The sequence below is a fragment of the Candoia aspera genome, chromosome 5, assembly GCF_035149785.1.
Source record: "Candoia aspera isolate rCanAsp1 chromosome 5, rCanAsp1.hap2, whole genome shotgun sequence".
Lineage (NCBI taxonomy): Eukaryota > Metazoa > Chordata > Lepidosauria > Squamata > Boidae > Candoia > Candoia aspera.
This window is the reverse complement of record NC_086157.1, coordinates 57,768,111-57,840,199: the sequence shown is the minus strand read 5'-3', so window position 1 is coordinate 57,840,199 and position 72,089 is coordinate 57,768,111. Positions and strand designations below refer to the sequence as shown.

Here is a 72,089-nt window from a genome sequence, read left to right as displayed (position 1 = left end):
GCCTGCCTCATTTGTGCAGAATTTAAAAATAAGGTCAGCCTTCAGGATGAGCCCACTTTCAGAGTGCTGAGCAGAACTCCCAGCTGTGTTGGTAGGACTAGCACAGAAGTGTAATATCCCATTTACACAAGTTAAGATTTATGGTTGGCCACATTAAAAAAGCTGAGAGCTGAGAAAATGAATGAAGGCCAAAGAGGTGTTAGCCCTGCCATCCCAAAGAGCTTGGTTAGGCAGAGATTTTAATAGCTGATAAATCTCACCGACAGGCCGCTCATGTCAATATCAGAGGGCCCATCACACCACCTAAGACCCCTCAGCTTTTTCCATATTTAGAAATTAAGTTGCAATATTGTCTATAAGAAAACCCAGAGAAACAGAAAAGCCACCAAGTGTTCAAAGTACTTCAGAAGCCTAATTAATTTTGTTGTTTTGAAGCAGGTCCCTGCTTTGATTAACAAATCTGCTTTGATGAAGTGACTGAGCTGAAGCTTTGTTGAACTGAATCACCCAATTGAAGCTTCACACAGCCCTAATAATTAACTTAGTAACTATTTGCTACTATTTTATAGCCCCTCAAATCGTCTGTCTGAAGCAGCCATCTCACTCTGCCTAATGGTAAGACCATTCTTCCAATTTGACATTGGGCCTACACTAGAAGAGAGCTCCAGATGAAATGCAGCTTTCACTTTTTCCCTCAGTTTATATATTAATTTATGAGGCTCTCTGAAACAACACTCACTTGTCTATGGCTTGAAAATATACATTTAGTTATTAAACTTGTATGCAGTCCAACTCTCAATGAGTCTGGGTGACTCACAACAATCAATGAAGAAATTACAATAAAATCAATAAAAGATAAAGATAAAATATGGCAAGCGCAATGAAGTGAAGGGTCTCACTCTCCCTCACTAAAGGGATGAGTGAAGAGCCAGGTCCTCATGGTTCTTCTAAACAACAGCAGAGTGGGGATCATCCAGATCCTGGGGGGAACCTCATTCCAGAGGCCAGGCACTGCTGCAGAGAAGGTGCGCTTCCAGGATCCCGATAGATGACATTGTTTAATTGAAGGAACCCAAAGCATGCCAACCCTGCTGGATCAAATTGGCCAGGTAGGTGCTGTAGGAGACAGGTAGTCCCTCAAGTAACCAGGCCCTATGCCATGTAGGGCTTTATAGGTAACAACCAGAACCTTGATTTGCATTCAGAAACAAACTGGCAGCCAGTGCAGCTTGTGAAGGAGAGATGTTACATGGACATACTAAGGCATGCCATTACTGCTCATGCCACCTCATGATTCTTCAATTCTGAAATGTTGAGTTTTTAGAAAGGGAAGGTGTTTCCTCTGAACAAATACAATCTTGGAAAATCCTTTTAGCATCTGAGTTCCTGCCTGTTTCCTTTGATCATATTACAGCTTTGCTTAGTATCTTAAAAATGTATAATGACAGTCTCAGAAACAAGAATATAATGCATTTTAGGAAACAAAAAATAAACACTGTGCAAACTATTCACAACCTATTATTTATTTATTTATTTATTTATATCCCGCCTTTATTATTTTTTATAAATAACTCAAGATGGCAAACATACCAAATACTCCTTCCTCTTCCTCTTTTCCCCACAACAACAACCCTGTGAGGTGAGTTGGCCTGAGAGAGAGTGACTGGCCCAAGGTCACCCAGCCAGCTTTCATGCCTAAGGAGGGAGTAGAACTCTTAGTTTCCTGGTCTCTAGCCCAGCACCTTAACTACTAGACAAACTGGCTCTATCTATCACCTTGGAAGTTACCCATCACATTTTTACTATATCCTTTATACTCTGAAATCAATCTCTAGTGCACAACAGACACATGCTACTATACTAGAACATTAATACTAGGACATTGTACTGGAACATTAATAAATTAGGCTTTTCCTATAGATTAATAACTTGGCTACTATTAAATGTTCCTTGGTTTCTGTTGTTGAGTTTCTTGAAAAGAGTGAATCAGGAAGATCCAAGGACTGGTGAATGCATCTTTGTATAATGGAATGGTTCCACCCTTCTTAAAGCAGGCTATGGTCCACCTTCTACTAAAGGCCACAGGATTATTATGCCAAATACCACTCATCCAAGTGTATCAGTGCATGCTATTGTACAGCTGCAGCCATTGCTTATATTGACCTGGTATTGGGGCTGAATCTTTCTGATGACCTTCTGCAAGGGAAAAACAGAGGGAATACAATTCTATTGATCCTGCTTGATATTTCAGTAGCAATAATGTTGACCATGATATTCTCCTGAACTATCTCTGGGAAATGGGATTTGGAAACATTGTGCTGGAGTTGTTCCACTGCTATTTGCAGGAAAAGTCTCAGAAAGTAGAATTGGGTGACTGCCTCTGCTCCTTGGTATTAATGCTATGGGCTGCCATAAGGCACTATTTAATTTAATCCCTGTGTTAATTACCTACATGAAGCCACTTATGATGGTCATTCTATTTCTCAATAATGTCAAGACTTAAAGTCATTTTACAGTGTCTGGATGTAGTGATGAGGTGGAAAAGGGCCAATAAACTGAGGTTGAATTACATCCCTTGTGGGTAGGTGTTTCCTGAGTTTGGGAACTGGATAATCTGTTCTAAATGGAACTGTATTCTCTCAGAAAGAACAAGTACGTAGAGTCATCATTGTTGTTGAAAACCTAAGTAGCCTCTCTGCCTAGGATTGCTTATTGCCAGCTTAGTTGTCACATTAATGTCACCCTTTGTTGAGCAAGAACAATCTAGCTATAGTGGTTCCCCACATATTACAACTACTGTAATGTGCTTTATGTGAAATTAATCTTACGTTTGGTCTGGAAACTGCAACTGGTGCAGGGCACAATGACCAGGTTACTAAATGAAGCACATGACCATGTCACACATTAGCAACTGATTGGCTGCCAATTTACTGTCAAGATTTTTTGTTTTTTTTGTTTTTGACATACACCTTTACCATTATAGACCTGATTGATCACTTAGGAATCAGAGAGATTCTGTAGCATTTGCCATACAACAGTATCATTTTGTGATCCCTCACACTTAGGTCTTCTTTGCTGTCTAGAATTCTGTCCTCCATGAAATTTCTCAGGTGTCCACTAGTATATCTATTAAGCACCTGAGGAGAGAGACTCTCTTCATCCCCATCTTCCCTTTATGAGTGTTCTGGATGAATTGCTTTTCTTTATTTTTCATTTCTCACCCCACCTTTTAAATTCATCCGTTTTACATTGTTTTGTTATATTCTGTTAATGCAATACTAATTTTTACTAGTTTCACTGTTAACTGCTTTAAGATGCAACTACATTGGATGTAATATGGAAGAATCTTAAAGATTTGAGTGATCCCCTTTCAATTGTTCTGCAGTATTGGGAAATGTGTGTCTGTAGAGTTAATTTCAATTGTGAAGGAGGCAAAGAGTTAAAGAGTAAAACTCTTTCCCTCAAGGCCACAGACTCAATCTGGATTAGATCTCTTCACAAATAATTATCATCCAGTGACGTACAATCAAACCACATCTGGGCACAAATATCAAATGTAGCATCTAGTTTGGCTGTTAGTTGTTGGAAATTAATATATTCCATAAACATAATATGAAAAGCTGTCAATGCGTAAATAGTATTTCCCAATGTGATTGTGTTTTTTCAGATCATGATGTGCAAGCATAATCTAGAATTTCCCAGACTGATGCCTTCTAGATATGTTGGATACAGCTTTCATCAACACCCCCCCCGCCAACAAATGCTAAAAAAAGCTGATAAAGAAGGAAAATTAACAAAAGAAAGTTACAAATAAAATTATAATGAGCTGTGATAGCAAACATTATTTTTAGCAAATGTTCTGCTTCAGTATTCATGGAAGGTGAACAAAATAATGCCATTCTAACTTGAAACAAGTCAGAGCAGAGCCACAATCACAACAGTTAAAACTGGAGATAATATTGCAGTTTCGTTCTCTCTGTAAACAGCATGAAGCAACTGCAGTGGGATGGAGATTTAAGAACTTCTATGTTGCTCCTTCTTAGGGCATCGGTTGATCTATGATTGAAGCCCACAATAAATCATGTGGGAACTGGACACAGCAGCTTAGCTCTCAACAATATCCACTGTTCCTTACCCAGTCATAACTTTTAACATAGCTTAAAGAGAAGTGATCATGGTATACACATTTACACATCGACAACTTTTCATAACATGTTTATGGAATATATTAATTTCCAATAACTAACAGCCAAGCTAGATGCTACATTTGATATTTGCCTAAAAACAATCGAGGAATGGTCTGCTAATATTATTAATTAGCCCTAAGGAAGCTAATTCAAGCTTGATATGAAAAAGTACCAACATCCCCATAGGGTGTGCATGTAAAACAAAATTAACTGGGAATTCAAATCAGCCTGAGGGGACAACAAACTCTTTGTCTTTAAAATCCTCTATTGGTAGGGTGACCACATATCTCTTGTTTATCACCTGTCTGAGGAGTTTATATATCCTCTACCTGAATGGTTGTCAGAATGATTTAAAGACCAAAACTCAGATGAGAGTAAAAAGAAGCTTGAAGCCATCCAGCCACAGAGAAGGGACTAAGCAGCTTAAAGCAAGGTGCATGATTCACTTGTTCAGTTTTTCCCATTATAGTGAGATGCACTGAATATCTAATTAAATAATACTGGTTATTTCTAAATTTGCCTCTATTTGTGTGTATAACTATGTAAATTTTATGCAAATCAGTATCTTCTTTAGTCCTATTTTTGTGATAATGCATATTTGGCTTTCATACTGATTTGCTTTGACTCACATGCGTGTTTTTATTGACAATTCTTAACCTGCACATCAATCGTTCAAGTAATCTTGATCTCCAAACCAAAAGCCTCTGAAATTCAAACTTTGCTTATTTTCTTTCCTTCAAGGCTCATATAGTTTATTCAAAGATGCCAAACCATATGGATCCAAATGAAAATGGGTGCTAAAAAAGTCCATTGCAAAAAGAACTCAATAAAGAAAATTTAGTAAAAACTTTCCCAAACCAGGTTTTATTTTTATATGCTTGGTGTATCTTGAAAAAGAATTAAAAAAAATAAATGTTAGAAAGATCAACCTCTGCCATATAATTCAGGTAAGGAACTGAACATTAATATATGACTTTCAAGATGAACTCTTCTAATGGAAAGCAACAGTTGCAGAAAAGAGACAATTGTCTAAAAATAAATGTGCATTGCTCTTGCATACCCAAAAATACCAAGGGACAAAATTTGACTTTGCATATTTTGAAATGATTCATTCACCCTTCCCCTCCAAGTATTTAGAAGAATGATTCATTATGAACGGCCACTGGGTTAGTAGCTGGCCTGGAAATCAGGGGATGAATAATGACGTAAAGGCCCAGAGATTTAGAACGCACCAGCTATTTGGAGACCAACCATGGCAAGCAGTACCAGTCAGTTGTCCTCTTAAATCCTCCACTGGCTTGACAGGTGGCAGATTGGGAAGATGTGGAAGCCTGTATTTTTCTAGAACTACATGGTTTGGAGAGTAAGGCAAAGCCAGTACAACTGCCTGTATTTTTATTTATAAGCAGGGAACCAGATGAAGTTTGGATATGCAGATTCTTGCATTTTAGGATTCCAGATATGGCATATCCCTTGATTACTCATGACAATGCTTTTCTTTTTTTCAAAATGTTTTGCCTGCCTACAAACGAATTTGTAGCCAGCAGTCTAATGTATCAGTTTAAACTGTTTATTTTTATTTCCAACCTGCCCCTTCTTAAAAGTTAAAAAGGGAAATAGCCACTTTAAAGAATTGGAAAAAAACAAAACAAAAACTGCAAGCTGGACAGTTAGGATAAAACACATACTTAAGTATATATTACATTAAATTACCCAAATATAAATTAAATTGTAACTTGGAAAAAAATAACTTTACAAATGTTTTCATAGGAAATATCCAGGCTGTACCTGATTGTCCCAGAAAGAGGAATGCAATAGTAGAGGATCAACCCCTGGCAATTATTTATGTTATTGATAATGTGTTATATAAATGTTAAGATGCAGGAAATATTTTTGGATTGTCATAAAGTTAATTATGAAAAAAACTGTTAAGTTCACCAAGATTTCTTCCATTCCTTTGAAGAACGTAAGCATGTAAGTTCTGTGATTCAGCAACATCAGGGAGTGGGATAGTTAATTTTTCTTTAACTTTAGTCAGATAATTGCCTTAGTGTTACTGGTTTTCTGATCACAAAATGAAGTATTTCATATTTGATATTTGACATACAAGGGCAAACTGGAGATTCTGCTAATGTACCATCTACTGTATCTTGCTGCCCACAGTGTCCATAAGTGAGCTGATTGAGGTGGACTTAGTTTAATGTTGAGGAATCCATTGGAATGATTATCCTGGGGGAGCTCAATATTCATAATGATGCTGTTGGATTAGGAAAGGTCCAGGATGTCATGATTTCTATAACAATCCATGTGATTGACTCAATCAGCCCATCATATATACTATAGCATGTTACACTATAAATGTCTTATTACTGGACTATGAGGTGATTATTTGAAAATGGGGTGTTTTACTACTTCCCTTGTTATGATCAGTCATTTTCTTTTGACATCTGTATTCAGGATTGTTACTCACCTCTGCAAGAGTGGGATACTACAGCTATTACAGTGATCTACTCATAGAAGATGATGGCTTCCAAAAGATGTGGGTATATTCTGGGTCATATGGCTATTGAAGCTTTGGTTGATCATAGGTTATATTGAGAGATAATCAGGGCAGTTAATATCACTCCTTGATAATTTTTCCTTAGCAGACCCTTTGCAGCTTCTTGAATTCTTTGAGAAGAAGGCAGTGAAGCAAGTTGAGATATATTCAGAATACAAGTTAGATGACATCTCAGATTTAGAATCTAATACTAACACTACTATTAAGCCTACTTTCTGGTAGTGATGACAGTAGGCATGCTTTTCTCCAGTTTTCTTCTTTCTTGGATGGTGATTTTTGCCTATTTGAATGGTTGCAATGTTCAGCTTGCTTGCCATGACTGGTGCAACACAATTCTCATTTCTCCATGAGTTAAAGGGAAAAGAGGAAGTAGAAATTCAATAAAGGGAAGGTTGAAGTAGACTTCAGTTTCTACTTCAGTGTGTTTACTGATGTTTCTTTCATACTCTGTATGGCTGGTGCTATGAGATATAAAAATCCTACTAACAATTTTGTCTGGTTCATGGATATTAAAAGTACACAGAATTTTCATCTCTATGGCATCTGGTACCTTAAGTATTTATTATATATAACAGATAGATTTCTTTTGAAGTGCTCATTTTTGTACTAGGTAGACTTGCTGAGTGAAAGAAGATTTCCTTGATTTTGTATAAAAGAAATTTTAGTCTAATGGACATCATACCTAATTGCACCGAAGAACTGTTGTTTCAGTTAGTATAATAGTATAAGGCTGAAGCTGAGATCATCAAAAACCAACAGCACTTTAGAAAACAAACAATAGAGACTTTGTTCATTTAGATTAAACTGAAAGAAATCATATGCTGAGAAAGTTGCTTGAATGAAACTTCCTACTCCAAGAGAAAGCTCATTAATCACTTTCTAATAGAAGCAAACATTTTAAAGTTAACCTGAGATGATTGCTATTTTAATGATTAATAGGAAGCTCTTTGATGAACTTGGTACAAAACAAATAGTTTTGCAAGTTCCATCTAACATAAATAAATGGAAATGGGCAGAGCAGTCCCATCAGCAGCCCTCCTCAGCCTGATGCCAGTCAGATATACTGTATGTGTAATTTTTTACCCCCAGAATACAGGGGCTGGGAAAGATAATGCAACTAGTACACTGTTGGGATGGCTTCCATATTCAATACTAGCCTTCTTCACTCGGGAAACATCTGTCATCCCCAGCCAAACTGTGATGGCTATGTAAGTAGAGAGTATAGCCCAATATACTTCAAAAGCACCGGACTGAGGAAGAATAACCTACACTCTCCCAGTTTGGGACATGAGGGAAAACGTACTGACTGCATTCACTTACTGGCTAAGTCATAATATGGTTTATCTGATTTGTGTTTAGTATATGGTATGAACCCAGCCATTGTTAGTAAACTGCAGTGGCTGGCTTAGCATGATGTGAGAATCCAGTCATTTTTGGAAAATTTGTGATAAATGACAGATATACCTCTAGGCATCTGTTAATTTCATACAGACACATGCACACGGACACACACACACAAATTCTGTTCATAGACCTCTCACATTGCATCAGCTTTGGTTGTACAGTCTTTTGAATATCTCTTACTATTTTCAGATATATAGTGAAAGGATGAGCAGCGACAAAATAAGTAGAAATATATTCAGCATACAGTAGTTTCAGATGCTACCATAATTCTGAACAGAAACATGGTAATGCCATTTGGAACTAAAATTAGTTTTATATTTGGTGTAGTGGGAAGTTTCCTGAAAGATCATAGAGTGACAGAAATCTGCCAGATCCTACATGTGGATGTCTAAGAAAGTGTGAGAACTATGCAGAGATCCAGAAATGCAAATACTGCAGATACTATATTGGATACATTTAACTGGGAGAAGAAACATATTAGTTTATGTAGTTTATTGACTGGGATCCATCCAATCACAGCAATAAAAGTGCTGATATCCAAGTCTATCTCTATTCAGAAATGATCACAGGATATCAGAAGAATGTGATTGTGAGTACAACATGTGCATTTAGCACAAAACACTTATAATCTTTCTGTATGTTTATACATCTCATATCTGGATCTGACTTTTCAGATAGAATAAAACTGGTGACCTGGAACCATCACTTGAATCTTAGTTCAGAAATATTCTTATTTAGGCTGAGCTGCTACATTCAGAAACATTAAGGACTAGCTATCTTGCACACTTGATGAAAATGTAAAATATTACAGGCTGGAAGCAACTCAATATGGAGACCTCTTCACATATACTGTACATAAGAATCCAATTTGCAGTACTTGGTAGTGAAAGCCTAACAAAACTTTCTTCACATCTCCCCTTAGTCTTCATGCCTTGTCCTCATTTTTCAAAGCATTCCATGCACCACAGCCTCTTACTCACCCTTTCAACCCAATTATGGCCAGAAAAGAGCATATATGCAGAGAGTTAGGGCACTCTTTAGACTGCTATATTGAAATTAATTACACTCAGCTTCATGAAATGTATTTATAACAAACATCTGGGGACTTCTTAGACACTACACAGGGAGTGTGTTCCTCCTAAATTTAAAAAAAAATCCAAAATTCATATTACAATTGGGTCCTCATGTTAGCAAGGAGCACTAAATCACCCTGTTCTAGATTAAAAGGTATGTCAATTTCTGCAGCTGTTGTGTGAATAACCATCTTTCTTGTTGCTGATTCTTTTAGGTAGTCATAAAGAATGATTAGCTGATGCTACATTGGTGTCAAAGTAAGAATAGGGTGTTTTCTGGCTGAACAGCTGTATGTTTCCATCTGTTTAGGATTCCTTCACTATGGATATCCAAGGGTCACCACTTTTTTTTCTGGCAAGGTTCCTGTGCCCTTAACAGCTGCATGGACAAGCAAAAATTCAACAGCTGGAGCTTTCCTTAATGTCAGACTTTGGAAAACCTATCCTATTAAATGCATAAGAGTAAAAATAAGGGGAAATGGGATGCACTAAGGACAGATTTTAGCATATACCCTAATTTTGATTTTCTTGATTTTCAGGAAAGTGAAGTTTCCTATGAAGAAGTGGTTGAGTGAGCAATCTATCTTAGAGCTTAATGTTAGCTCATTCTTGTTCAAATTATGTACCAAGTATATTCACAACCATTAGAATTCTTCCTCATTCAGGTCAATAGGAATGTGCAGTTCATTGCAAAATTCCAGTTAAACATTCCACAATACACAGCCATGCAGAAAACATGATGCCAGGTCAACAAGTACACATAGTTGAAAAGCAAAGGGAGCAAGTAGAGACATGGTGAAGATAAATTAACTTAAAAGGTCAAGTGGTTAAAATATGTAAGTACAGAGGAAGAACAAGTTAAAGAATGTATGGTAAACTAGGCCAAGAATTTTGATTACAATATTCAGTTGGATCAATGGGAGAGAATGTGGTTAAAAGGCCTGAAATTCACATTGTCTTATAATTACAAAAAAAAACTTTTTAAAAATGATGTCCTGTTGGTATGACACCAGAGTAATTGTCTAAGATGTATAAAGGTACCTCTAACCACTCTTTGAAATGTGAAAAGCATAAAGGGACATTTTATCATGCATGAGGGACTTGTGAAAAAAGGAAAAGATATTGGATACAAATGCATATGGTGATGCGGAGAGTTTTAAAAATTAACATTCAGATGAAACCAGAACTTTTCTTACTAGGATTTATGGACACTCAACTAGAAAAGGCTCATGGATGATTGGTTTTATTATATGGTAACTGCAGTGAGGTTATTATATACACAAAGATGGAATAAAACATGATCTCCCAGGGAACCCCTAGTGACCTCTCGCAGAACCCTGGGGCTCCACGGAATGCTGGTTGAGAACCCCTGGCATAGAACAGGGTTTATACTCTTTATATACTGTATCACAAGGAGGCACTAGACAAAAGTCATCATGGTTTCATGTAGTCATACACCTGACCTGGAAGTCTTCCCCCAAATAGTAGAACTGGCAACTCACACCCTACCCCACACCCCAACAGAAAGTTATATAACAGCCTGTCTTTCTTTTCCATCTTTGCTCTCCTGGACTCAGGAGACAGTCCTTTCTTAATGACCCTCCTTGCCTCCTGGTTACTAGTCTATCACTTGACAATGTCATCTATCTAATAATAAACCTCAGCCCTTCCCCAACAGTGAGCTGGGAATTAACTACAACACTAGAATGCCTATCTGTCAATCAAATTCAACAGAACGCTCCCAGGGGAACAGTGTTGACCATTAAGGGAACTTAACAAAGGAAACATTACTGTGCCATCATGATTAGGGTTGTTTTTCTTAAATTAGGTTAACCCCCCTTTCCAACTAGCGATGGCAGCAGAGAATTATTTGGAACAATTCTGAATTTGGAAAAGGATCTGAGAGAAACAGATAATAATAAGGCAAAGGATACTTTCAAGCTGCAAGTTACTAACAATAGTCACTGTCAGCTATTCCATCTTTCCCAGGTTTTCTGAAGAAATGAAAACTAAAAAAAGGAATATCACAAATTAAACACTACATTGCATCCTTCCCAAACCATCTTCCCCCAGTAAAGTTGCATATACAAGACAAAAAAGCTGCATAACAAAAACCTTCCTCTTGTCTTACCAAGTGCCTGAAGTTTTGAAAATATATTTTAGTTTGATTGGAAATGTTCACTTTCACTTTGTTTCTTTGGAACCCAGACTTGGCATTAGTGTGTTCTGGGGTTGTTTCTGTTTGTATGTAATCTGCTTATGATATCTTCTTAACAAATCAAACAAAAAAGGAAGTACAATGCCTGTTTTTAAGTATCTAATGTTTTGAACTTGCTTGAAAATACTGACCATCACAAAATTAACTACACTTTCTCTACAGCTGAAAAACATTGTTTCTGTATTGCCAGCCTTGAATAACTAGTACTAGTGATGCGATTCATGATATAACAAAGAGATTCTAAACAGTCCTATAGATCTTTTGTGAAACTTGTCACAGGACATCCAAGTGGTAAGTGGAAAGTAAAAATAATAATGGTGAGGCGAAGCATTATCTAGTATTGAAATCTTCTATATCTAATCTCTTGTTTCAAGGAGGGATCTGTATTCAGAATATAATTTAGCAGAAATCTCCCAATGTCACTCTTCAGCACTGATTTATATATCCTCAGAATGATAGGAAATAAGCTTTCTGATTTCAAATGACAAAACTTAATTCTATATTGAGGATAGGTAACATTTTTTAACAACTGGATATAGGAGGAATTTTTAGAATGGGCACCATCCCAAAATGGCTGCTATAGAGAGACTATCCATTTTCAAACTAGCTGCCATGATGATTCTGGCCAGTCACTAAATACCCATTTACCAGACAGCAAACTGATGAAGTTGCTCTTTGCTATCCTCACTAGCAACCCAAGGATGTCCTCTACTATCTCTTATTTTCCTTTGTTTTTCTAGGCAGGTGGACATACATCCAAACAAAGCAATAGATTGCTGCCACTCACCATTTTTATTTTCTAAAAATGTTAGAGGCCTATATGGAATCCAGAGACATTCTTAGAAACAAAGATAACATTAGAAGCTAGCAGTTTTTAACATGGCCATCTTATTCTTTTTTTTTAGGGTTTTTTTTAGTCCATGGACACCATCTTGCCCAGTCCCATTTCACTCAACCATTGAGGCAATCTTAATAATGGTTTTTCTGACTGGCTGTACTACTCTGTAATGCAGAGTATCTTACTTCAATAATGCTGTGGAAAAAAGGGCCCATGACATCTATCTGCAAAGCCTTAGTCTAATGTTAAGGAAGAGCAAACAGATCAAGATGTAAGACAAGCCCAGATGTCAGAATTCAAGGAAGCAACTACAAGAATGTTAGCAATAAAGATTTGAAAGTTTTTCGAGGATAATGATGATATGATGATCTGCTATTAGCAATCATGAGAATATTAACTTATAATAGGTGCATGGGAGAGCCAGTTTGGTCTAGTGGTTAAGGTGCTGGGCTAGAAACCAGGAGCCTGAGAGTTCTAGTCCCGCCTTAGGCATGAAAGCTGGCTGGGTGACCTTGGGCCAGTCCCTCTCTGTCAGCCCAACCCACTTCACAGGGTTGTTGTTGTGGGGAAAATAGGAGGAGGAAGGAGTATTAGGTATGTTCACCGCCTTGAGTTATTTATAAAAAATAATAAAGGTGGGATAGAAAATAAATAAATAAATATAAATTTACATAAATAATTGCTTTTTATATTTTTCTTAATTCTCAGATGTCCTTTCCTCAATTACTGAAAGGCAGGTTATCAATCATTCAACCAAATAAATATTTTACCAATGTAGCTAGATCTACGTATTAATACACAATACATGGAGACAGTCCACAGTTACAGTGCATTATAAACTCTATTATAAATAGACCAGCAAATAGAAAAATATGAGCAATTCCAAAATGATCACATTTAGCTTTAATTCATGCAACTCCTTCATTTCAGAATGTTGAAACACTAATTGTTCTTTATACATGTCATTGTGAGGTAGATTAGTAGAGAGTAATTTTTCAGACAGATTTATCACAAACAAAATGGATTGTGAACCAGTATAGTTGATGACATTTAGGTGCAATATGGTCATAATATTTGTATGTATATATTTCAATGCACTGTACTGTATATGGAGTGATTTTTAAAAATGTTTTGAAAACTGTACTTGGATAAGTAACTGGCACAATGCTGAGTATTTTGACCACATTGCACGTAAATTTCATCAACTACACTGGTTCACAATCCGTTTCTTAAATGGTTTATGATAAATCTGTCTGAAAAACTACCCTCTATATACTATGAAATATACCCCATGAAATGGGTAATCACAGGGGAGGTCTGTGCAGTAGTAGCATCCTGGTTATAGAACAATCTTCAGAGAAAGACCTGATCTAAAACCATCTTTGCAGTCTATTTATCTAGGCCAGGTGTTGGCAACACAACACTCTTTGATGACACATTGCCTGTGATACACTAGAAGGTGTGCTTTGAACCCCCATTTTTATATATGAAATAATAATTAAACAGGGTCAAAATATCACATGATAATCCAATCTTACAAGGTATCTTCATGTTTGCATTACATGTTACAAGAGTTCACCCATTCTTATTTAAGTATTACTTTTAGGTTTTGTTGCTTGCAACAACATGATACAAGATCACACAGTGCCATTCATTAGCTGACAAGGTTACACCAGCTGCCTCAGATCTTTTAACTAACATGTCTGGACCTGTCTTCTCCCCTCATGCAAATTGGTGTGTGTCAGATCCCTCCGACCAAAAGGTTCACAGAACCCCTTATTGGAGCATCTTCCATTACTTCCTTATCAATGGGTCAGACTGTCACCAGATGGGAGGGGGTGTTGGGATGGAGTGTGAATTGTATTATTATGGTTAGAGATTTATGATGGTACACATCAAGGCCAGTCAGTAGAGATACACCAGCAACACCACCTGGGTGAGAAGGGGGGTGACATACTGCCGTGGGAAGAAGGAAAAGAAAGCAATTAAGGGAATGTAGTTTTACATGTATGTTTTAGCGGGAATTCTCCATTTGCAGCTTTACTCTTGTCCTGATCATTTCACTGCATTAAAGCAGTTAAAGGACTCAGGTCTCCTGACTGTCATTGTGTGAATGCGTGAATGAGCCAGGGCTGACATGTGTGTGTATATGTGTGTGTAATTTGAAATGTTGGCAGTGTTGAAACATTATATAGTTGTAATTGAAATTATTCAACCCCCATTGCAAAGCAGGTTGATTGTCAAAATGTACAGACTTTCTGTCATGAGCACTGATGGCGAGCAGGAGGGGGTCTTTATCTGGGGGGAAAATGCATGCGTAGTACTGAGGAATTAAGCAGCCATTCAAAGAGACAAAGATCAGACCCGCCTTGACTTTCGGGGTTTATCTGGCTGGGTTTTTCCCACGCTTCTTCAGTTTGTTAGGATTTTCTGTCTTATGTAGCAGTAATAAACACTAGAGATCTATCCCTTGTCTCAGTGTGATTCCTGACTATTAGGACATCAATCCTAACAAACTCCTACTCCCATTGAAAGAGGGAGGAACAAAGAAAAATAAAGGAGAGACACTTGGGAAATGTCTTCGGAAAACCAGGAAATTCGGCAAGCCATCCAACAATTGGCAGCAGCCCTGCAACAACACCAACAAGTAGATCTCCAGATCAACACATTACAAGCAGCTATGCTACAGCAGTTACAACAACCAGCTCCTGTTAACCCACAACTGGTGCCAGCTCCGCCAGTAGTCTTGAGATCCCAGGGCAGTCTACCAGAGAAGTCTGGAGGAGAAGCAGGTCAGTTGAGAACTTTTCTCACACAGTGCACAATGTTTTTCGACAGCAGACCGGCAGAGTTTCCCACAGACAGAACCAGAGTGACCTTCATCCTAAGTCTGCTAAAGGGACCAGCAGCCAAATGGGCTATTCCCATGGTGGAGAACAATGACCCAATTCTCAACGACTACCAGAATTTTCTGGCAGGGTTCTGAGCACACTCTGACGACCCAATCAGACAGGTCACTGCCAGCCGGGATATTCGGAAGCTCAAACAAGGCAACAAGAGAATGGGAATCTACATTGCTGAATTCAAGCTGTTCGCAGGAAATCTGGACTGGAATGAGAGTGCCTTGAAAGACCAATTCAAACGGGCTGGATGAAGACATTAAAAATGAATTAGTGCGCCAGGGAACACCAGCTACCCTAGAAGATTTATACCAGTTGTCTGTGGCCATAGATGCCAGGCTAGAAGAGCTCAGACAGATGCAGCCGGAGAGAGGCAGGGGCCTCAGGGCACTTCCAGGATTTCCAGCTCTCTCCGCAGCATCTCCTTACTCAGGACCAGAGGAGCCGATGCACATCGGGGCAAGCAGGAGGCTTATTTCCAAGGCTGAGAGACAGAGAAGGAGAGAGAGAGCCCTCTGTTTCTACTGCGGCGTCCAGGGGCACATGGTGAGAGCTTGCCCAGCGAGAAGCCAAGCAAATTCCATAAGAGCCCCAGGGCAAGCAGTTGAACCAAGAGCCACCTCCACCTCTACTTCCAACCAGGGAAACTCCGTCGGTCTCCCTCCACAGAGCTCAGCAGGGAGACCATCAATCAATTAAGAAGGGCTCATTCCGAGGATTCCAGGCAATCCTTTTACTACTTACCAGTCATAATGCACATAAACTCAGAGCACCAGGTCAAGCTAGAGGCCCTCGTGGATTCCAGAGCTTCCACCAATTTTATTGATGTACAGACCATACAAGACTTCAACATCCCAACCATAGAATTGCCATGTCCCATAGAAGTGGAGATCATTGACCGCCGGCCCCTCAAGGCAGGGCCATTAGAAGTTTCACAGAACCTTTGCAACTAACAATGGAAGACCACACTGAGTGGATCCAACTTTATGTTATGGCATCACTTAATGTGCCTATAGTCCTGGGCACACCTGGCTGAAGAGCCACAACCCATTGTTGAACTGGACTACGGGAGCAATCTCCTTCCCAGCTAAGGAATGCCAGCACCACAAGATTCAAGCTGCTCTCCTCTCTCCAGCAACCAACGAAGCCACGGAAGCGGGGGTGGGGGGTCCAGTTGCCAGCCAAGTATGCAGATTTCACAGACGTTTTCAGTGAATAAGAGGCCACAGCACTACCCCCCCCCCCCAATAGGGACTGTGATTGCACCATTGAGTTGATACCAGGAGCCAAGATTCCAGCAAGGAAACAATATCCCATGTCCCCCAAGGAACTAGCCACCTTAAAGGATTACTTGGATTCTAATCTCCAAAAGGGTTTCATCCGACCATCTACTTCCCCAGCGTCTGCTCCTACCTTCTTCGTACCAAAGAAGCCTGACCTGTTGGCACCGGCAAACCAGAAGGCACCCATGAGAGTAGTCCACGATTTCAGTTCCCTAAATAAACTCACAATAAAAGAAAATTATCCCCTCCCCCTAATATCTGATCTGCTGGATCATTTACAGAAAGCATGCATTTTTACTAGGTTGGACCTCAGGAATGCGTACAATCTGATCCGGATGAAAGAGGGGCATGAATATCTGACTGCCTTCAATACCAGGTTTGGTAAATTTGAGTACCTTGTTTTCCCCTTTGGCTTGTCTAATGCAGGAGCCATATTTTCCCAATTTATGCAACAACTTTTCTCTGATTTACTAGATAAGTATCTGGTCATTTATCTAGATGACATATTAATATTCTCTGATGATGCTACAACTCATGTAACCCATGTATGTAATGTCTTACAAAGATTGAGAGAGAACAAGCTGTTCACCAAGCTAGAGAAGTGTGCCTTCGATTTAACTGAATTACATTTCCTGGGCTATAAAATATCAACAGAAGGCATATCCATGGATCCTTCTAAGGTCCAGGCAATTCTCTCTTGGCAACCCCCCCGAAATGTGAAAGATGTACAAAGTTTCTAGGGTTTTGCAATTTCTACAGGAGATTCATAAATAAATTTAGTGACAGGGCTAAACCCCTCACACAACTTTTGAAGAAACGATCAAAATTCATTTGGGGGGAGAGAGAGCAAGCAGCCTTCCAAGAATTTAAGCAGCTCTTTGCATCCCAGCCGCTTTTAAAGCACCCTGATCCCACGAAGCAATTCATAATGCATTCAGATGCTTCCAATATTGCCATTGGGGTGGTGTTATTGCAATATACAAACAAAACCAAGAATACATTGCTTCCTTGTGCCTTTTTTTCACGCATGCTCTCACCAGCAGAGAGAAACTATGATGTTTTCAACAAGGAGTTGCTAGCAATTAAAGCAGCATTTCAAGAGTGGAGGCACTGGCTAGAAGGTGCAACCTTTCCTGTGAAAGTTTGCACCGATCACAAGAATTTACAGCTTCTACAAAACACCAGATCCCTCACCCCACGCCAAATCAGATGGAGCCAGTTTTTCTCCCGTTTCAATTTTGTTATTTCTTATGTTCCCGGGGCGCAGAACTGTTCGGCAGATGCCCTCTCTCGATCCATTCGGGCAACCCCCGCTACTCACCAGGAGGTACAGGCTACTATATTACAACCTCACAACTTTCAGCAGTCTATGAGGGGGAACCAGACAGAGATTTTAGCAGCAGGCAGACAAGCAGAGGACCTATTTACAAGAGTCAGAGCTCAGCAGCAACAGGACCCGTATGCCAGGGCCAGGATGGATGACCTCCAGAGGGACCCGCAGGACACTGCCTCCTCCTTTAATGTGGAGGCAGGAATCCTCTGGCATAGCGGGCAATTATACGTTCCCCCCTCATTGAGGGAAGAAGTACTGAGACTTTGCCATGACCATCAAACGGCAGGCCACGGAGGTGTTTTCAAAACTCTTCATAGAGCTCTGAGAGACTACTGGTGGCCTAAGATGACTGCAGACATAAAGGGTTACGTTGCTTCTTGTCACACCTGTAGATGAGCCAAGCCTCTCCCAGGGAAGCCCACAGGACTTTTGCAACCCCTACCCACCCCCAGTAGGCCTTGGGATACAATCTGCATGGATTTCATCACTGATTTACCCCCGGTCCAGGGGCTGACTTCCATACTAGTGGTGGTGGACCTTTTCACTAAAATGGTGCATTTTATTCCTTGCAAGGGCCTCCCATCTGCGCAAGCCACAGCGCAGTTGTTCATGGACCATGTTTTTAGGTATAGTGGCATGGTAAATCACTTGGTGAGTGACAGAGGCCCTCAGTTCACTTCCAGGTTCTGGAGGGCGCTTTTCCAGTCATTAGGGGTCCAGATCCGCCTATCATCATCGCATCATCTGGCTAGTAACGGGCAAGCTGAGAAAATTAACCAATGGTTACAGCAGTATCTCAGGTGTTACACCACTTATCAGCAAGACAATTGGCCAGCCCTGCTCCCCATGGCAGAATTTACCTATAACAACTCTGTGCAATCCTCTACCAAGATGTCTCCTTTCCAAGCATTCTACGGGGTTAACCCTCGGGTGTTGCCCACCTCCTCCCAGCAGGGAGCTGTTCCAGCCGCGGCTGATTTTATTAAAGAGCAACAAGCCGCACAGGAGTTGTTAAAGGAGCAGCTGAACAGGGCAAAGAGTGCTTACAAGAGAGCTGCAGATGCTCACAGACAAGAGGGGCCAGTGATTGCAGTAGGAGACAAAGTGTGGCTCTCTACCAAGTTTTTGACCTCTACCAGGCCCTCCAAGAAGTTGGACTCTAGGTTTGTGGGCCCTTTCAGTGTGGTACAGTAGATAAATAGAGTGGCTTATCGCTTAAAGCTGCCAGCATCCATGAAAATCTATCCAGTCTTTCACAGAGCCTTGCTAGCCAAGGACCCTCCCCCAAGTGCCTTACGATCGCAACTGCCCCCCCCCCTGCCTCCAGTAATTGTGGAGGGGGAGGAGGAATACGAAGTCAAGGAAATTCTGGACTCTAGGAGGAGGGGAAGGGGCATCCAATATTTAATACACTGGAAAGGGTACCCTGAGGAAGAGCGCACGTGGGAGAATGCCAGAGATGTACATGCACCAATGCTGGTTCATCGATTCCATCAGCTTTTCCCTCACAAACCCAAGCCTCGCACTCTACCAGAGATTCCTCACTTGGCTGAGCAAGCAGAGGAATCCCAAGCAGAGGAGTTCGTAAGTTTGCAGCCCCGCCTGAACCCTTCAGACCAGAAACAGAGGAGGAGGGAGAGCCGCAGCCCTCCACCTCGGGCTTGCATTTCCCAAGGGGGAGGGGGAAAGAATCTTCTAATTATCTAGCTATTTTCCAGCAGCAGCCACCTGGGCCAGAAGTGTTATCAGACCTGGAGAGCAGCACTGATTCGTCCTTGGAGTTTTCCTTTGAAGTATTTCCATCATTGCCCAGTTCCCATGGGAGCTTAGAGGGGGAGATGGACTCTTATGAGACCTCTGGAAGGGAGGGGGCTGAAATGGAATGTGAATCTGGAGGGGAGGGTGATGTCATGAGCACTGATGGCGAGCAGGAGGGGGCCTCTATCTAGGGGGGAAAACGCATGCATAGTACTGAGAAATTAAGCAGCCATTCAAAGAGACACAGATCAGACCCGCCTTAACTTTTGGGGTTTATCTGTCTGGGTTTTTCCCACGCTTCTTCAGTTTGTTAGGATTTTCTGTCTTATGTAGCAGTAATAAACACTAGAGATCTATTCCTCGTCTCAGCGTGATTCCTGACTGTTAGGACACTTTCAGCTGTTTGCAGTGAACAAATCAAACAAAAGCAATTGAAATAGTGCGACACAATGAATGCTCCAAGTGGTGTCCCCAAATTCAACTGAAAATGCAACTTAACATGACTTCTCCAGTCTCAAAATTATTCAACCCCCTTCATGGCAAGCATCTTCTGGACTTAGTAGAGCACCCTTTTGCTGTTATGACCTGCTGCAAACAAGATGCATAGCCAGACACCAGCTTCCGGCAGCATTCCTGAGGAATCGTAGCCCATTCCTCATGAGCAATGGCCTCCAGTTCAGTAATATTCTTGGGTGTGCGTGCTGCAACCGCCTTCTTCAAATCCCACCAGAGATTTTCTATGGGGTTCAAGTCAGGTGACTGTGATGGTCACTGTCACTATCACCACTGTGATGGTCATCTTCCAGGACTTCTTCTGCATCCAAGCCTTAGTGGAATTTGAGGTATGCTTGGGATCATTGTCCTGTTGGAAGGTCCAATGACGCCCAAGCTTCAGCTTGTGAGGTTTCAGTCAGCTTCTGACTCAGAAAATGAAACTTTCTCAGTCAGAAGGGGAAACAGAAACTTACCAGGCAGAAACCAGGAAAGCAAAACCCAGAAGTGACTCAGCAGCATGGGAGAAGTTACAGACGCTGACTGACCAGTCTTCAGAGGAGGATTTGAATCCTCCAATCAGCACGTGGGAAAGGCGTGCAGAAAAGCACTCGAAGGAGAAGGCAGCCCAATTGGCTGCAGAGGGGAATAGGCGCGCAAGGGATCGGCATAAAAAGCAGATGCATGAAGAGCAAGCTGCCGGAGAAAACCGATCCTTCGAGGAGGGGAATCAGCGCCTGCATTTCCTATCATAGAGGACCTGTATCCTGCACACACTGCCACAGAGGATCTTCTCCCTGCCAAATCCAGCAACCTCAGCCTAGCATCCAGCGACGGACCTCACTGCCACCATTCTGCGCATTCCAAGCGCATTTCCAGCCTTGTTCCTAGCTCTCAGCTGTGCCCAGAATCTCCAGTCCAGTTTCATCGTGCTTCCAGTTTCCAGCCTTGCCCAGGATCTCCAGTCCAGTCTAGTCATGCTTTAATTGCCCAGCCTTGTTCAGGAACCTCAGGCCTATCTTATTATGCTCCAGGTTCTCAACCTCATCCAGGATCTGCAGTCCAGCCCAGTCATGTTCCAAACTCCCAGCCTAGTCAAGAGCCTCCAGTCCAGCCTAGTCATGTTCCAAGCTCCCAACCTAGTCAAGAGCCTCCAGTCCAGCCTAGTCATGTGCAAAGCTCCCAGCCTAGCCCAGAATCTCCAGCCAAGTCCAGCCTTGTTTCAAGTTATCAGCCTTGTCCTGAGTCTTCAGCCCAGTGTACTCAAGCCTTGCCCGGTGGTTCCAGTTCAGTCTCACCTAGCTTCCAGGTGCCAGCCTAGTTTGGGTGGTGTTCCAGATCGCGGACACTCATCTCCAGTTCCAGTTTTGCCGTGTGCCCTATCCTTTTCCAGTTTCCCAGCTCCAGTCAGCAAATCCTGCCTAGCTGTTTTGCCAGTCTCCTCCTGCAACCTTGCCGGTTCTCCCGTTGTTGTCTGGGTAGTCTTGATCGGAACCAGCCTACCTCATTGATCACAAAGACTCACTACTGTAAATAGTTGTATTAATAAAGAGCGGTTTTGATAATCTGGCCGCCTCATAGTCTGAACAGGCCACAGCTTCCTTACAGAAGGCATGATGTTTTCTCCTAGGATTTCCTGATACTTCAGTGAATCCATCTTGCTGTCCACACGCTGCAGGTTTCCAGTGCCAGAGGATGCAAAGCAGCCCCAGAGCATCACCGAGCCACCACATGCTTAACTGTAGGCAGGGTGTTTTCAGCATATGCTTCATTCTTCTTCCTCCAGACATACTGATCCATGGGCCAAAAAGTTCCAGTTTTGTTTCATCACTCCACAGAACAGAATCCCAAAACTTCTGTGGCTTATTTATATGATTTTGAGCATATTGGAGCCAACTTTTCTTGTGCTTTTGGATCAGTAGTGCTGTATGCCTTGGAGTTTTGGCATGGGAACCTTCTGTGTTTAGTACGCACCTTACTGTGCTCACTGAAACCTCAGTGCCTGTTGCCACCAAGTCTTGCTGCAGGTCTTTTGCAGTCACTCAAGGGTTTCACTCCACCTGCCTTCTCAGAAATCTGGTTGCAGCCACTGACAGCTTCCTTTTTCTGCCCCGTCCAGGTAGTGTAACCACTGTTCCTTTAACTTTGAACTTGCAAACTATGCTTCCAGCAGTGTCTCTAGGAACATTCAGTGCCTTCGCTTTTTGTATCCTGTTCCTTGTTTGTGAAGGACGATGATCCCTTCTCTTACCGTTTTGGACCATTCTTTTGACTTAGCCATACTGTATTTCTAACATGCAGTCAAACGTGACACTCAACAAACCCCTAGCCACCTCAGGTATTTCATGTGTTCCAGCTCAAGCACACCTGGTGCAACTAATGAAGCCCTTGATTAGTTGCATCAGGTGTTCTTGAGACAACACCTGTTTTGCATACCGTATGTGTGCTGTTGTGATGGATTCTGTTCAGGGGGTTGAATAATTTTGAGACTGGAGAAGTCATTATAAGTTGCATTTTCAGTTGATTTTGGGGACACTACCTGAAGCATTCATTGTGTTGAGCTATTTCAATTGCTTTTGTTTGATTTGTTCATTGCAAACAGCTGAAAGTCTGTACATTTTGACAATCAACCTGATTTGCAGTGGGGGTTGAATAATTTCAATTACAACTGTAGCAGTATGGGTGTATCAGATTGGGATAACCTGCCCCACACCACCATATAAAAGCAATTGTTTTAACCCCTATTTTTAAAGATTATAGTCCCTCTTGAGTGGTGCAGCCACACAATCCCAGAGAAAAAAATGCAACCTTATAGAGTTGCAGATAGGTGTGTATTTGCATTCTTACACACTCTAAATCAACTTTTTGTTCTTTTCAACCAGACAGAATATTGGAAAGAAATTACATGAAGTGGATTGGAACTCTGCCTTTCTACCTATCAGCAGGATAATTATCCAAAAACAGAATGGAACAGAATCAGATTTGGTGTGGTGGGAGAAGCCCTCAAAAGAAAAATTAAGTCTGAAAATGGGCCAGATGCAATGGTGGGCTGTGGAAAGGAAAACACACACAAACACACACACAGAAAAAGTCCCCACAATGCATCTCTATAGAAAAGAGTTGGGCAAGGGCTCAGAATGCTGCTGACTCGTTCATTATGAGCCCCATTCCCTCCAGTCCATGTGACCTGTGATGGAGCACATGTAGCCCCTGCTTTCCAGGGCTCACATACACACATACACACAAACACGCAACATGAGGGGAAAGCAGAACATACATTTAGAGAATGTATATGCACCCATTCTATTTAGACCTTCCCTGACAAACACAAAAAGCACATATGCACTCACCCTGATTAGGCATACACACCCAAACACACATTAGTTTCTGGGGAGACACTGCACACACATACACAATGTACTACCTTGAAATACAGAAGAAAATACTGATGTGAATGAGACATTTGTTATGAATTTCTGGACTATGAGATCTAAATCCGGTTTGGGCAACCCATGGCAATCTTTTTTAGCTGAACTCCAGTTCCCACCAGCCCCAGAATTATCTCTGTGAAATATACTGTATTTGTCATGAGTAAGGATGGCGAGCAGGGGGCTCCCATCCAGACTGTCAAGCACATGCGTAGCACTGAGGAATTGGTCAGCCATTCAGAGACACAGATCGGGACCGCCTTAACCTTTGGGGTTTATATGTCTGGGTTTTCCCACGCTTCTTCAGTTTGTTAGGATTCCTGTTAAGTACTAGCAATAAATATTAGAGACCAGTTCCTTGTCTCAGCGTGTTTCCTGGCTGTTAGGACAGTATTCCAATACATCTGCAGGGCCACACATTGTTCATTTTTGCATGTCTAATCATATAAAATGAATGTTTTATATTCGTGTTTGCTTTCCAAAGAGCCCATGATAGCACATATATTCCTCCTCCTGCCACTTTTAAACCTTGACAGCCATCTAGCAAAGTAAGACAAGGGGGCGAAGGGCTAAGAACATGAGTGGTGCAGTTATTCAATCAACTTTTATAGCAGAACTGTCCTGTAAATGTGGGTCTTCACAGAGATGTTCAACATTCTGTCCCAACCTTCCCCAATCTGGTGACCACCAAATGGATTGGGAGGCTTACAATTCAGAAGCCAGGCATTATGGTCCCAATACCTGAAAAATTCCACATTGAAGAAAACTGTTCTAGCCACCGTGTTATACATCTGTGTAAAGTAGTAGTACATTGTTCGCATTCTTTCCTGCAAGTTTTTTTTTTTAGAGACATTTATGTGAAGAAAGCTAAATTCTGAGCAGTCTTAAATGTTTGACAGAAGACAATACAACGAAGATGTTGACAGATGAATTCTTTCAATGAGTCCTCTGTTTTTAGGATGCACAGTAAGATGTGCTTTATCAAACTGCACAATAGACATGGCAGGGGCTGTATAAATGATCATTTAACAAAGTTTTCTGACAGAACCACACCCAGGATTGCTGTCCTCATCTGTCACAATTCTTTTGAAATATTCCAGTTGTAGTTTCAGTGGCAAACCATGTTGCATTATGATACTGCAGAAACTAACACTCCTGATTTTTCTCCAAAGAGTTAGCATTGATTTCCTATTTGCTGTAGTGGGGAAATGCTTGTTAACATGACTTCTTTTCCAATATAACTGTTTGTACACTCTGCTAAACAAAGATCATTGGGGAATATGTCAAATCAGTCCATGGCATACATTACATGGCATAGAGAAATATGAAAGCAGAACAAAGACACATTTTCTTTCAAAAACCTTAAGGAGACATAGTGGAGACAAGCTGCTTTTGTGAATTCTGAATGTAAAGTAACTTGATCCTGGCAGCACCTGCCTCTGGCAGACACACTGAACTGGCAACTCCCAGCTTCAGAGGGACTTTAGCTTACGTCTCACAGCTGAAATATCTGGCTTAATTTCTGGAACTGATGGTGACTTTTTCTGCATCCAACTTTTTTTTTGTAATGTTTCATTTTATTAACAGTTTCAGAAAACTTGAAAGCTTTCACTCTTTTGTACGATTTTGGTTGATCCTGTTAATGATACTGCTCAGCAATGGATTTTCTCCAGGTTAGCCAGTTTTAATGTTTTTATACTATTCAGAAAATAAAAGGGTGAAAGTGCAGAACCTGCCCAGATCTCCCCAAACTTATTTTTGGGGAAACAGTACCTGACTGCCCCCTGCATGCCAAAATGCAGCACATGAATTTCAACAATATGTTTTCCTTCAAATTTATAAAAAAGTTTACTGATGTACTCATTTGAACTGAAGACTCCTCTCTTGGTCATCAACATAAGCTGGTTCTAATACCTATTAAGTAAGCCTGGGATACTTCCACACACAAAAGTATTAATTTTACCAGTCAAGAGTGAAAGAATGCATTCCAGCTTCCCCTCCCCAATGGATTTTTAAAAAGCAAAAATAGAAGTAGTGATAGGAAAACATGAAAAAGCAAGAAGATAACCATTTTTGTGTCCTCACTAAAATGCCATGAATGGGGCAGGGCAATTGCATGATAAAGTCTTATCTGGAAGACTCTGGCTTGTGCCTGGTAGTGAAGAGACACTATTCAAGCGACAGTAAAATTTGTATTAGGAAGACAGGATAAATGAATGTTACATCCATTCAGCTGACTTAACTGGGATCTGGAAGGAACTGTTTTATCTACTTATTTATTTATTTGGTAAATTTATATAGCCACTCATTTTCAAATGTGACTTGGAGTTGCATACAGTTAAAAAATGCAAAAAACAATACAACAAAATAACAACAAAACAACAAAAATCAAGTTAAATAGCCCATAATCCGTGGGAGAATGCACTCAGTTTCCCTAATAAAACAGACACTTTACAGGCTTCATACCCCCATTCCTGGATTCCCAGGCCAGATAGCAAAGCCCTGTCTTCAGGCCCTTCTGGAAGGCCAGCAAGGTCAGGGCCAATCTCACCTCAGGAGGAATGATATTCCAAAGGGTGGGTGCTGTGGCAGAAAAGGTTCTCTTCCCAGATCCCATCAAATGACATTCCTTCGTGGGTGGGACCCACAACACACCCTTCCTGCCAGGCCTGATGGGATAGGTAGATGTGATTGGTGAAAGCCAGCCCCTCCAAATAGCCCAGCCCCATGCCATGTTTTCCAAGTGAGACAATTGTAATTTGAGATTTCCTCTGCCTTTCCTTGTAGAATATGACCTACCTCTCTTCTGTGAGTCATCCAAAGCTATTATTATGCTTATCACTGCAAGTAACATGCTATTATCTCTACTACTCTAAAGGCTCTTCCTCATAGTCACATGAATGTGTTTTCCTTCTGTCTTTAAGTCAAGAAGAAACTAGATTAACATAAATTGTGCTGTCCATCATAGCCTACGCTTACTATGCCTCAGCAATGAAGCCATGCACATTGCTCCCTCACACAATGTAATGAGGGGTAGGTCAGTAACTGGTGGATTCTCTGCCTTTCTGTTCTCTCCCACCTAGCATCATTACCAGTGGGAGAACCAACCACCCTCTTCTGAACATGTGGTGGGAGGACCTGGGGGTTCAAGCCCTATTTTGTTATTAATTTGGTCTTCATTTTTTATTCTGTGTTTTTTCTAACAGGACTACTGATTTCCCAGTCTTATGAAACAATTTCATGGAAACTGCCATCTAGTTGTCACTTGGATTACTGCAGCATCAGATGTTATGCCACAGGCAGAAATGAATCATTCTTCCTTAAATTCTGCATAACACCCTTATGCTGCTCCTGTCTCATGCTGATGCCTGCTGGACACTAAAATGGTTTAAGAAAATTTTGTCCAAATTGGGATATTTTGGCAGCAATTTGTCAGATGTTCAACTCAAAATGCCAACTAGTTTCTCAATAGCCAATTCCTGTGTGCCAGGAAATAATTGCCAATTGTTTTTCTTTCTGTGGATGGATCTGACTAGACACATATAGTTTTATATATATATATACACATACAAAATATGCATACAAAGTTAAATTTATACATACAGATTTATGTATACAAATACAAAATGCACATATATGCAGGCATAACAATTAGTTTTAATATAAAAATTATTTTCTTTCGTTTTCCCATGTTAGCTCCAAAAGATCGGTGGTAGCTTGTTAGAGATCTTGTATTAGTGTAGTGATTATAATATTTGTTCAAAATGCATAGGGTCACTGGTTCAAAACCCAGTAGAACTTTAAAAAAACTATTTTTCTTTTTTCCTGAACTACCCAGTAGTTGTTTTTTTGTTTTTTTAGATAAGTCCATCAATATACTAGTTCAGCACTTTTTCCAGCCACTGAAGGTAGAAGTGTTTCTAAATAGCTGGAAAAAACAAAAAGGCCTAGCAGAAAAGTAGGTAGCTCACAGAAAAAAAAAATAAGAAAAATTCTTCCAGTTTGCTAACCAATGACCCTCTGCATGTCAGGCAAGACTTTAACCACTATATTACTGCAATAGCTGCAGAAGACATTAAAGAGCTACACAGATCCAGGTGGAGGGGCGCCTCTGTGCAGTAGTCAACCAAAACACAGAGATTTATCTAGAACAAAGAAAAGTGCAGCAGTGTTTGAGCCAGCACAAGGTAGAAAACACTACTTTTAACATAGAGCAGGAAAACATGGGAGGTCTCATTCCTGTGGCCTAGGGGTTAATTGAGGGTAACAACATTGATTCCTGCACTCCAGAAACAGCTGATGACCTATACTCATGATGGTGCAACTTGGCCGTGCAGATATAGCCATAAGCTAACTCACAAGAAATCCAAGACAGGTAATATTTACTTAAGAAAGATAGAAGCCATACCAACTACAGCAACTGTGAAACTGGCCATGTATGTACTGTATGTACGCATGCATGCTACTTCAAACTCTCTTATGTCTCATTTTTCTTCCCACTTTACATTATAGAATACTTGGCCTTCTCTTTTAGCAGGCTGGCTTGTTTCCATCTGTTACTATAGGCAGGTTTGTTTTTAATCTTGTTTTTCACTGACTGCATGAAAATGACTCTCATACGCAGGTTCTGTAAATGCAGCCCTTTGGAGGCAGCAGCCTCTTTGAAATCATTTCATAGGACTGTCAGTCTCCTGAGAGATCAGTAGGCTTGCCAGAGAAATAAAAGATCCATATACCTACATCAACCCCCCCGCCACAAAAGTCTGCCTGAGTGATCAGATGAGCTGATCACTTTGAAATACAAATACCTTGTCTGAAATGGAATGCAGACAAGCCTGAGCCAGAGAGTTATCAGTACCATTATGCCTTTGGGTCTTTTTTCCATTCTTCCTCCTGAAGCCAATTTCCCCCACTAATCATTTTTAGTCACCAAAGAGCCTCTTCTCTTTCCCACCCACTTCCACCTTTGTATCCGTGCATGTATGCATATTTCACACATTAACTATTTTGTTAAAAAATCATATTATGGCTCTGTTTATGGTGTATGAGCTAGTTCCACATGGCTGTTAGCCATCAAGCCACTGGCACAGACAACTCAAAGCCAAGAGTACAGACGTCAAAGCTGCCTACTATAAATACATACTGCCTGTTTCTGCATGCCTTAAAACTCCAGAATGGTTTGAACCTTAGTCTACAATCCAAGAAACAATTCATCTGAGTGGCAGAAGTCATCCCAGTTCTGACAGGTTTGGTAGATTTCATAGTATTTGCTAACAGAGTTTTGTCCAATGAAGCAAACCCTTCCCAAATGCTTCAAATTATACCAGGAATGAAACTTCATGTCTATAGACTTCCATTTTAATGTTGGGAATCTACTTTTAAACTTTAAGCTTATTCTTACGCTTAAGCTTAGTTGGTTTCTTTATTTTCATCTGACTGGTATTAAATACCACATTTGAGTATACATCAAATTGCAACTCACAGAAGTATGATATTTAGATGGCAGAAATTCACCTAACTGTTACATCATCTTGACCATCCAGTCTACACATTACAGTATTGCTCATTTTAAAAAATATCACAATCTTTATCAACATAAGATCATCATTGTTGTAGTATTTCAGTAAGCCAAAAGACATGGTGGAAACAATTTTATGTGAGGTCATTGGTCTAGTGTTATTCTGTTAAATGTTCACTTACCTTTCTTTATTCATTTATATGGTTATTTATTTACAATTAACAGTTATAGTCCCAGTTTACAAAGTCCTTGAGGCTATTTACAAAACACAAACAACAAAAATATGAGGAAAAATGCCACACAATATTAGATAAAATAAAACATTTTAAACAAATTAAAGGAACATAATATTAAACATTAGAACAGGGTGGACTTTAACACTGTCAGTGCCAGATGAATATGACTACCCACTATTTTTGTAATATGCAAGACATATTAAAGGGCAAAGATTGCTTTGACCTGAGACCATTTAGAACTAGAAGGAAAAAGTTACCATGACATCTATGCAGGTATATCACTTTTTCTATAATGTTTTCTCTCAACTACATCATTTGATGTCCACATATGTTATCCATGAAGATAAAACAAGCTACCTCCTACCTGGGTCATCACTTAAATTAGTGACTGCATTTAATTCCAGTACCCATTGACTACTGTATTTTTTTAAATCAGTTTTGAGACTAATATACCACTGGCCACATAAATGGGGGTAGAGTGGAGAAACAGGACAGCCTGCAATATGACCACTCTTGCTAACCTGAAATCTATAAAAGTTTGCAATTTCAAAGTAGTCAGAAGTTTTACTTTCTCCACCATTCAACTAGCAAGAGATTAATCTTAGTTAGAAGCAAGAAGTATTATTAACTTCTCCTACTGACAAAAACCACATTAGGGTCTCAGCAAATTAATTTTTAAAAATTAAATATGTATTATTCCTATTAATTATTCACCTACATCTTAATGAAGTTTGAGTAACTTAGTATTTCCTCACTGACTAGTTAAGACTGTATAAATTGACACAATGTAACTTACCCTTATCAGGCTGACTCAAGTAATTTTTATCATGTCATTTTATCAGCCTTCCTTTGGTGTTCCCTTTCTCCAGAGACTAGGGATATTCTTTCTACAGAACTGGTTTTCCAGATGATTTTTAGACTGCAAATCACTAGGTCACTTTCATACATTATAGCAATGTGATGCGTTTTTTATGAAATGTGTGCTCTTTTTAGTCTTCTGCCATTCAGAGTTGTAACATCAAGGTTACCAAGGGGCACCTCCTTCCTTGCTTCTAACTAAGATTAATCTCTTGCTAGTTGAATGGTGGAGAAAGTAAAACTTCTGACTACTTTGAAATTGCAAACTTTTATAGATTTCAGGTTAGCACTACATCCTATCAGCACTAAGATTTGAAACCAGAATTCAGCACAAAGTTGAATGGGCATAATTCAATACATCACTATAAGTCTTATTTCCTGCCCAGGAAAGGGAAACAGCAGAGATACTATTAATTTTAACAGGCTGTATATATGCAGAAAATTGGGTTAATAAACAGTAGTTTGTAGCTAACTATAATAAAAGTATTGTATAAACACAGCCAATAGTAAACAGCTCCTGATGAAAACTATGCATTGTTGAGACCTGGAGTTGAATAAAGGGGTTTAATAAATCTTCTAGGTAAACTGGTAATCAAACTACTATTTCAAATGGCACATTTGATCTTCAATATGCTTCCTGGCCATAATTGTCTTTTTTTTAAAAATGTTTGCACATACAAAGCCCCAGACATGTAAGCAACAATATTTTTTTTAAAATTGATTCTATCATGTCCAGTTTTTGGAGACTGCCTGGACAAGTCCCTGCAGTTTTCTTGGCAAGGTTTTTCAGAAGAGGTTTGACATTGCCTCCTTCCTAGGGCTGAGAGTGTGACTGGCCCAAGATCATCCAGCTGGCTTTGTGCCTAAGACAGGACTAGAACTCATGGTCTCCCGGTTTCTAGCCTGATACCTTAACCACTACACCAAACTGGTTCTCTAAGCAACAAAAATAGAGAAAGGCAAATAAAAAAAGTTAATAAACATTTCCAGCAGTAAAAGCTTTAAAGAACATCATGTTTCAATAGTCTGAAACACCGAGATACAAGGATAGCTTGGATATAATCAAATGCAATTTTATTCACTGTATTACATCTTCGCCTTCTTACAGTTTTAAGCCAAAATGGCAACACACTGTAATGGGGGGAAGGGCAACATTAACATTTCAGGACTAAGAATATTCAAACACTCAAAACCATTTTTATAATTAAGAAGTATGCATGTTACTTCTTTCCATAAATATACAACATTTCAATATTCTTTACACAATAAAACTGTATCTTTACTAAATATGTATTTTTCATAATTTCTGAATTTCAAAAGCTAAAACCCATGTCAAAAGAAAATGGGAACTTATAAAAATGAATAATTAAAGCCAAACTAGAATTTCCATAAGTAAGTTAAATTCTTAGGACATGTCTCTTCAGATATATTCCTAAAAAGTAACAGGGCAAGAGCTTGAAAACAGCAGCAGAGCAAAAGGAAATAGAGCAGATTCCAAAATCCATGTTTTGCTCTTACTCATTCTGGGTATCTCCTGCCACAATAAATGTGTGCCTATGTTCAAAAAGTAACCCAGAGAAATGTAGAACTAGTTAAACAAGTTAATTACATTATATCCAACAATGAATCTTTTCAGTATTTTAATATTCAGCTTTTATATTGGCATGTTTCAAATATCTAAATTATGAAAATCAAAGAGGGCAATATCTTTACAACTTCAGACTTGTAACTAGGCTTACAACTTCAGAAGATGGGTGTTCTCACTGCAAAGACAACCCTGAGAAGACAGGGAAATTTATCAATAAAAATGCCCCCCATTCAGACTGAAACTTGCTCTGATAAAAGGCTACACTGCAACATTTTATAGAAAATATAAAAAGAACATGAAAGAAAAGATATTATTAAGGGATTATTAAGGGATTAAGTCAGCGCTCCTTGTTCATTCTAGCAAGGCATAACTAGAAACTGTTATATTCTTAATAAGCAATCATTAAAAAATTGTTACTGGCAGATTTTTATGTCCATGAATTATTTATTACCTTACTGACAACCAGGCCTAGCAAAATATCCATCATGGCCAGGCAAACACTGATGGCTTGAAGCACAGAAGAAGAACAACATCACAGCTTATGCTAGTCTTTTTTTAAATTGCTAGTTACCTTTTTAAATTGGCTACCACTATACAAAAGCACAGCCAGACCAGACACCAAAGAGAATGCTTGTGCCCAGGCTACGATGAGTGTGGTGCTAAGGCAAAATGAGCCCTAGCCAGTAGTACTCCTCCCACTGTTGGCTGCCACCACTTCTCTCCCTGTACCTAGAATAACACAAGAGGCAATTTGCAGGGGTCACCCACTATGCTCCTTGGCACAGCTTTGGAAGGCACAGAATAAGTAGAGGCCTACAGTCAGCAATGGAAAAGAAGCTTTACAACTTATGCTACTCCCTAGCCAATCCCTTTAGAAATCCTAGGACTCAGGAAAGCACCAGGAAAGGAGAAGGCAGCTTTTCTAATGGCAATGTTGTTCTTTTGTTCCTTTCCAGAGTGCCGTAAGCCTATATAGTGTGAGGAAACCAGGGGGAGACAGATAGGGCCTTCTGCCCAGCAGCCCTCCAAATAGACCAACTCTGCTGATAATTTAACTTCCACAGTTTTGATATAAATATTCACAAACAATTGAAGTCTCTTCCTCAGTGTTTCTCAACCTTCACAAGTTTAAGATATGTGGACTTCAACTACCAGAATTCCCCAGCCAACCCTGGGGGATTCTGGGAGTTGAAGTCCACACATCTTAAAGTTGCCAAGGTTGAGAAAGCCTGCTCTTCCTCCTTTACTAGATTCTTAAGCTAAGGACTTTTTTGATGTTAAAAGACAAAAATTGAAGACCGTTCTCAGTGTCACTAAAGTAAAATGAAGTAAAATGAAGAATAATGCAAACCAAAGGTACTTGATTTTACCTCAACAAGCTACTGATACGGAAAATAGAAAATATGAACTATATCCCCTTGCTATCAGGTATGTTTTTGATTGAGGGGGGTATTGGTAAAACTACCCACCCCTTACAAACATTCCAGATATTAAACTCTGTACTTCTAAGAGGTTTGATACATCACAAGCCTAGAAATTCTGAGATGCTATTTAGGGTTGTGATTCCTGAGCAGGAATACCAACCACATACAAGCATTTAACTACAATGACTATATATTTCTGAAAGCATGTATAATATTTTACAAATTACAACAGAACTGAAAAACATGCTTGAAAAGTTAATGATATCCTCAGCATGAGTCTTACATTTCACCTTCTAATACTTTAAGGTCCTCAAGCAGTTCTTGGGCCAGAATTTGTAGATCTTTATTACGGCTCTTTGATAGCATAAGGATACGTGGAAGTGGTAAGGAGTCACGTATTTCAAGAGTTGACTTGGTTAATATCTCTGGTTCCATAACGATGGACTGGAGAAGTCGTAGTACATGAAAACATACTTCTGGATCTGGGTCTAGAAGAGAAAAAGAAAATAGTATAGATATGTGGCTTTAAAGAAGGATGGTCACTATATAAATACAATAAACAGCAATCATAAATAATTACTATTATTATTAGAATTTAAAGGAGCAGAGTTCTAAATGTTTTATTCCAGTGAAGCCCTTCTAAAACTAACTTTTTCACTCAGCCTATTTACAAATGTCCTCTACATGTTCACTGAATGCACACAGGACAGAGACAGCAGATCTGCATTCCCAGGGCTGCCTTTGATATCTACTGACCCTGAACCCATTGTTAAAAGTGCTCTCTGGCTCAATGTGTTCGGTAAAAACCCTGAATCGGAACACTATTCAAGACAACTGGGAATTCTTTTTTTTAATAGAAGAGAAAATTACAATTACAAAAATTACAATTAAAAAGATAAAAACTAATACAAACTAAAAAAAGAAAAAGAAAAAATAGGAAGAGCAGAAAAGAAAAGAATATACTAAAGAATATACTAAATAGAAAAGAATATACTAAAGAAAAAGAAATGTATAAAGAAATGACTTCCCCCTTCATCACAACAAGTATAAACAATTTTAGCATACTTCCTTTTCTAATCACTTTGTGAAATTGCTTGCTAATGTCTTTTCAGCTATTAGGAACCAAGTTTTACAGCACTGGGTGAGTTTCCTTCAATCCTTAGTGAAAGAAGTTTTAAATATAAGTTTAAGGACTTAATTCTTGTTTGTTTGTTTTAGAATAAACAGCAAAACAGTGGTTAGAACTTTGATTTTGTAAAGTTACAAACGGACTAAGGGTCCAGATGGATTTGAAATAAAGATTTTGGAATTAATTATAAAAAGCCTTCCCCTGGGAACATGCTTTTGTTCTGAATTGTTTAAAAAAAATACCTGATAGGATGAGACTTTGAAGGTTGGACACTAGAGGGAACCAGAAGGAACTAAAAATTATAATTAAAGGAAAAGAGCACTTACATTTGACTTACTAATACAGAATGGAGAAAAATATTTTAACATTGGATATATGGAAGGATATTTTTGAACAATGGACTCAGAAGTTAATTTTAAGAGTATCTGCCTCTATAGACAGACTGTGTTTAAAAGACGTTATGGAAGAGGAATAAGTTTTACTGGAGAAGACTGAGACTGATCTGAAAGTGGATTTAAAAATGACAGGCTACAAGAATGATACGGAAAAAGATGCTATGCTGGACAAACAAATGCAACTGGCTGATGTTTTAATAATTAAAATTAAATATAACAAATATATTTGCTATTTGATATACAAGTAACAAACCAAAAGTGTGACCTGGATAACTTTCCTATATTGGATTTATGAGAATTGTTAAAGCTTTGAATAATTTTATGAGAAGGGACAAAGAAAAAATGAAAAGAATTCAAGTTCTAGGACATTATTTGAAGGGGCTAAAGGGCAAGATTGTTAAAAGTAAAAGGAAGGAATATAAAGTTGGTTTATTTGATCAAGGTTAAAATAGATACGTTGTTATCTCTGGTAACCCTTAATGGACTTTTGCTTATTAGGGCTGAATGACGAGGCTTTAAAGATTTGTTTATAGATAAGAGATGGAATATGAGAAGAAGAGATAATCTGTTGTATTTTAAGAGAAGGTGATAAGTTACAACTGGGAATTCTGATTGTGCCAATGCATGTAATTACAATGATGGTAAAGCCAGTCAACATGTCTAGGCTTCTTCTTCCCTTATTCTGCAATGCACAGAGAGACGTTTTTTAAAGGGTAGCACATTCCCTAAATGCAAATGAAGTTTTACGCATTATTATCACTTGCAAATATTGCTTATTAGCATGTTTCTTCCAACTAAGTTTATGTAATACAAAACTGAGCTGTAATTTGATTAATTTTGGAAGCAATACTATAGTTTAAAACTATCTACCTACCTACCTATCTAGAGTGCTTCCATGGTATTTCAGTTTCAGGCTGCTCAGAAGTTATGATGCTACCGTAGTAAGCATCAGCTCAACTGCAATATATTTACTAGATAATATGTGTCAATGAACAAAGTTGGGCAGACTTTCAAGAAATATGCATAGGACAAAAGTGTCTTACTCTCTGCTTCTTTCCAGGGAGTAGAACTTCCTACTTCAGACAAAAGAGGGAAACAAAAACATTTCGTGGATTTTTTAAAAATTTCTTCTGGTATCATTTGCAGCCACAATATTCTGCTCTGAATTAATGATCAATACAGTAATTTAAAGAAAGGGTCTATATGCTCCTACTTCAAAACTTTTTTGATGAGACATTTAAGATATTTATCAGTTATAAAATGTCCAGTAAAAGTTGATGTCACTAGTTATCAAGCATTAACAGAAGCAACTGATAAGGCAAAATGAGACTGTAGTCACATGTGTCATTGGAAGTATATTCCCAGATGAACTACTCTTTGAAATGACACTTATGTAATTGCATTGCATCAATGCCAAACTGTTACTCATCAGTGGATCCTGGAAGTGTGTGAGTTCAGTTAGCATATGCCTGTAACATTCCTCGATCATGGCAGAACTTAGCATGCTACTAAATAATGTCTTCCCATAGTCAAGCATCATGATAAGGTTTCCATTTTTTTCTCACAAATTTTATACCAGGCTAGAAACTAGGAGACCATGAGTTCTATCCTGCCTTAGGTACAGAGCCAGCTGGATGACTTTGGGCCAGTCACTCAGCCCTAGGAAGAAGGCAATGGCAAGCCACTTCTGAAATCTTGCCAAGAAAACTGCAGGGACTTTCCATGCAGTTGCCAGGAGTCACACTGACTCAAAGGCACACACACACAAAAAGACAAAGGTCCACTGTGGACAGGCTAGCAATACTTCCCTATACCTGGAATCATATGCAAACCTAGCTGAGATGTCTCACTAAATTCAGTAGAACCTGAGGTAAGAAAGCATATAAAGAATAAATCAAAAAGAACAAATATATGCTTAATGAGGGTACATGAATCCAAGATCAATTCAGAACTGGTTGTCTTTCAGAAGAAAGGATCAGTTTGAGATTCTTCTTTCTTTCCACAGATGCAATATTACACTTTATGCTTTCAGAAGATGCCAGGACATTTAAACACCAATTATATGGGATTTCTTTTGATATATGGCTAAACCTGGAGGCCTAACCATCTGTCAAAACCACCTAGCAATCATAGCTACACTGGAATTGGTGGATGGTTTCTTGCTGGCTGGTGATTATCAATGCAACAGTAGTATATCAGTGGTCTTTCAAGTATAGAAATGTGAGCATTAGGGAACTTGTGTATTTTTAGCTGCTATTTTAAATTACTAGATTTAAAAATGCAGACTTTTTGTTGAGTAGTAAGCTTAAGAAAACCAATCTCCTGATAGGTTGATAAAAGTAATCTTAAACTATGGTGAGAGTTACACCATAAGATCTTTCAAGCTGTCTTTATTTCTGGGGAAACCTATCTTCTATTCTTTCTGGTTGTCGCACCAGATCCAATGCAGTGGGCACACTCCAGGTCCCTTCAATGAAACAGTGTCATCTAGCTGTGGCAGCCCCTGCTCTCTGAAACAGCATTCACCCCAAGGTTCAGCTGGCTCTGTCCTTGTTAGCTTTTCAAAAGACCTGGCTGTTTGGCCGGGATGTTAGGTGAGATCAGATGAATGACAGAATTATTGCAGATGTGAGTTATTTAAGTGGCCTTGATTACAGTGTGTTCTGTTGTTGTTACGGTTTTAATGAGGGGAACAGGTGTTACTGTATGGTTTTAATGTATTATGAGCCACCCAAAGTCACATGAGCTGGACAGGCGACCATATAAATAAATAAATCCATTCAAGTGGTATTTTTTTTCATGTCTCAAATTGTTGTTTCTACCTAATTTAAATCCTGATGTCTTCTCTTCTAATCCTGCCATTTTTATAAATACATTCGCTGTATAAATTAAACAGATATGGGGACAATAGCATCTTTATCTCACTCCCTTCCGTATTCTGAACCACTGTTTCTTCAAATTCATTTCTTGCAGTAGCTTCTTGTTCATTATAAAAGTTCCTCAGAAGAATAACCAGGTGGTCTGGCATACCTATTAGCCTTAATGCATTCCACATTTTGTTGCGATCTACACAATCAAATGCCTCCTTCCTTTTCTCTTGCTCTATTATCCACCTTATGTTAGCTACCGCACCATATGCCCTTCTACTTTTCTGAAACCTGTTTATTTGGGATTTCTTTCTCTGTGTATGACACTTAAATTCTTAAGCAAAACTTGGTTTGCATGAGGAATTAGTGCAAGTTTAATAACACATACCCTTGCCTCTTCTTCTTTCGAGACAGCTAGATAGGTATCTTTTCCAATGTCTGATCTGACACAATCTGATTCTTATTTCTTGACACACTGTAGATCTGTTAGTGCTTTAACTACTTCTTCCCCCGCACCTTTGAACAGTTCAAGCTGTATTTCATTTATACCTGGTTTCCTATAGGTAGCTGGTCTGTTGCCTATCATACCTCACTTTCTAATGGAGTCAATTCCTGAATATATTCTTTCTTCCATTCTATACTCCTATTGATAAAGCATTTCTTTATTGTCTTTCCATCCTCCTAAACTTCCTTTGCCTCCATTAGGTCTTCTCTGTGATTGCTCTTGCATACCTTAGCTGTGCATTTTCTTGTGATTTATCTTTTCTTTAAAAAAAATCTTTTCCTTTTCTTGCTATTTTTCTCTGTTTTGTTCACGTTCCTGACTGAGATATCTTTCTTGGTCCTTGAAATTCTGCATTCAGTTGTTCTACATCCTTGTTCTTGCCCAAGACTTTCGTCTCCATCTTTCTTTGGTTTTTATGGGAGCTAGTTCTGAAAGCCACTTAGATCTTTTTCTCTTTGAAATTTTAGCAGTTTGGTGTGTGTGTCAATTTTCACAATGTCTCTTATTTCTTCCCTTAGTTTCTCAGGTTCTCTTCTATGTAAGTTCAGCATACTGAATCTGTTCCTTACTCTCTTTAATTCTCTACATTTAACCCATGTGGTCTATTCTACAATCTAAATGTGTAGATGTCTTGCCTGACTAGACTGCACTCCTCCCCATCATCTTTCCTATTATGTAGTCAGTTTGATTCCAACAGTTCTGATGATGTCCATATTTAGAGCCAACGTTTGTGTTGCTTGAAGTATGTGTTGGTACTGTAATAATTCTCTTTGCAAAACTCCATTAACATATCTCCTGTATTATTGCCTTTGCCCAATCAAAACTTTCTTAAAATCCCAGGCTCCTCCATTTCTCCAACTTTTGTCATTTCATTAGCCCATTAGTTCTCATCCTTTTCTGATGTTCCATTTAGCATCTCTTGCCATTTGTCACAGAATTCCTCAGTGTCTTTCATCATTGCATCTGCAGTAGGTATAACACTGATGTTCACTGAATATCCAGTAATTTCAATTCCTATCATTTACTGGGTTATAAATGAGTACATATTTAGCAGTGTAATTTTGTGATATTACTGCCACTTGTTTCTTTGCATGAACTCATGCTGTGGACAGTTCATCTGTTTGTTTATTTAATTTTGCAACTGCCCATCTCCCCCCGAAGAAGGGACTCTGGGCAGTTTACAAAAACAATAAAAACATTAAATATCCTAAACATCCAATACAATATAACAATATAAAATATAAAACATAAATATAAAATCCAGATGATGATATAAAACCACATATGTATGTCTAAAGGGTATTTTAGGACACCAGCCACCTCCAAGAGTGACTGCCTCCCTCCCACCAGGCAAGATGGCAGAACCAGGTCTTTAGCTGTTTTCGAAAAGCCACCAGGGATGGAATCTGTCTTATCTCTGGGGGAAGGATGTTCCAGAGGGCGGGAGCCACTCTGCAGAGAAGGCCCGTTTCCTGGACCCCACCAGATTGAATTCTCTTACAGACGGGGTCCGTCACATGACCCCTCTGCATGATCGGGTGGGACAGGCAGATATAATGGGGATGTGACAGTCCCTCAGGTATCCTGGACCCATGCCATGTATATATGGGGGGAATTAGATCTGCCATCACTTGGATTTTATTATATTTTATATGTATATTTATTGATAGTATTCTGATTTTATTGTATTTTATACTGTTTTATTGTGAACCGCCCAGGGTCCCCCGAGTGGGGGAGATGGGCGGTAATAAAAATATGATAAAATAAATAAATACAAATATCATGCCATCCTCTAATTTAAAGTGGCCCATTCCAGTCCACTAATTTCATTTATTTGTAAAATAGCAATTTAGTACATTTCATTTCTGCTTCTACTAGGTTTTCCTTGATTTGTGCTCTTGCCTTTGATATTCCAACTGAATGCATCTTTGCACCATCAGTAATCAACCTCCTTGTGACTTCAACCTGGCTATACCATAACATTCAGATCTACTATGAAAGTTCTCCAGTAGCTAAAGCAGTGCCTTCTTACCTGGAGGTTTCATCAACTGTCACTTATACTTGTCTAAGTATAACCTCAATGTCCATATATTTCACAGTCTAAAGAGGCACCAGCAGGCCAGTCATATATCAGGCAGTCCCTGTACAAATGTACTTGCTTATATGGTACATTAGACTTAATGTACTATATAAGCAAGTACATTTGTATCTTGCTTTTTGTATCTGTTGTAAGGGATCAGGTAGTAACAAAATTTGAACAAGTCTGAGAGTTAAAAGCCAAACAAGCAGTCCAAGTACAATAGTCAAGTACAAAAAAGCAGTTGGCAAGTCCAGCCTACCACACATAGCTTTAAGGTAGGCTATCCCAGAATTGTTTCATTGGAGGATCTCTTTTATGAAGGAACCTTAAATATCCAAGGTCATTTACTCCCTATCCATGCACAGCAAAAACCAAGCAGCTCTGTTTACAGGGGTCAGACTCTGCAAAGCTTCAATTCCTATGAGGTTCTTTTCTCTTCACCTTGCTATATTGTGGCTGTCCACATGCTGGCCCTGGTGTTCCCAAAGGGGGAGGTTTTACCTCAAATTCCAGGTCAGACTCCCCTATTATCAAGATCGGAAATTGGTAGGGCCTGCATCTGCTCTTTCTCTGCTGGTGTGGCGATTGAGATCTCTAGTTTCTATTTAGCAGGTTAACTGGCTTGCTCATCTTCTGGGGGAGATGTATCCAGCTGGGACCTGACAATACAGCAGATGTTCTGCCTCCTTTTTCCAGGTTGGAGTTTAGATTATTTCTTCAAGATGGGCTGATTTACATCATGCCAGCAGAATATGTTCTTAAATTTTGTGGTGGCCATTAGTTGAATAATAAATTATAGTGGTATAGTATTTTCTCATAATTTATTTTAGCTTGATGGCTTCATATTTAGCCCATAAATCAGTTTCCCTTGAATGTTTCAGACAAGTAGTTCAAAATCAAAAGGAGACTGACTAAGGTTCTCTTGTATAAGATGCCGACAAGTTAATAAGCCTACCTAGCTCAATGACATTTACTGCTGAATAACAATTATGGGATTGAAATAAATACACACACACGTACACACACCTATGTACATATATACAATTTCAAATGCTGGGAAACTTTATCATACTGTATCTAACATATTTTTAAAATATCAGTACAGTAATATACTTGTCAAGGCTCCACAACAGTATCACATACATAGTGCAGTCCTATGAATGTTTAGTTAAAAATAAATCATACAGTACTGTGTTCAGCGGTCTTCTGTGCTTAGGATTGCAGCCTCCATTCCTGTGTACATTTATTTGAGAATACATTCCAATGAATAGAATCACACATCTAGATAAACATGTATAAGACTGTGATTTTAAATCAGAAAGAATGCATACTGGGGAACTAAGTGATCTTAACAGTAAAGAGATTGAGTTACAAATCAGGAAGCCCCTGATTTGAATGTTGCCTCTGCTTGAATTCACTGATAAAACTATGTGCTTTCTTAGTCTCATTCATTTCATGTGCAATATCAAAAATGACAACACTGAAAATTATCTTAGAAGCCTATTACAAGGATTACAAGATAGCTTATGTATGAATGTTTGAAGGGGCTACACTAATCTTAAACATTATAATAAAAATATTAATATAATATTAATATTAGCATAATCATCATTACATGTCAGAATCTAAACTTTGCCTATGCTAATTGCAGGAAAATTCTACTCCGACATGTTTTCTCTTACAGAAAGCTCATTCTATTGCCTTTTTCTTTCTTGCCCCCTCATACAACTACCCTATCTTTTCTCTGATCCCAAAATACAAAATTTATTGGAAACATTTATAAAATACTGTTCTAATAACTCTAGAGGAGTAGTTTAAAAAGATAGATTAATGTTACTGAGCATTTTAAACTTCTATTTATTGTATTTATAAAAACCCTACCATTCAGGAGCCACCGGAGTAATGGGAAGAATCCTGTGTTTTCACTGATGTACTGCACACCTTTCATGTTGATACTAATGTTATATAAGGACATCAGCATTAGCCTACAATAAAAGTTTAAAAAGTGATTGAAACGCATAGATGTATTTTTTTCCAAGTTTATATTTACCTTATGATATAGTGATCTTCAAGATACTGTAGTAGCACATTTACAGATACATACAAGTAAACAATTAAACTGACTTTGAATTTAATGGACAAAATCTATTGACTGATTTTTGTCTGAATCTCTGGCAATAGACTTTACCTCAAACAATGGAAATAAGCCCAATGTTTCATCAAGCCAGACAATATTTGGTATTTCCCCACAAAAAGATGTCCACCATTATCAGAACAGTAGGATTTATCATGGTCAAGTATGGTTTGGGCTCAAAAAAAAAAATCTCATCATTTAATAGAAACTTGATTTTAACATACTCTTTCCCATCTATTAATCTGTTAAATTGAAAGATACACATTTTTTAATTAAACTGCAAGACTTTGGGCCTTTTGTATTGCTGAATGAAATACTACGTAGCCATTCTTGAGTTGGCAGAAAATGATACCAAAATAAAATGTATCACTCCCATTCCAATCCCCATCCTGCCTGTATAGTCACTGCAGTCACCTAACTTTATCCCAAGGTAATGGGTAAAAAATCTTACAAATAGGCTTCTTTTAAAAGGTGTCAGAATAAGAAGTAAAATATTTATTTAAGATTTCTCGAGCTAAGAAGGATTTAAATCTGTCTAACTCATGGCTCAGGGATAAGATGAAGCTAATGCCATGGGAAGATGGTAAAAAAATAATGCTGCCAGAGCATTTTTGCTGGAATTACAGGGGAAATGCCCTAAGTTTGGTTTGTACCATTTCAGGCCTGCATATAGGCATCACACAATTATACACAGAATATTAGATATCACAGAGAAGGTTCTAGCTTTGTTTTAAATGTAGGGGCAACTCCTGATAAATGAATTAATTATAGGGGCTTAAAATAAACTTAACTGATTACATTTGCATATGAGTAGAACTATAGCTTTGAAATAAAGCTTATTTTATCTTTAGATTATACAACACGGGTCATACTGTAGAAGATATCATAAGAAAGAAAAAGTGACATCCATAAAAATATATTTGTTTTTTTAAAAAAAGCTTCCAGTTGTGTCATCATTTCAGTCAATTAGAAGTATTTTTAAGTACAATGTAACAGATCATTTCTTCAAAAGCCATTCCTCTTGAAATCTGAGAACGAACAATGGTCTTGGCTTGACAAGTCACTGCCTCTGTAACGAATTAGGACTCAAATTAGGACTGAAGAAATCTTTTCAAGGAAAAGCTTCTTTGTAAAGCTAATACAGCGTAAACACGTCATGGCTGGAACACAAGTCGCAGTGCATCTTGTCCATTATTGTCAGCAACCCTAAGAGTTTCATAAAAATTGTACCACAAACAGAATGCATTTGATACAGCTTTAACCTCTGTGTGTGCAGAACTCCCTGACAAATAAATCAAAGGCTGCAGGAGGATGTTTTAAAGAGGAGTAAGCCACATTTAACTGCCAGATCCTTTTAGGATGCCTTTCAAAATAACTAGAATTTTCTCAGTTTGGAGAGAAAAGAATTTGTCTTGTATTGCTGGATACTTTATATTGAAATAGCCCTACCAATTATTTTAAGATGTCAGTGAAGTCACCTACATAGACCTGTGTACAACTATTGCTCCTTCCTCCACTGGACAGAACTGGGTAAACTTGCTAATCTACGGAGAAACTGATGAACTGAGATCTTCATTTCTAGGCTCCCCCATCTCAGCAGAAACAAATGGTACTGAGAGGGGGGGCAGTGAATTCTAATTTCTGACACTGTCATCTTCATGTTCACATCTCCAAAAAGTTAGTAAGAAGAAATCTAGGAAATGCTGTGCAAGCAGATACTGTAAATTTTAATTTATGGCAGAAACATGTCATGTTGGGAAAGTCTAAAATATATGACATTTAAAAAAACAAAATTCCATTTTTTTTTTGGGGGGAGGCAATTGTTAATGCAGTCATATCACGTGGGAAGGGGGAGTAACAGCCATAATATTGGTGAAACTGGGAGCTTTTTTCCTATCTAATTGTAATAGTTGCATTGGAGATGGACAGTATGATCAGAGTTAGGGAGAAATACCAAGCTTCCTCTAATTGAAATTCTGACACTAACCACCATAATCATGAATGAAGGTACTATTGCTCAATATTTCTGGAGGGGGGGGAGGGATGGGAAAATCATTAGTTTTTTTTCTGCCTACATAGCTTGCTACTCATGGAGTTGCTACCCAAGCGGACTCTTTACCTGAGCTATATAACTTAATCAGGGGAATGTGTATCTAAAGAAGAGTGAAAGAAAAAGCTATTGTTCATTAGTAATACAATGTACCTTTTGGGGCTTGATCAGGAACTAGCTAAAATCCTGTTCCTCCCAAAAGGCAGGAAACAGAATGGTGTTCCAAAGTAGCTCCTCCCTTGAGAGGAAGCCATCAGTTTTGCTCCTGCCTCCCTTCATCCCAGAAAGCCCAGCAATCCTTGTGATTCAACTTTTATGGAAGAACAGAGTCACTTACATGGGAAGGGCTTTTCTGACTACATTTTAAAGAAAGATAAGAGCTTGAGTCATCACATGGCTCACTTTGCAAGCTCCAGTCGTTTATCTGATTTTCTACTTAAGATTAGTTTGAAGGACTAAAACAAATACACAAGGGAATGCAGTTTCCCTCAATTGTATTTATTCTTCCTTATTGTGGCTGTAGTGGTAGCAGCAATTCCCTTTAGCTCAGAATGAAATTGAAACCAAGAAATTCTATATTGGAAGTATATTTTATAAAAATAAGAAAACTACTATTGAAATAACATGTAAGGCTAAAAGAATTATTTAGAACAAATAGAATAAATTGATAGCTTAAATCAAAAGAACCCAATCTAGCTATTCTCACATACTTTTGTTTGCAACAGGACAAACATTATATACAATTTTAAAATTCTCCAACGTGAATTCAGTTTTATGGCACTGTTACCTTCCTATAGCATAAGTGTAAATTAAATATATGATAGCATTATCCAGAAATGTGACATCCGTCAATTTGAAATAAGCCATCATTGTAATTATAATCAATAAAAATCAACAAATATTAAGGCTCCAAGGTTATATACAAAGAATAAGAACAACTTCTTCCAGCGCTGGATCCAAATTGTATCAATAGCTTAAAATGTTTACATTTGTTAATTATGAATTGTCTTTGCTCTGGTATTAAGCAAAGAATTAATCTTGAAATTACCAAAAATGGCCAAAATGTTTTTAGAACAAAGAGAACATATTCAACATTATGTTGGGAATGGCTAAACCAAGGAAATAACAATTGTATCCAATGTATGCCAGCTCTGAGAAGGGAGGAAAACAAAACTAGAAAATACTACAGTGGAATTAAAATGACAGATTTGCTCTCAACTCACTCCTGTCAGAGCCTCTCAGTAAGAGAACTGCATAATAACACCTTCCTGCTATCAATACATGGAGGTGAATTAATTAATAATTGCAGACACACAACCCGAGTTAACAACAGTGTATCCCAACACATACAATATCCACTACACTGCCACTCTACCAGCCTCTGCAGCATAGCCAGCCGTTATCTCCACAACTATGAGTCCCAAAACATTTATTTTGGTCATCTCATGTTGCTGCTGCTATTAATGTTACACTTTAAAAAAGCACACGAGAGGAAAGAAACAGTTCATTTTTCTGACATAATTCCTTAAAGAGTGCTTGTAAAGGGTAGTTATTCTGTGCGAAGACAATGCAAACCTATTCAGTGACAGAAATATTTTTTTCCAAACCAACCAACCAAAGGGGCCATGACATACAAAAATAGCAGTTACAGATACACATTGACAGCACAGCCTGCAAGGACTATGTAGGATATGGGTCTGTAACTCTCTAACTTATAGACCAGCACGTTTATATTATTTATTTTATATCCCGCCTTTATTATTTTTATAAATAACTCAAGGCGGTGAACATACCAAATACTCCCTCCTCCTCCTATTTTCCCCACAACCACCACCCTGTGAAGTGAGTTGGGCTGAGAGTAACTGGCCCAAGGTCACCCAGCCGGCTTTCATGCCTAAGGCAGGACTAGAACTCAGACTCCAGGGAGTAGGTTCAAAATAGACTCAGATTCACACCAGGAACAGTGAGAAAGGGCTTCCTTACTCAGAAATATCTGAATAAATTGGAACCCATCTACTTCCTTCCAACGTATCTGATTATCTTCTACTCTGCTAGTTATTCTAATAGTTCACTCTCTGAAAAAAATCCCATGTTTCACTGCCCATATTCCACATCCTTGTCTTATCACCTCCTCATGCCTCACCCTGAGCTAGAAGCAGCACATCGCCTACTTGTACAGCTTAAGAGGACTGCTATTTCAACGTGCAGTGTACTGACCCAATAGGTACTGGAAGAGCCAACAGCCCTGAATCTAACTCTCTGCCTCTTCCCCACAAGTACTCCCCTACCAAGACCAGCTAAAGGTACAGTATAATGGGGGGGTGTGCCTTCAAGTTAGTCTTGACTCCTGGTGACTGCCTGGACAAGTCCCTGCAGTTTTCTTGGCAAGATTTTTGGAAGTCGTTTGCTATTGCCTTCTTCCTAGGGCTTAGCTCAAAGTCATCCAGCTGGCTTTGTGCCGAAGGTGGAACTAGAACTTACTACCTTTCAATAAAGAAACGGAGTAATGTGGCTAAGTCATAGACAGAAGAGATACATCTGTGGTGTTATCAATCAATCACATCCAATAGACTTTAATGTTTTAGACATTAGCTTGACAGCTTGACATGGTACAGCATCCCATGTTGGTAATATCTTCATCTTAGGTATAACTGTATGCCATGGAACTTGCAGGAGTGCAGTAACCTGCTTGTATGTCAGCAAACCCACAGAGGAACAGATAAATCACCCTGGGCACTGCTGTTGGTCATATGGTGGGACTTCCTCATGACCTGCATATGGTATACAAATAAAAATAGAGAATAACACTCAACAGGTGGAACATATAATCTCTAGACCTGGAGGCACAGCAGATACTTGTGAAAGAATGAGAGGAAAAGAAGGAATGGAATCTTTTGAGAGCTTTGCACTTCTCATGCCTCAGTCTCCTTCCCACTAGGGAAAAAAGATAACAGTTCTTTTTTTCCTTCTTCCTTCATGGGTTATAGCAAACATTGTGCATACAGTGCCTGGAGGTTCTGCTCCATGCATCCAAGTTAGTTTTTATTTTGAATCCCCAAACAAAATGCCTCTGAGATTTCTACATATAGAAGTGTTAATAATGTCACCAAATGGCCTTAAGTGGAATGACAGGAAGCATTGCGCAAAAAGCTCCCTTTGTTATATGCTTTCTTACCATAATTATCTACCATCTGAATTCCCTGATAATGAAGCTAGAAAGATTCCACTCCAAGCTGCAAAATCTATCTGAATTTGTCTCCCTGTGGGTTGTAGATAGTGAAAATAGTGTACTTTGATTGCTGGAAAAGCAATGAGGGTCCATTGGGGGACATCTAGTTCCTTATCCCACCAGAGTCAACTAGAGAAAAAGCCCTTCTCCAGGTCTTCACAACATCAACAGAAACATACCTGTCCTTTCAATTATCATGGAACTGTGGCCATAGACTGAAGAATTTATGGGTCTGGTGTTTTGCTGTGTGTGTTTTGTTGGCACAACTGATTTTTCACAAATGTAATGAGACTTCCACCAAATCTTATAGTTAGCAGCTGGCAGATCTAGAATATCAGATTGTGCATTAAGTCTTCTCTTCTTTACTTTTCAAAGTAGCCATGGTGTATTTATTTAAATTACAAGAAGTAATCTGTCATTACTTTTGCAATGACATGACTCTTGTCAAGCCACTTGTTGGTGTTTACACAGCTCTCTCAAAATATACACACTGTTTAAGTACTGTGCTGAATTCAGCTAGTTTCAAAAGCCTAACAGAAGTGTATTTCATAATGAATTGCTTTGCAAACTTGTAGACTTGCTAACTCTTCTAACATATTTGTTTAAACAGTATTACTTTTTCTTTGATGGACTGAAGGTTATTTCACTTTCAATGTATTTTTCCTAGAAAAAATATGGATTGAATGCCAACATATAATTAAAGATTATAATAATTTGTTACTTAATAAAGTACCACTTACGGATCTTAATCTGCTTTATATTTTCTCTTACAACTTAATCATTTTAAGGATTTTGTTTTCAAAATCTTTTTATGAGACATCCTGAACTCAGAAGAGTTTAGATCAAATAATTAGGCCACAGATTGTTGTTAGTTAAAAAAAAAATTCTCAGAACCCTTGATCAAAAGGCAAAGCTCTAGTGCTAGAAAATGGGCTGTATACAACATTTTTCCCCTGCCCTTAGTCTCTCATGGGACCCTATCGAGTTCATGTGGAGTCCTAAGGTTCCATGGTACACAGTCTGAAAATCCGTAGTCTAGAGAGGCAATGATGAGTGAGGAAGAAGCAATACACACATTTGGAGGCCCAACCACAGAATACGTTATGACTGAGCCCCCGAGATCATGCATGTACTTTTTTCTTACTTTCAATTGCCTTTTTAAATGTGACTGCTGCCTTTTCAGGAATGTTTTTTGAAAAAGATCTGGAGCGATCAGGGTCTTCCTCATAGTTCCATTAATATGCATTCCTCCCATCCTTCAGCTGGCACAAAAATATGTTGACAGAAATTGCACTGCAGTATGAGTTTTACAGTATGAGTGTTACTGTGCAGTTTACTGCAAGGCTGGGCAGTATCGTCGTCCTTAGAGAACTAATGTGGGACACTTCCAAGGCACCAATTGGATTCCCGAGAAGCTTCCTTTCCCCTCCTTCCCAGTGCCATGACCAGCAGGAATAGCAAGTACCAATTGCTTTCCAAAACATATGGTGAGGTAGGGTGGGGGACTTTGGGTTTTTCCTCTAGGAGTGGCCAATATATTTTTGTTGTTTTTTAATCACAGGACTATTAATCTCTTGGGGGGGGGGAGAACAAAAACACAATTACACGCCTGCACCCCCACAAAATCAGCCAGTCAAGACCACATACTGTCCTACAGTACTCATTTCAAATATCCAATCAGCCAGAAAAATACATTACTTAAGACAGTTGATAATCCTTATATCTTGTGATTATGACACGTTTTTTTTCTGGGAAATCAGACTCCTCTATCCCTTGGCAGCTTTGCACTTTCTTAGTGAAGACAGGGAATGGGGTAAGAAGAGGGAGAAAGGAAAGGAGGTAGGCATGCATGTAGGCATATGACAAAGGCAGCAGGAAGTCTTGAAAAACAGTCTTGAAACTGGACATGAGATGGAGCTCCACTCCACCCCAGCTTTTTTGCAACAACTCCACAAATATTTTTACTGTCTTCCTCCTAAGAAATGACCTTTTACCCCCCACTCACCGAACATTCATTCCTCAGGATAACTAGCTCTACTGAGCTCTTTTTTTCTGGTTGGAAGTACGTATCTCCCTACCTCCCTATCTTCTCCCATCCTGAGCCTCAATTCTGTATTTACTTTCCTGTGACTTTCATTCACATAAGTAAAGACTGCCCTGAATAGATTTTAACAGCCAATAGGGGCAGGGTAGATCCCTACCTCTGACCATGCCCTCACTTGCAGCTACTTGAAGTCCCATAGAGGTTTTGTACATTTTGTGCCAGGAGAAAAAGGAAGACACTACATTACCAGTGGAACAAGTAAAAACAATTTTGGGATAGCTCTGCAGTGGCTGAGAATGAGATAGAGGCAACAGTATGTTATCAATATGTCTTTGTGACACAATACGCAGGATATCAGGTGAGCTCATTGTATGGGAGAGGCCAGAGAGAAAAAGGAATAAGGTATGGTGAAGATATAGCGAGATACAAAATTGGGAATACAAACATAAAATCTGTAAATGACTGAATAATGCATGGGACAGAGATGGGGAGATATGAAGAGATGGCTGAATTGCGTGTATGGTTTATGTAGCCAAGAATGGACTGTGGAACTGAGTTTGTTTCTGAGAAAAATAATGAACAGATGGACAAAAAGAGATACAGATGGGAGGCAGTAAAGAGTGAAATAAATAAATAGGTCCCTACCCTATTTAAGCTTGGCCCTATCCTCTACCCTAACCTACTCAACCTACTTGCCCATCTCTGCAACCAAACTGGAGGTTTGGCTCTGATTTTCCATTTTCTTGGACACTGAGGAACTAACTCTCTTGCCTGGGTTGAAGATAAACTTAGTGCAGCAGGACTTTCTTGTTTAAGGTAACCCCAAATTAGGCAAAGGCTGTCTGGTAGCTGAAGAGTGTGCACAGCAATAGGAAATAGAAGGGCACTGTTGGGGATAAGAAGTATGTCTTGCCCTGTCAATTAATATCTGCTACTTGGTTTCACCATTCATATTATGGTTCCTTAATTCTAAATCATAGTGATATTTGTCATTAACCTTTGAACTGAGAGCAATCTTGGTATTGAAACTGAAAAAAAGGTTAGATATTTGGGGGCGATTTTATCAACCATCTCACTCTCGTTTCTGATAGCTTTCAGTATTTGATAAAACAGTATCTGAACATATATAAGACATGTTTCTGGTAGACTTTGTCTAGACAGCAAGCTCAGATGTGACAGTATATGCCCCTCTTTCTTCTTGAGGATAAGGCCATCTAACCTCCATCCGTGACCGTGAAGGATAGAGCAAAGGCTAAAACAGCTCTGAGGAAAATTACAGAAAAGAACAAATATTTTCTCCAATGCAGAAGAGAAATGAGGGGAGCAATAAGAAAAATGTTCCAGTTTGTTCCCATTTATCCACTTCCAGAAAGGGCCATATACTAATTCAAAAGTTCCTCCTGCTTTCCCAGGGAAAATATGAACAGCTGCTGTACTATGTCATTAAACAAAGAAAAGTCATATTACATTTCTTATAACAGAAAGGATTAACACTTTGCAATACAATTTTGCCATCTGTTTATCAGTAGACACAGCAAAGCATATTAAAAAGCATTACAAAAAAACATGTCTGTGCTTGCATTTTTCTTTCAGTTGTTCTTTTTCTAGGCAATCAAGAGCTGTGTAATGAGGGAATGCTAAAAGAGAAAAGTTATAGAGAGTTTATGTATCTACTATTAAGCTGTTCAAAGGGTCACTATTTAGAGTATTGCCTAGGAAATGCTTCCTAATCCTTTGGCACCTCCTTCTACTTTCACTACTTTTACAACTCTTGTATCACAAAGTTATATTTATACTGAAGTTTAAGCATTTTCATTTCTCTTAATATATATTCCCTTAGCCACAAAAATATACTTCTATGATTGACAATTAATAATCTGAAAATCTTAATTTAGTATTAAGCCTATAACACCCTCTGCTGTCCATTCTTTATAATAACATATAAGACACTAAAATGTATACAGTGTATTAATTTTGCTAACTAGCAAATGAGATTTCAACAAATGACTTATAATGAAAAACTAAGGAAAATTGCTTCCAGGATAAGTCATATCAAATAATTTAATGTAGAAGCCTTTTTTTACATAAGCATAAGTAACTGCATGCATGAGCCAGAACTTGTTGCTTTATCAGTCCACCTTCTATATATGATAGGCAGTCCTTACACTAAGAATGATATTTCTAAAACTTCCCAGAGTTTTGAAGGTGGCTTACAAGTTTGCACAGATGTGTCTTTTCAAACAGGGACAACTTAGAAGTCCCAATCCATGTGTGGAATGTGCCACATGATTCTTTGAATCTGAATCGATATGGATAGATTTAATATTGTTCCATTTCTATTTCTGCAATTCTACCCAGCTTGGCAGAAAAGAAATTGATTTTTTGCAGGGGTACCATAAAAGGAGAAATTTCAGTGAAATTCTCATTGACAGGATGTTTTCTCATAATTGTCTTGGTTAGAAGGCAGCAAAAGAGTACATATGGAATATCCTTTCCTTTACTGTACAACAGGCGTTCCAGCAGTAAGCAGTCTCCCTAGCTTATAACACTTGCATTAAATCCCAGTGGAATTATTTGTGAATTCAGCAATGGAACTTTTTAAGACTGAGAAGCATGAACAGAAATGGAAATCAAAATCAGCGAAGAAATGCAGATGCATTCAAAAGCCTAAATTTTTGCATGCAACTGTATCTTTCTGTTATTCTTCAATTTCCATTTTGGCACTCCTGGTCAAATTGTTCTTCAAAGGCTTTTCTTTGAGAAACTTAAGCTCAGTCTTTCAATCTGTATAAGCCAAGAAGGAATCTTACCCCATAACCAATAGCGGTGACCAGAATGCTCTTAGCTATTTCCTTTTGGGACTATTGACCTAATTGTTGCAGACAGATTCCTAGAACTTTGCAAGTTTCATAGTAAGACAGATGAATAACACCATTCAAGCAATGGCAAAAAGATGTATCTAAATTTGTAGGGCAAGGGAAAAAACCAAAATTAAATATAAAGTGTTACAAGATGCAAAGAAAAGAAGACTGGGTTTACTAGATTTGAAATTGCATTTTGCAGCTTGTTTTTTGGTCTGGATGAAAGAATGGGTGTTGCTGAGAAACAAGAGACTTTTAGAGTTAGAAGGTTGTGGCCCAAGGTTTGGATGGCATGGATACTTATGGTAGAATAAAGTTAAAATTAATGCGGGTTTTAAAAATAATTTTATTAGATGTGCCATATTGAGAATATGGAATAGATATAAACCCAGGCTGTGCCCGGAAACACCTCTGTGGATCTTAGCACAAGAAGCATTCTATAGAAGAGAAACAGCAGGCAAAGACAAATGGTTAACATACCAGGAATTATTGGAAAATCATCAAGGGTAATATAAGATTAAATCAAGAGAGCAACTAATGGCAGAAGGATATAGTTGTCAGTGGTTTTCCCATTTACAATTATCAGAAAGATTCAAAATGGATAAAAAGACTTATGGCATGAAGCAAGGTAAGGCAGAATTTGAAGTACAATTGTATATCGATGATGAACATGTAATTGCTAAAACATACTAACTTTTTTAAGACAGATGTATAACAGATGAAAATGTTCCTGAAGCTTGTGCTACAGTGGGCTGTATCTGCTTCCATGATGATTGCCAAACTATGTCAAAGACACAGGAGCCCTTCTGGAACAACTGCTTGTCAACTCTACATACATATTTTAAGTTCGTCTTTATTCTAGATGCTGCTCAGAAAGACTATGCTTACTATGTTTGTTCTTTCTACAATGGCAGGCAACAGTAGGTAAGAACCCTTACAGTCATCCTACAATAATCTGATTTCATCTAGCCTCAGAATGCTTTAAATACAGTGGAAGGGAGCTATTACCTTTCAACTCAGAGTTGTAAGTTCTAGAAATGAATCCTACTGACCACTATGCAATTCAGAATGAACTAGATGGGCCTATGGCTTGATCCAGCAGGATTCTTCTTTTGTCTAGGATGGGATTATAAAGAGATAAATCAGAGAGATGCTATATTCAAAACCACTGTCCTCTCCAGTCTACCTAGGAAAGTATCTCATCTGAAATAGTCAAACTAGGGAGGGAAAGGATTTGGAGATGAAGGGTAGATATGAATGGACAATAAGCTGGTTGGAATAGCATACAGCACTGTTAGATTTTCAGGCAAAACAATGGCAGGGAAGGCAAGGGAAGAACTGAGAGAAAGGGCTGGTTGGTCTACACAATTATATTACTGACTGCTCAAGTATATGCAGAAAATGAGACTTCTAGGGGAGGTATGACAAATCTAAGATGGCTTTGTGAAAGTGGAGCCAATGATCACAGCAAAGACCAAGGAATCAGTCAGTAGACTGGTTCCTTGGAACCCCTGCGGATTAGGGGAGGGCAGGAGATTGCCCATATGTGCTCCAGATGGCTGCTCCCTGCGAGAAGACCACAGGACAGAGGTTTTCCACAGGTTTGAGCATTGGGAGACGATGGGATCAGTCATCTTGCTTGCAACCGCAGAAGAGACTTTTAAAAGATATTAAGTTCACAAGCCTCACTTTCCAATCACTTTCAGAAATTGCCTATTAACTATTCTAAAACTATTAGAGACCTTTGGAATGACAGGTCTGAAAGATTTTGGAATTAACTATAAAAAATAAACTTCTCATGGGAAACAGTCTTATTTTGGTTATTCTGGCAATTGCAAGTCATAACAAGATAAATGATTTTAGAAACTGGACAGTAGAGGGAACTAAAGATCTCTGATAACCCTTAATGGACTTTTGCTGACATCAGGACTAAAATGACGAGGCTTTATGGATGTTTATAGATAAGGGATGGGATATGGAAAGAAGAGCTCATTTGTTGTATTTTAAGAGAAGGTGGTAAGTTACTAAAATTGTTTATACCTGTTGTGATGAAGGGGGAAGTCACTTCTTTATATTTTTTTTTCTTTTTCTTTACTATATTCTTATTTTTTCTTTCTTTTCTCTTTCTCTTTTTTTCTTCTGTCTTTCCTGTGCCTTTTACTTTTTCTTTTTATTCTTTTTTAGTTTGTGTTCTTATTGTTGTAATTGTAATCTTTTAATAAAATTAAAAGACAAAGAAAGTGATGGAAGTTTTAAAATTTAAAAGGGAAATACAAATGATAAACCAAGAGAATGACCTGGAAAATGTTTTCTTAGTGGAAGTACAAAAGAGGAAGAAATCTGTGCAATGGGATAAAGAAGAATTGAAGAGAAATCAAATCCTATGACAATATTTGATGGAATTAAAGATTAAGGCTGTTAGAAGTAAAAGGAAAGAATATAAAGTTGGTGTATTTGATCAAGGTTAAAATAAGACTTTTGTGTATGTGTGTGCGTGCACAATGTTCTGGCAACCCTTTATGGACTTTTTGCTGACACCAGGATTGAAAAGTTGTTGAGATAAGGGATGGGATATGGGATGAGAAGTTATCTGTTTAACCTTATGGGGGAGGGGTGAGGAGTTGGAAGTTATTTCTTTATACATTTCTTTTTATTATAGTCTTTTTTTTGTTATTCTTTTCTTTTCCTTTTTTCTCTTTTCTTGCACTTTTTATTCTTTCTTTCCATCCTCTTCTCTTTCTGTAAGTTTAGTTTGTATTCATATTTACTACTGTATTGTAATTAAAATTCTTAATAAAAATTATATTTTTAAAAAAGGAATGCAGAAAATGAGTATGGCCATGCTCTTGTCTTTCGGATAAAAGGATTTAACTTCATATCTCCTACATCCTGAACTTATGCCCTATAAATTAAGCCACTATCAATATATATGAGTAGTAGTTATTATTGCATTCCTTGTCCCTCTGTCCTTGGATGGGTATTTAGTCAAGGCCTGTGTTATCTTTCTACAGGCTTCCTGGCTAAGTAAGTATGTGAATGGTGTGCTTGGTTGTCTCTCATTTCTCCCCTGTGTGTTGTGCTCCAAAAAGATTGTGAAAAATATAAGGAGAACTGAATGTTTTTTTTTCCCCAGGGTTTTTCAACTTCACAATCTGCCTAGTAGTTTTATATCCAAGTACTAACCAGGCACAATTTAAGGCCAGGTGTTGCCAGCTTTGTTGATTTACTGATGATTTAAAATTTAAAAAAAGTTGTAAAATCCTACAATAACACTGTACAGTACATACTATCCTCCATATTAAGATTTGATTAGATTATGGGTTTGGGACTGAGTGGTACTTATTTTAATTGGAGAATTTGTTATTCACAGCATTCAGTTTTAATTGTTCTGCCACAACACTTTAGCAGTGGCATATTAAAATAAGATTCTTTAATATAAGATATTAAAAATAACATTTTAATTCAAAAATAACCAATTATCATACACTTTCAGTTTGGTGCAACATCCTGGCTCCATATCTCTCAGCAGTTGAATCATTGTATCCAACAATACCTGATTTGAACTAACAAGGAATTCACGACCAATTGCTAAAGCAGCAACATCTACAAAGAAAACACAAAATAAAAGCATAAAAATGTTATTTTAAACAAGTAGTGTTCGTATTTAAGAACACTACTGAAACATTTTAACTTTCAAAAAGGCTACTAATTAGTGTTGTCGAACACAAAAAAATAACATTCATTCATAATATTATGTATTATTAATTACATTTACTTAGATTTATATCCTACCTTTCCTTCAGGAGAGGAATGCTGCTTTCTCACCAGCATCCATGCAGAAGGGGAAGAGGTCAGACTGATGAAAGCAGTGTCACAGCACTGTAGCACAAGCTCCATCTCTTTTCTACATGTGTCAAGCAGCACTGCACATACTGTACATTCAAAAGAGGCAGAGCTTTGTGGAACAAATGCTGTGGACACTGCTGCATTCCCCCCTACAACTTTTCATACAACAGCCCTGTATAGTTTAGGCTGGGTGACAACAATTAACCCAAATTATTGTTTTGTTAGATTTATATCATGCCTTTTCTCCGAGCTCAAGGTGGCTGACACAGAGATTGCCCTTCATTTTATCCTCACAGAATCCTGTGGTATAGGTTGGGTTGAGAGATTTAGACTAGCCTAAAATGGGAAGTAATCTGATAGCACCTTTTCCACAACAAAAAAATTGTTAGAAGGCATAAGCCATGTAATGAAGTAAGCTGTAGTTCACAAAAATGTATGCATTTTAATAAAAGTTAATCTGAAAAGGTACTACCAGATTCCTTCTTATTTTTGGCTACCATTGAATAACACAGCTGGGTTCCTTCAATGTCTTGACCTAAAGTCATCCAGGGAGTTTCTCTTCCTGCAGATGGACTTGAACCTGGTCTCCTTTAACCACTATACCCATTTGATTCTAGCACATCCCAAATTTGTTGCACATATAAATGAAATATTTAATTAGGGTTAAAAATCTGATCACAAGCTTCACATGCCAACTTTTAAATTAGAAAATTTAAAATCTCTAATATGTATTTTTTTTTAAAAAACACTTGATTTAATTTTATAACTGAAAAATGTAAAGATCCATAAAAATATGACCTAAATAATCAAATTAATGTTCTATTCCAAAATTCTGCAAAGCAAAATGAATTGTACCTCAACTAGAGATATTTTAAGTTTTTTATGTAGATAGCATAGGGGCAATGCTCTCTCTTCCACTGTATCCTTTTCCTATTGCTCAGCCCATTTTAGAGTCATTGCAAAATATTTAAAAATCCAGCTTCAATTAAGCACCAATAAAAAGTTCATTATCTATGAGAAGAACTAGCTATGCAATGTCTAATGCATAAAGCAGCATATAAGCTATGTCACTGTTGTTGTGGATGCTTCAGTGCACTGATAGTGCATTATATATCATTGGGTAATCCTAAGGAGTTACTCTGCAAAGGAAAAATAAACAATTCCCCTTCCCTTGGAACACTTTTAAACAATACACATACTGCACTGATGTACTGTAAAATAAAACAGGACTTAGTCCTCTTGGATAAAAACATGCAGTCAATATACTATCCTTGCATATATTCACTTTTAAGTGTCATTATTAACAGGCAATTTTCTAGACTGTTACAGATTCAGACAGAATTTAATCTGTAATTCAATTTGTGTGAGATAAGTCATGATGAACTTTTTAAAAAAAATTCTACTGCTGCTCAGCTATCACATATTATTAAGCATTAAACATAGCATCTGCTGTGTTTGGTAAGTGAACAAAAGTTACATACAAAATAAAATGTTGAAATTCGTTTGTTTATTTATTGCCTAGGTCTGCCCAACTCTGAAATGGCTCTGGGTGGTTTCACAAAGTTAAAACAAACAATACATAAAAACAGCACCTGAATATAAACAACAGCTATCTAAAGGAACAACAAACCATCGTAATCCAAGGCCCGGAGGGGAAAATGTTTTGAAAGATTGCTTGAAGGTAGGCAAGGGGTCCATGCAAATCTCTGGGGGAATGCTGCTCCAAAAGGTAGAGGCAGCAACAGAGAAGGCCTGGCTCCTGCTAGATGACATTGCTTAATCGATGGGACCCAAAGCAAGCTGACTCTGTTGGAGCACAGAGGACAGGATAGGCAGACAACTATGGAGACAGGCGATCCCTCAAATAGCTAGGCCCTATGCCGTGTAGGACCACACACCTACAGCCACTCAGTCTTGTTAGAGCTGAGCCTGAGCCTATTCCCCCAGCCCCAATAGCTTCCAGGCAGAGGGACAAGACAACTACAAAAACTGATAATCCAGAATAATTGTTTTATATTTTTATTTATATTTATATTTATATTTATATTATATATATATATATATATATATATATATATATATATATATATATATATATATATATATAAATCCTAGTTGGCAAACAAGTTGCCATAAAATCATGCCTCACGTTTTACAAGATTATATTTAGCCAATAAATAGTTGTGCTACGGAAGATCTGAAGGATTTTTAGTTTATTTTTTTCATTAAGATGGGACAATATTTTGCAAGAATGGTATAAATATTCAGAAAATCTGTTTAAAAAAATCTACATAGGGCTTCTACTGATGATGGTCTGGAAGTTTCAGCTGACATATAACAATGTGACTCACTTTGCTAAGAGTTAATCATAACTGGATCTGTTCTAAGCAACGATAAATTCCCTACTGTTTTCTAGATGCAAATCCTGGTTAGAATCCAAATGGTCTTTGTCTGGTGTGACCAACAGATTACATATCTACATCACCTCTACACAGCACTACAACTTCTAAGATCAACACCGCTACATAGAAAAAAGTGCATATAACTTGGGGAGAATTCTAAAAGTTTACAGGAAAACTTTTTATTTCGCTTATGTTACATATTAGCTGCTTAGAACATTTGGGATGTTGCATCTGGCATTATTTTTTTGTCATTATTTACTAAATTAATCATTGAAATTGCCTAAGATTTGAAAGAAATCAGGAGAATGTTAAGCTATATTCTGTTCAAACTATGAACATGTTATATTTTCTTATTTACAAGAAGAAACTTTAACTAAATGACAGAAACTTTGATGATAACACTTGGCATAGCATAATCTGAGCCAGACACCATGGCTTTTCTGCTAGAGGGAAAAGAAAAAACATTGTATCTGCCAAATATGGTTCTGAAGTCAAAGTGAGTAAAAATGCATTAATATTAAATATATTATCAAGGGGAAAGTCATTAATATATGATCAGTTTTCATAAATAGTATATACAATAAGCTAAACTAAAAATAAACTTGAAAAGAATTGTAAGTCAACTTAAGTGATCACTTATTATTCTGTAAAATATTAGAAATTACTTACTTGTAACAATCCCAGCCAAACCTAACACAAACTGGCTTTCATCAGAATCCATATCCTGATGTTTGTTATCTTCATTTAATGAGTGGACAAAACTCTCAATTGTTTGTCCAGCAATATTAAAAAACTTTACAGCTCGAGCCTGAAAATTCACAGGGAAAAATAACTATTTAAATACCTTACAAGTGTATAAATACTAACATTTCAAACAGTAACAATAAAATGAATATAAAAGGAAGCATATACTAATATATGGTCCATTTTATAATGTACTGCCTGCTCTAGAATAGAGGTTTTCCAGTTACATAATCTAACAAATCAAGCAGGAAAAAGAACTGTTTGCATAAGTAGGCAATTGGTATGTATAAACATTTTCAAACTAATAACCAAGTCTACAGCTTTAACCAATATACCTCTTCAGTTCATAAATCATAGACAATTTATATTCAACACAAACTTCAGTGTGCACTACAGATCACTTCACTGACACATTTTGAGATTTTGATCACTTATGTAATGAGTAAGAAATTCTAAAGGGGTAACTGTTAGTCTGTTGCTAGGAAAACAAATCTTGCAGTAAGTAGTCTAAGTTACTACAGCATAAATAACTTTGCATTATAACACATGATTAGTCTTTAAGACAGTCCAACCTCAAAGCTTAAAAGCAATGTTAAGATAGCCATTCACCAAGTTTGTTAGGGTAACAGGAGCTGTATCTTATTATGTCTGGAGAGCACAAGCTTGGGGAAAGCTGCTTTTAAATTCCATTACTTGTTTCTGTTTAGAGGGAGGGATCAGAAATTGATGGAAAGGGGTCAAGAGCATCAGCTGTAGTGCATCAGCTGTAGTGTTGGGAGGGTCTACTCATATATACAGTCATGTTAGACCTTGTTTTTGCCTCAGAGCAGTTGCGTGATGATCTGCATATGGAGGGTACTATACTCTGCTCCTTGCTATTATCAGATCATTTCCTGGTCCAGGTGAGATGAATGGCTATCTAGGACTTCTACAGGTTGGATCAATTAGGGTGTTCTATGCAAGATAACTAATTCCCAGCAATTTGGTATGCAGTTCCATTGATTGGTTACTTAGCCATTAGCAACAGAAGGCAACCCAGGCTCCCAAACAGTCTTTTTCTGTTTGTTGATTCCGGATAGCTGCTTGGCTGAGAAATCCAGAAAATTATGCACCAGAAGCACTGCCAAGAGCATCAGTGGAAGACAAAAAGTGAACCCAACTAAGCAGAAATATATATCTAAGTTCAGATGTACACCACAGTGGTACTACATTGGCAGAAGGTTTGACAATGGCTTTGTTATGGTTGCCAACACACTTTTAGGGAGGAATGAGCAGACACCTTCCACCTGGCCACTGAGGAAACTTTGCACTATATTTTATTGACAAAGTTCCTCAGATCCGCCAAAATATGGACTCTTAATGGGCAGGGTTGGATGTGGTAGCTGGGGTGACATCTTGCCAAGTTAGCTGGGACTCCTTTTGACATGTAGACTCTGAAGAAATATATAGCTGCTCTCTTGTATGACTTCTGCCACCTGAGGATAGATCCATGCCCCTCTGACTCCTTTGGAGGGCAGATGGGGGAATGACAGACTAGAGCCAGGTGGTTATCAATGCTCCTTTGTGGGAAGAGGTGATGTTGCAGCCTTGAAAATGACTGTGATATGCCCCTCCCTTAAGAGGTCCTTCTTGAATCTGGCCACATTTTACAACTACTGCCCAGTCTCCAACCTTCCCTTTTTAGGGAAAGTTGTTGAAGGGATGGTGGTGAGCCACTTACAGTATATCCTAGAAAAAGTGGATTATCCCTTTTTATCTGCATTCAGGCCAAAGCAGGGCACTGAAATAGCAACTGGAACAGTACCTTGTCCGCATTTGGATGAGGGTAGGCATACTTGGTTATATTAGATCTCTCAGTGGGCTTCAATGCTATCATTCATAGTATCCTTTTGGTCTGCCTCCAAGGGCAGAGGATTGGATGAAGTTTTATAGTGGTTCTGCTTTGTAAACAGGAAGTTCCAGTTGAAGGTCACAAGGAGGCCAGCACTTCACTTGTGGGGTGCTACAAGTGAAGTTTGGTCTTCCTCCCACATTGTTTAATATCTACATGAAGCTGCTAGGAGAGGTCATTCATCAGTTCAGCATACAGTATCATCAGTAGGGTGATGATAATCCAGTTATATAGGGTGTGTGTGTGTGTGTGTGTGTATACACACACACAAGTTAGAGGATCTTGTATTGGTAACTCATACCCCCAGCAAATATCTGGACTGCTATAATGTACTCTAAATGGGGCTTTGACAACTACTCAGAAACTGCAATTGGTAGAAAATGTGGTAGCCTACCTACTAGCAAATAGTACTCACTGGGAACACATGACAACCTGCATTGGTTGCCCGTGATTTTCTGGGTGTTCAAAGTGCTAGGTTTGACCTATAAAACCTTATACAGCTTGGGAGCTAGGTACCTGCAGGATCATCTTCTCCAACCAGAATTGGTATGTCCAGTACACTCATCCTAGAAGTTGTTCTCATTCTCATAAAAGGGGTGGGGGAGTGGGTTTACACCAAGTTTTTGTTGTCGTTATAGCATCAGCCTTATTGAATACCTTTCCCTTAGAAGCTAATTTGCCCCATCCATAGTAGTATTCCTGAAGATGGTAAAGACAGAACTTTTTTGGATAGCATTTAGCAGTTAACAGGCTGTCATCATTAGTTATTTATTCTTTGATTAATGCAGTTCCATCTGTATCTGCTTAATAACATATCCATTTTCTCTTTCCTTTTGTGCCTGAGTATTTAACTGCTAACTTATGTACAAAAATAAATGCAGATATTCCTAAAGATGTCTTCTAAATGCCTCCTTTTACTTATTTAACATTATTAAGGGCCAGCTTAAATTCTACTAATGCTGTTGGCTCAGTTTGGACCAATATTTGGCCTCAAATGGCATAAATTTACCATAATCTAGGTTCTAGAGAGTCTTTAGCAAATATGTCACAAGTTTGACTATAGTGTGTTAATTCCAACTAGATTGAAAAAAGAGTTAGCTCTTTTAAAAATGATTGTAATAAGGCTGTCATTTATCTAAATGATTTAATCTCCCCAAAGTGGCTAAACTTACACTTCCTAGGATATTTTTAACTGCTTCTTCATTATTAGAAACACTCCATAATAATGTGCATACTGCAGCACCCATTTCTGTACAATATTCAGCTTGTTGTAATAATTGTTGCTTTGCATCATTCAACTGCTGTCGAATATTTAATTTTTCCTGAAAGTAATCAAAATATGAAGAAATGATCAATACTGAAGGACATTATAACATTCAGGCAGTTTTAATATTTCTCAAGAAGTTGCAAAAATGTTTTAGCAATTTAAATAGTTTTGTGTGCTGTTAAGCATGGCTGCTAAGAACCTTGAGTGCTTCCATACTGCATGTTACAAAAAGAATATAAGAAGCAAACTAGACATGACCATGGTAACCAAGGTTATTGTATCAGACATAGTACCCAGGTTTATTGTATTAGACATATGTAAGACAGAAAATATAATTTTCTCAACTAAAAAGGGGGCACAGGTTAGGGAACTGAATGCTTTTTTTAATATATTTTTTCCATTGCCCAGCATTTTGTTTTCTTCAGATTACAGACCTGGATTGTAAAAATTCAGATACCCATTAAATGACAGCAAAGTGATATCTTCACTACTATCTCATATTCATCTAGATTTTTGCAGCCCAGATCTGGTAATCCTAATTTATCCAATCCAAGTCTCAGCTGAAAAGCAAGCTACGCAAGGAAACAAAAATCTTGAGTGACAGAAAACAGGAAACTGTTCAACTCTCTTCATCTGTAAGTACTTTTAAATAATAAAAATAGATTTCCACCACCCCATATGAACAGAGCAGGCATGTAGATAAATCAATCATATCCGGTTTGGATACAAAATAATAAAATAGAGGTAATACGCTAAAATAAGACTTATAATTTGAATCTTTTACAGTATTTTATAACATCTAAAAGAAAGCCAATGTAAACTTGAAATTCATTGTACTGTTTGTGATTACTTCAAATTTCTTTTATATGGTTGTACTGTGTTTGATGTTGCTTAACAAATGGAGAAGACTTCAGTATGTTCATCAGCAATTCAACTTCTTTCCACAGTTTATACATCACTACTACAAAAAGTTAACAGAAAAAGGAACAAGTTTCTGCTGTCTTCTGTAAGTGACTTAAGTCAAGGAATTTTTTTTTCTACTCATCAATACAAATCTTCCTAGAGAAATGGGCAGTCTTGCCTCTGGTATCACAATGAATTTTGGGAAGATTCAATAAAAATTGTTAAAAACTTTGTTTGATTCACATGCAAAAGGTAAGTATGCAGGAACATCTGAGAACTTCTGACATTTTAGATCAGTGTTTCCCATTAGCCATGCTACCTGGAAATAAGGAAAGTTGTAGACCAACATGTCCAAAGACATTAGGTTGGTGAAGGCTGTTACAACTTTAGGCAGCAGTATCTTGTGGACAGGGAATAAAGTATAACACTGAAATCCTGTGCAGGTCACCTCCTTCATATTGGGTTCAACTGGACTTACTTAGAAATACATGTACATAGGATTTGGATCTTAAATCTACAAACTCTATACAACGAGAATACAGAATAATGCTACAAAAAGTATCTTATCTAGTACAAAAATTATCTAGTAGAATTACCTATAGTTGTATACTATATACTAGTGTTCCCTAATACAAGAAATCTTCGAATAATTATTTGATCATCATGATAATCTGGCAATAATAAGCATGTTTTACCTTATTAAAAGAGCAATCCTATGAGCTAGCAAAATGTTAGCACATATTGTCTCACATAGCATTACCCTATTCATGTCTATTCAGATATATATTCCACTGATTTATAAAAGGTATTATTTTCAGGAAAACAAATACAGAACTTCAGAGTGAAAGTCTAAGACTGAACTCTTAACCTTATTTGCCAAGAGCCAGTGTAGTACAGCGATTAAGGTATTGGTCTAAGACAAAGGAGACCTACGTTCAAGTCCACCATCAGCCATGAAAACTCACTGGCTGAGTTTGGGCCAGTCATTCTCAACCCCACCAACCTTGTTGTCATTTTATGGATAAAAAGGAAAGCACATAAGCCACATTAATTTATAAAGTTATTTATAAAAAATAATAATAGCAGGATAGAAAATAAATACAGCAAGCAAGCAAGCTACCTAACTAGCTAGCTCCTGGAGGAGAGGTAGGATGTAATTATAATAAATAAATAAGATTGGTAATAAGCCCCAGTAAATTTAATAGAGCTTTTTAAAATATATATATGAATTGGGTAATGAATGAAAATCCTCCTTTACCTTTCTTTCTCTCACACAATCTGTTTGGGCTGCTTCCAAGCGAGCTTTATAGTGTTCACAATCCACTCTCAATTGTTCCAGTTCATTACTTTTCTTTTCAACAACTAAAAATGGAGGACCACAAGCAAAACAAATCAAGTCATTCAAAATACTACCATTTAAACAGCAATCGATCAGCAAATCATATTACATATCTAGAAGAAAGTGACAAATATGGTGAAAAGTTTGAAGACCAAATTCTTCAAGGACAAGTTGAAGTTTGGAATGTTTAGCTTTAGGAGGTTACAGTAAGGCAGTAAGACATCTTCAAATATTTGAAAACCAGTCATATATAGGACAAAGCAATTTTATTTTCTTGCTGTGCGTATCACTTAAATAGGTTCAACTTATAAGAAAGGACATTTTTCTTACACTTTAGGTAAAGGTAAAGGTTTCCCTTGACAGTAAGTCCAGTCGTGTCCGACTCTAGGGGGCGGTGCTCATCTCCGTTTCAAAGCCGAAGAGCCAGCGTTTGTCCATAGACAGTTCCGTGATCATGTGGCCAGCATGACTACACGGAACGCCGTTACCTGCCCGCCGAAGCGGTACCTATTAATCTACTCACATTTGCATGTTTTCGAACTGCTAGGTTGGCAGGAGCTGGGACTAGCAACGGGAGCTCACCCCGTCATGTGGATTCGAACCGCCGACCTTCCGATCGGCAAGCTCAGCAGCTCAGCGGTTTAACCCGCAGCGCCACCGCATCCCTCCTTCTTACACTTTAGTAAGAACTAAATTTGTATAAGCTGTTTGACTGAGAAACAGTCTACCTGATAAAGTAATGGATCTTTCTTAGATTTTCAGGCAGTGACTAGAAGGTCACCTATTCAGTATGCCTTAGCAGCAGATGCCCTGTATGTATGTACATTTGCTAAATAAACAAACAGAAAGTAGACCTCTAATTCACTGGTTTTCAACCTTTCATTATCTTACATCTCACCTATTGCTCTGCCACAAAAACCTTAGTTCTACCAAAAAAAAAAAAGGCAGGAAAACAAAGAAGTGGAATGTTAAACTTTTTCTTAATATGCTCTCAAATACATAAGTAGCATCAGGAAAATAATAGCTGACAGATTCTGTGAGAACAGGATAACCATAGCCCAGCACAAGTTCCAGACTGTTACCAGCCTGAACCAATAATGTCACCATATTTGGCTCAGTTGGCCAGCAGGCAATCATGTCTCTTCCTCTTTCTCTCAGAAACTGCAGGAGTATGAAAAACAGTAGCACAGGGCTTAACATGATTGATCAGTTATGATCAAGAGTGAGGCAGGAGAAGCAACTGTACAGTTCCCCTTTAAATTAAAGTTTTAAGGGCTTACCCCTGTGTATCATGTTGTTTCCACATGTCACCAATGGAAAACATAATACAAATTGTAAAGCTAGAATTTTAGTTTCTGTCATAAAAAGATAATTTGGTAGGGAGCAAAAAAGCAGCAGGAATGTTCTTAATGTTCTTCCTATCTGCCATTTTTCCATTCCAAATTATTTCCAACTTTCAACTTGATATGAAGGAGACTATCAGACAAGACAAGTGTCATCCCATTATCTCACATTATTTCACATTCTTCACTCCTGCACCTTGATTTTTTTCTTGAAGAAAAAAAGGCCCCTTAAGTGTGAGCTATTTTTGTATTATATTTAAATATTTATACTGTATTCCTGCCTTGAGCTCCTAAACAAAGGGCAGGATATAACATAACAAATAATATTAACAATTGTCTTGCTTTCATAGAATATTCAAAGCTATTTTATTAACTGGGGTTAATATAGAAGAACTTACTTGTTTCAAGGGCATCCAGTTTCTGAAAGCTTTCTAAGATCTCACTATTTAATATTTTGGGTAGAACATCATGCAACTGCATTACTTCAGTTGTCAACCTCTCCAAAGCTTTCTTTCTGACTTTAATAAATTCGGCTTCTATCTCAGTTTTCTGCAACAGAACAAACATCTTTTTCCTCTCCTTCATTTTTCTTTCTGCTAATTACTTCAACAACAAATACTATTTCTGTTTTATTATTACATTTAACTTGTGTACTTGTGGTTCATTTAACATAAACCATAGTTTCCATATATTGTTTGGGTTCATAAACTTCAGAAGTATTAAATTATAGCATATAAAAGAACAGATGGAAGATAAGAATCTAGGTGAAAAAGGTCACTGATAAATTAACAGAATATCTTCACACAAATTCTGTATAGGCAGGTTAACTGTAGCATGTACACATTTATTTTAGCTGGGAAGATGCATTCATCTAATGAGAAACCTACACATACAGGATACAGTGCTGAAGTATGAGTTAGTTTTACATATATAAACCTAAGGCTAATTGCTCCTCTTTCCTCTTCTGGCTTCAAGGAAAAGAGTAAGAACTTTAGCTTCCATTTTCAATTAACTGCAATTTAACATTACATCTACACTCTAGTTTTGCTTAGCTATAACTTACTGAAAACAAGCCAACTTAGTAAATTACATTTGTAACTTAATAATTTCAATAAACAATAGGTAAGAAACCAGTTAATATTTTCTAAGCTGTCATTCATTAAAAACAGAGTGAAATAGTTACTGGTTATCTTTGTGATGAGGCCAAAATTTGTTCACTCTAGTTGTATATATAAATGCAGCCACAGTAACCTACGTACAAGCGCTCATCTTCCATGTAGGAAATGTAGAGAACTGTGAAACAGCTAGATATACCACAAAAATATGTTTGGTTCATTGCCGTTGTATTTCAAAACTATTAGTATTGAAAAATGGTATAATAAATTATTTTACATACCACCCTAGGTATTTTTATTTGAAATGCTCCTTTACTAAATTTATTTTTAAACAGACACACTTAAAACTACATCCTTAAAACACACGTCAGAACGCAAAATCATTCTTAGGTGCCACTGGAGTCAGCAATTATATCCGGTTACTAAATTAACCTGAGTTCGCACAATGCACGGTCCTGTCAATAACCACCCTAGAGTGTTACGAGAACTCAGCCACGCTGTATCCATTCATGTGGGGATGCCCGCCTCTGGATGCAGCGAAACCGAGAAGAGAGAAACGCGCCTCACGGCCGGTTCCTGAAGGCTGGAGCCCAATTTTTATTACCGCCTAAATCTGGCTGACTGGGGAAAAAGAAACAGCGCTTCTCTCTTGCCGCCGCCCCCTGAGGGGGAAAGGCTACGTTCGAGCGTAGGATCGAGAACCTCGCGGAGAGAATAAAGCCAGTGCCTTCCGCTACCTGCTGCCCGCCTCCTGAACGGCCGGTGCTAGCTACGCTCCCACGCTTCATCCCAGCGGACGATCAGCAGAGAACGCCCTCGCTTTTCAGCCTCGCTCCGCCAGCCACGTGACACCGAACTTGTGGCGGGGAGAACTTTCGAAAGTCGGCAGGCATCAGGACTCTTTTGCCGCTCTATATTCCTATCTCGGTGGTAAAAAGTCAGATTCTTGCGTTGGAGGTTCGAATTGGTACCCCTACAGATAAAGCTTTGCCGCTGGGCACCGATTTGGTTCGGGTGGGGTCTCCTAGTTTTGGAGAGGTGATAACTCGGTGTAATCCCGTGAGATTGTGTCAAGCTCAATGTTTGTCGAAACCAGCATCTTTTAAGGTAATATAGACCTTTCCAATTGGGCATGTTTCAGCTATGTTGAATCGACATTCCCCCCAAAAATGAAGCTAAAGAGTAACACTTACTTTGAAGGCAGCATACTAATCCCCCATCAAAAAAGCACATTGTTAATTAAAGGAGTTTGCTTCATAAAAAATCCTGTATATACCACCAGTTTCACTGTTCTGCAACTTAGCTACATCTTAGTGTTACAGGCTGAGTTTGCACAAAACAACGTAAGTAACCACTCTGACTAGGTTTGCACAATATGCTTCAGCTCAGTGCTGTTGGCTACTTGTGGTTCAGTTGCTGTGCAAACCCAGTAGTTAGAGGCTATAGGCTCAGCCCATTGATAGACAAAGGGCTCATCCACATAGCTGCTTTGCTGTGCTCAGGCCCACAACTAGGGTCTGTGTCACCAGGGGCAAACATGGATTCCGCACCCATTTTGGCGCCCCCTCAGCACTCATTTTGGTGCCCCCCAGTACTCATTTTGGCATTCCTCCAGTGCGGTGCCCGGGGCACATGCCCCACTTGCCTTCCCCCCCAGTTGCCACCCTTGCTGTGCTTTCCTCCTATCTCAGAGCTGGGAGGGAATCATATGGCCCTAATCATAGTGCCCCCACGATATGCCTGGAACCAGGTTCTGCTGCTATCCACCCAGCTCTACTGCAGTGCACTGCAAAGTCAGGGATTGGTGGTTTCTCTGGCTGAAATCACCAATTGCAAGAAAAGCTGCGACCAGTCACCATACAGAATGTGTGTCAGTGCAGTGCTTGTACAAACCAACTGCTCTGTCCAATCTTTTTTTTTTGTCAAAAGGATCATTTACCAACCAACCACTAGACAAGAGCAAAGAGTTATGTGCTTTTTGTTTCCCTTAGCTACAACTAATAGTTGTATTTATTTATTTATTTATTTATTGTTCAAATTTCTATTACCGCTCCTCTCCCCCCAAAAAGAGGGGGACTCTGGGTGGTTTTCAATAAAATTATCCCTTTAAAACCTCAACATATAAAATTACAAAGTCAACATCCAAAATACTAAAATAATAGTTGTCTAGATTTCAGTAGTTCAGATGCAGTATTGTTGATGAACCAGTTTTGGTGTGTGGGAAAAAGGTGTTAAGGTGTAGAGAACTCTCAGACAAGGCAGCAACCATGCTGTAGGTCAATAGGTTGATCTTTCCTTTAAATTACAGTAAATAAAAGTGGCTGTAGAAGTAGGAGTCCAGTTCCACTTGGAGCCAAAACAACACAAAGCAAGATTCTGGTACTACAGCCAATATTAATAAAAGTAACTTTAGCCTTCTTGGGGAATTGATTTCTTGGTTTGATCTACATAGTGGGGCTAGCAGCAATCTTTCAAGTCTTATTGTGCTTTACTACACATACCCCTCCTTATACTCATGTGAATTAGGAAGGTGTCTGCCTGAGTCACTTGCTCATACCTTCTTGTTTTGGACTTAAGGCATGATTTCCACTTTGGTAACAGATCTGGCCCATCTCTGTCAAGGCCATCTTACCCACTACGAATACTAACAAGAGTTTGGACCCCATTCGGCTTTTGCAATGGAGTCTTTGCACATTGAGAGTCTCAGGGAGGAGAGAGATGGGGTGAGGAATGTCTCCTTTCAGGTTAGTTACTGGCCGAAGGCTCATGGATCTGGACCTGATAGTTTTCTGATCTTATGGGTGGGATTGGTGAACTGCCACCAAAGAAGCCATTTATCAAAGCTTCTCTCATGTTCACTTCTCTCCCCTTTGGTTCTTTTGCCATTCATGGCAACAGAAACCGGAGAAAGGAAGAATATATCAGGGGTAAGAATGGCAGGAAAAGCAGGAGAAAGAAGGTACAACTGTCTCCTAGTATCTGAGGGCCTACCATGCTGAAGTGATGGGGAGGCTTTTGTAGTATGGAGTATAGGCACCATCCTCACACATACAGCTTGGTGCAGTACCTCAGATGGGGAGAGAGGGAGAGATTTTGTAGCCAGCAACTCTGCAGTAAGGCTGCCATGGCATTTCCATGGGCTGAAGAACTGCTTCCACCCAAGTTCCAGCTAAGCATCTCTTCAGCTGCTCTAAGAGTATCCTTTCAGTGCTGGAACTAAAAAGATCTGCTTCCCCTCTTTTTCTCCCCATTTCTCATATCCATGAATTCAGAAGAGAACTGAGAGAAATGGCTTTTTAGGCACAGTCGGAGAGTCCTGATTTGCCTGCTGCCAAAAGGCAATGGCCCTGAAAATCAGTGGTTGGGAACACAGGGTGTATATACCCATAGTAGCCTCAGATGACCATTAGCAGCAGAGCAAGCTCCCATACTTACAAATACCTAGAATAGATTTGCCAGAGACTGGCCGCTTAGAATCTTATGTCAGCAGAAGCTGAATAACACCACTCTTTAAGTTAGCAAGAAAAGATATGCCTTTACAGTGAGCCAATGTGTGCGTATGTGTGTTGAGGATGATGTTATACGTTATGTTCTCAACAGTTAGTGGTGCATTGTTACATTAGGGCAAGCAGGAAGTGCAGATGAGTCCTATGTCCTCTATGTTAGCCTTTGGCCTCACGTATGATAGAAGACGCTGTTCTATTATTTATTTGAATTAAGATTCAACTGTTTTGGGCTATATTTATATAATATACAATTAATAACCAAATTTTAGTATAGTACACAACTCAGTCCAAAAGGTTACATTTAAAAAAAATTAAACTTGTAGTTTGTAGTGTTTTATACATACACACACACAATAGCTATGTAGTATATAACTATATTAGGTAAAGGTAAAGGTTTCCCTTGACGTAAAGTCCAGTCGAATCCGACTCTAGGGGGCAGTGCTCATCTCCGTTTCTAAGCTTTGGAGCCGGCGTTGTCATAGACACTTCCGGGTCATGTGGCCAGCATGACAACTCGGAACGCCGTTACCTTCCCGCCGAAGCGGTACCTATTGATCTACTCACATTTGCATGTTTTCGAACTGCTAGGTGAGCAGGAGCTGGGACTAGCAACGGGAGCTCACCCCACCGCGCGGTTTCGAACCGCCGACCTTCCGATTGACAGCTCAGCGGTTTAACCCGCAGCGCCACCGCGTCCCTTATAACTATATTACTATTATATAAAACATACTGTATATATAGTCCTAAAAATCTGACTTTACAAAAAGGAGAGGAAAAAAAGAAAAAATATATATATTGAACTACCAGAGAAGGAAAAAAAAAATTCCTAAAGGAGAAAAAATTAAAAAACAAAAAAATCCTATATGCATAAGACAAATCTAAAAACTAAAAAAAAAATCACCTAAATTCTATCTGTTGGTTCATTTAGGGAAATATAGATATAGCTCACCCTATTACTATTATACAACTTCCTTTACTTTTTTCAACATTATGATTCAATCTTTAAACAATTAATCAACACATTTTATTGTTATTTTAATTGTTGTGAGCCACCTAGAGTCATACCTGTGAAATGGGCAGCTATACAAATTCATTAATTAAATATTGTCTGGTTTTACCTCTCATTCAGTACAGAGCTGATTCAAAGGATGAGAGTTGACAGATTTTGTTAAGACATGAAGAGTCTGGGATGTAAGCATTAAGAGTCCCCCCGTAGGGGAGAGATGGGCAGTGAATAAATTAATAAATTAAATAAAATAATAATCACTTTTTCTGCAATGGATCAAGTTCAATGTATCAAAAGTTCTCTATAGATTGAAAGGTTCTAGATTTGGAGGATAT

The 72,089-nt window shown here is 38.4% G+C and overlaps 1 protein-coding gene across 1 annotated transcript; it reads right to left on the bottom strand.

Moving 5' to 3' along the window:
- Positions 1–32,283: 32,283 nt before the first annotated feature.
- Positions 32,284–66,674, bottom strand: HSF2BP (heat shock transcription factor 2 binding protein). The gene is made up of 7 exons (XM_063304400.1): positions 66,526–66,674; positions 64,704–64,807; positions 62,448–62,597; positions 59,310–59,448; positions 55,878–55,995; positions 41,956–42,059; positions 32,284–33,586 (listed from the first exon to the last, which is right to left on the bottom strand). Exons 1-7 carry the CDS (start codon positions 66,605–66,607, stop codon positions 33,378–33,380), a joined length of 906 nt encoding a protein of 301 aa, XP_063160470.1. The 5' UTR covers positions 66,608–66,674; the 3' UTR covers positions 32,284–33,377.
- Between the last annotated feature and the right edge of the window lie 5,415 nt (positions 66,675–72,089).

Excerpts from the sequence above, each read along its gene's own strand:
- HSF2BP (XM_063304400.1), bottom strand. The coding sequence starts at position 66,607 with ATGCAGTTGCATGATGTTCTACCCAAAATATTAAATAGTGAGATCTTA. Across the intron at positions 55,996-59,309 it reads TTTGGCTGGGATTGTTACAA|ATGTTGCTGCTTTAGCAATT; the intron begins GTAAGTAATTTC and ends TTTTCTTTGTAG. Across the intron at positions 42,060-55,877 it reads TGTTGCACCAAACTGAAAGT|GCTAATGCTGATGTCCTTAT; the intron begins GTATGATAATTG and ends CTTTTATTGTAG.